Source organism: Aethalodelphis obliquidens, unplaced genomic scaffold (genome assembly GCF_003676395.1).
Source record: "Aethalodelphis obliquidens isolate GAN/ISIS:26980383/991018 unplaced genomic scaffold, ASM367639v1 scaffold19, whole genome shotgun sequence".
NCBI lineage: Eukaryota > Metazoa > Chordata > Mammalia > Artiodactyla > Delphinidae > Aethalodelphis > Aethalodelphis obliquidens.
In genome coordinates this window covers 3,741,994-3,814,082 of record NW_020837963.1, presented here as the reverse complement: position 1 = coordinate 3,814,082, position 72,089 = coordinate 3,741,994, and the positions used below count along the sequence as shown (strand labels likewise).

The 72,089-nt window shown below is 42.7% G+C and overlaps 1 protein-coding gene across 1 annotated transcript; it reads left to right on the top strand.

Moving 5' to 3' along the window:
• The first annotated feature begins 12,693 nt into the window (after positions 1-12,693).
• SKOR2 (SKI family transcriptional corepressor 2) lies at positions 12,694-46,560 on the top strand. The gene is made up of 7 exons (XM_027118856.1): positions 12,694-15,288; positions 16,312-16,375; positions 16,734-16,808; positions 27,919-27,984; positions 28,365-28,463; positions 38,007-38,074; positions 46,498-46,560. Exons 1-7 carry the CDS (start codon positions 12,694-12,696, stop codon positions 46,558-46,560), a joined length of 3,030 nt encoding a protein of 1,009 aa, XP_026974657.1.
• Positions 46,561-72,089: the final 25,529 nt, after the last annotated feature.

Sequence of the window (72,089 nt, the reverse complement as noted above, 5' to 3'; positions counted from 1 at the left end):
TGACCTCACCTCAGGTGGTCTCTCCCCAGAAGACTGGGGGAGGGTGCCGGCTTTTAGTGCACTGCCCTCGGGCAACACAAGAGAGGCGCACCTGCGTGCCCTGGGATAACACTTCTCCTGGCAGGGAGCCCAAGCTGCCTGTCCGGGCTGCATGTCCCCAGAGCAAATTGTTCCCTCTTGCCCCTGGCCCCACTCCAATTACCAGGTCTCCAGCCCTCGCCTCCTTTCCCTTATGTTTGTACCCCTGGGCGTGGAAGAGTGATGGGTGGGAGGCTGAGGTTGGCGCAGGGCTCCTGTCCTTGCCCTGCCCTGCCTGACCAACAGGCGGCGTCAGAGACCTAGGTCTGGGCTGGGGAGTGGGGGGTGCGGATCTGAGCAAGCTAAGCCGAGAAGCTGGGCTCGAGGAGACAGACCCTCACCCCAAACTTACGAACTTGCCCAGGAAGCGAGTGGGAAGAGCTGGGTGTCTGCGGAAGACCACACAGAAGGGGAGAGTCAGGACGGGACAGAGTCGCAGTGGAAAACCCGACCGCGAGCGAGAGTGCAGAGGACCGCGGGCGACGGGCCGCGAAAGCGGATGTCGCGCGGGGGGAGGCGGCCGGCGCCGCGGGAGTCAGAAAGCGGCAGTGGAGCCGCGGAGCGCGAGGCAGGCGGGGTGGACTGAGCGCGGAGGGCTGAAGACCGCGAGGGCGGCGCAGACAGGTAAGTGACCTCGTCCTCCGCGCTCGGCTTCCTCTCCTTTGGTGAAAAATGGGTTGAAAGGGACTCCAGGAACTTCTGACCGCCGTCACAACCCCACAGCTGACCCCTACCTCCTCCCCTCCTCTCCCGCTTTAAACGCACACCCCTCACCGTTTGTGGGTTTTGTCAAACTCTCCTACCCTGTCCATCCCTCCTCCTCTCTCCGCCTGACCCGGGAGGTTGAGGTAAACTGTCTCTAATTTGTTGCTAAAAGATTAACTGCAGAGGGCAGGTCGATTTGATTAAGGCAATTAATCTTTGGTTACAATGTTCTAGTGTCATTTGCGTGCGTGAGGGCGGGGAGGAGGACTGAAGAGAGAGAGAGAGAGAGAGAGAGAGAGAGAGAGAGAGAGAGAGAGAGAGAAGGCTAACGAGACTTTTTGGAGACGCTATGGAAAGAGGCTACCCTGCCCGGGACTGCGGCCACGTCTTCGCTCCCACACCCCGCAGCCCCAGAGCCCACGCGCGGTTTCAGCACTTCCAAGCCGGGACAGCGACTCCCGAGAGCGCGGCTAGTAACTTCCGGGTTCCATCCCTGGAGTTCACACCTGGCAAGCAGAGGCAGGAGCTGACCGGGAGTTTGCACTTCGCAGGCAGAGGCTGGAGCTGACCAGGACGAAGGGTACACCCTCCGCCTTCCCCATTGCCCAACCACTGGGCTTCCCTTTCCCCACTTCAAAGCAGGATCCGGTCAAATACAGTCCCCCTAAATCCTCAAGACTCAAGCCCACCTGGAGGCGGGAAAGGGAGAAACCCCCAAACCCTCCTAGTAAAGTTCCCAAAGCTGGAGTTTTCTCTTTTCGTGAATAATTAACGCTGGTCATAAATAACTGATGGAGGCAGTGGAGAAAAAGAAGAAGGAGGAGGCAGGCGAGAGCCAGGGCGGCCAAAGAGATCGAAGGGTTTGTTAAAGGACCATTAAGTAAGCCTTGCTGGGAACGGTATTCCTCTGTAGATCGCAGAGAGGTTACACCCAGGCACCCCGGCGTGGGTAAAAGCAGGGAAGCAAGGCACCCAGGGGAGTGGGGTTGTGCTGACCAAGCCCGGAGCACCTACCCAAGACCCAGTCTCAGCACTTTACCCATTCCCTCTCCTCTATCCAGAACTCATCTTCCCAGAGCCCTTTGAACTCTAGTCATCCTCTAGCCATCTGTCATTCACATCCCCACACCCAAAGTGCAGAGAAGTTCTCGGCTAGATAATAGAGGCCCAGGGGTGAACACAGGCTTTGAGCTCTGTCAGTTCTTCCCCAGCCTGTGGCAAATCCTGCCCACTCCCAGTTTGCAGGCACCTCCCCAAAGCCACCTCCTCACTCCATCCCAGACCATACCATTTCATTCTTTTCAAACTGGTCCAAAAGTTTGAGACTTCAGCCTCTTGCTTGTTCATTCTCATCTTCCTACACCAAACCTTGAAGAACAGGGTAGTACACACACACACACACACACACACACACACACACACACACACTGCTCCATGCTCTTCCCCTGCCCCTCCATCATGTCCAATTCCTGACTTCTTTTGAGGGTCTTAAGCACGCTGACCTCTGGCACCTTGTGTTTGCCCCACCTCTGAACTGAGACTCTTAGGCAGGGGTCTCAGAATCTGGAAGAAAACCTAAGAGGAAACCCTTGCTCCTAGGTTGGAGGCCTATGCCAGAGCCTTTTGGCCCCTTTAGGAGACACTGGCCTCTCACCAGATGGGTAGCCTCAGGTGGCCAGTGCATGCTTTCAGAGTGAAACTCCTGAGGGCCCTTAAACTGAGCATCCAGCACAATCCTTCACAGGGCCTCACTGAGTCGTTTCCACAAGCAAAGCCATGTCTTGTCTTTTCCCAGTGCAACTTAGGATAGGCCGTGGGAAGAAAATATTGTAGACTAGCAACCACCACTGGCTGTGAGGTTGGGTTCCGACTTGCGGGCAGGCAGAAGCCTTTTTGTAGCCTTTCCATTGGTTAACAGCTTCCACCACCCCCACTTCCCTAAGGACCAGCTCTGAATATACCAAAGGCCAACCTGGCTTTTCTGGATGGGAGCAGAGAGTAGCTTCCAAAGAGGAAGGTTGGTGGCCAAGCCTCAAGGAGTCTAGATTTTTAATGAAAATTTTCTCGTCTTTATGTGATATGAAAGAAAACACTAAAACCAGTTTTATTTTCTCACCCACTTCATCCCCATCCCAACACTCTCCACACCCTGAGCTCTTACCTTTTAAAGAACTGGGAAGTTCTGAATGGGGAAGGGAAAAGGCAAGAGAATAGGGACAGTTTTAGGGAATTGTCTTTCTGCCTCAGTAGGGATACAACAACCCAGTAGGGTTGTGAAACTAGACAAAGGGGTGGGAGGAAATCAGATCTGGGGGGGAGGAGGCCAGCCCTGGAGCCATGGGTTGTTTACTTCTCATATAAAATATAACTCCCCCAAGCAGGAAGTTACTGCAAACATGTATCAATAATGAATGAATCTCCTGTAATAAAATACTTACATAATTAGCACAAGTCAAGTGGTTGCATTATGTTAACCTTTTGCAACTCTGAGATGGAAAATCTTGCTCCAGAATTCCTCAGAATGCCATTTTCATTCTCAGGAGAGGGTGAGAGCCAAGCGCTCACCCAGCTTTCCACTTTGTTACAATATGGTTTTCCATTTCTGAACCAGAATGTAAGTACTTCTGAAATATAACAGAAAACTCTCTTTGGTGAATTCAGAACAGTCATTAACATTCAGTTTTAAGTGAATGTTAACAGTAAATAAAGAAATCTCTTGATTGTAATCATAGTAACAAAGCAATAATTACCCAGTAGGTGGTCATCAGTAATGATAAATGTATCATTATTACTGTGTGAGTCTGAGAACTCCGTTTTGGAAAGTACTTCAGACTTTTTAGTAGCATGGCTGGTTACAAAGCATTTCTTAGCCTGAAAAAGCCATATAATTTTATACACAATTTAGGTGAAAATAAATTTAAATCTGTATATTACATTTTTAATTTCAAGTTAGTAATTAAAGTTGGTTCATTATATCTCCTCTGAAACCCTCAGCGCTCATCTCCATGGTTTGTTTGTACAATTTGTTTCTAAGACGCCCAAGGTTACACAGTTCTAAAAGATGGAAATTTTAATTATTTGCCAACATTAAGAGTTTGTCAGTGATATCATAATGCATCTTGAAAAAGTTTGGGATTGGTTATTGTCTTTGATCTGGTTAGCTATGCTTTCACTTTGAACCTCATGAGGGAAAGCCTTTTTGCTTAAAAAGTACTCTTAAATACACAAAAATAGAAAATTCCTCTGAACATTCTCTCTGAATTTTCACTGGCTGCTATTTTTTCAGGAGAAAAAAAATCAGTGACTCAGATTTCTACCCCCCTCTACCCTGGGATTTATTTTGCTATTATCTAATTTCACCTTTTGCTACCACTGAGCTAACAAATGCAGGCAGGAGGAAAGCTGAAGGCATGATGCTTATTGGGCAGCCTGAGAGCACATGATAGTTTAATAATGTATTAGCTAATGGGATCAAGCTTGATGGCAAAGTAAAAAATTTTCAAATGGGGAGGGGGTGAGAGGGAAGAGAACAGGAAAGGGGGAAAAATGCCTTTATTTCCCCAGGAAATAAAATCCAATGTTCCCTCCACCAGTGTCACTGGGGAGATGTTAAATGTATATCTATGTCATTTTCTCTCTTGTGACATGTCAACAGACAATCTACAGCCCCTCCCCCTACTCCTACTCCTCTGCTTCCCCTCCCCAAGCTTTAAAATATCCTGTTCCACACCCTTTCTGCATCCTCAGCCTCAGTTACACGTTAAATTGCTTCCCTGAAACAAAAGAGCCAGTGTTTTTTGTTGTTTTTTTTTTTTAATCCTCAAACAGCATTCTTGTTCTTGGTGGTAGTTGGAATCTTCATACAATTAAAGACTCTTTTGCATAAATCCACTGAAATACTTGCCTTAGTTTTCTCTCCCACAATCTCTATTTCTTGCTCCACTGTCTCCTTTTCCTTTTCTCCCTTTTCTCCTCTCCCTTCTTTAGCAGTGGCAATCAAAAAAAGGCAAGCATCTTTCCTTCTTATTCATTATTACAGCAGCATCTTTGAGACGCATCTTTGCCAATGAAAACTCCATGTAGATGCCTATCCTTTTGTTGTGGCGGCCTAGGTTATTCAGGAGCAGAGACAAAAGCCTGAAGTGATGTGATCTAAATGAGCTCTGGGGTTTTCCAGCTGGGACCACCTCCATTTCAAAGGACCCCCTCCCTCCCAACATGGGGAGGAGGGAAGTGGAGGGGGCTGGTACATATGTGTATGCAGGCACAGAAAGAGAGAAAGGAGAAGACAGGGAAGGGAGAGAGCCTAGTGGGCTCTTCCTTATGCCAATGTCCCTCTTCGATGCACGTTCGCAGGTTGTGTTCAGGGAGCATGCATCCATAGCCTATGTGTGTCATCAGGTATTTTGTGTTCCTTTGAATTTTATCTTGGTCAACTAATATTTGCTAAGTAACCATCAAGTATACCAAGTTCATGTTCCACTCTGGATTTTATTACTTCATGTAAACTATGTGCACATGTGAGTACTTTGCTGTGTTTACAAGTTTGTGAGGACTTGTGCAGAAATGTGCATTCTTTGTTATAAAAAAAGAAAGTTCAATAGCAAATGTTTCCATTAGTCCCTGGCCTCTGTGAACTGGTAGGGTAAGAGCTTTCTCTGCCACTGACCCAAGGACAGGTTTTCTTGTGAGAATGGTTTCCTCTGATTAAGGGGAATTAAGCCTTGGTTCCTTCTCCTACAGTCTTTATCTTCTTATAAAGGTGTTTGTTTGAAAGGTAAGAAAGAAATTACTGATTCCCATAGTCATCGGTGCATGAGGAACTCAAGGGATCACTGGGGCAGGGGTACAGTGCAAAATGTGTTCATTTCTCTTCCCTTCCTCAATTATGGTTTAGATTTTTAGGTTTGTGCTCTCATTGTATGTACTTCTCCAGGGATACTCTGGCCCCAGGAAAAGGGTTCCCATTTATGGACAGTATTTATTAAGAGAGGGCTCAGAGGCCTTTCTCATTTCTTCTATGATTTCCATAATGGATGAGTTTTGGTTTGCTCCTGGTCCTTGGTTTCCTTCATAAAACTCCAGCCAGAGCAATGGAGGAAAAACCAGGGAGTCTAAGCTGGGCTTGCCAGGCTGCAGAAAGCTCTTTTGGGTAGAAAGAGGGAACTGAGGGCTATCAGCAATTATTATCATATGGCCATTACCATTGCTAATTTTTGTTATCAACTTATTTTAACTTGGTTAAGCAAATAGTAGCTAAGGTTCTGGCCACCTGTATACAAAATAAACACTAGACCAATTAGGGGGCAGGATAAAGTTTTAATGAAAAGGACTAAGATTCCTCCGGGGAGTTTGGTTCCCTCTCTACTCACCATGAAACTAAAATGCCTTTGAAATCTTTTACTCTGGAGCTGGTAAAGACTTCAAACATATCTTGTAAGAGTACAGGCCTAAGCTTGTCTCCATTCTCCAAAGAAGGTGCTTTTAAAGCTAGCATGTATTAAATGACTACTGTGTGCCAAGCATTTTACATATATTATCTTATTTAATTCTCATAATACCCCTGTGGGCTACGTATCAACCTCCTCATTTTGCAGATGAAGAAACTAGGGCTTGGGGAGTTTAGGTATCTAAGCAAAATTCCACAACTAGTAAGTGACTGAGGAGAAGCTTGTACCCAGTTTCAATCTAACTGCATCTCCTGTACTTTCTGATATATGAGAATTCTTCTGTCCCTGGTAGTTTTGCCAGCCTTCCAGTTTCTTTCTGGGCCATACAGGTCTACTTTTGCAGACTTGGAACTAATAGGGAAACCATTTCTTTCCCTACCTGATGCAGAAATACCAATGCCAAGGACACCCATTTCAGGGACACAGAAGCAGTAATATTCTTGCCTAAGAGCTGAGAATGGGGTAAGAGGGAATGAGTGAGATAGAAACTGTTTTTTTGATCTGTAACTGTCATGGGTTCTCCAATACCCAGGCTGGGAGTAGAATGAGAAGGGATATCTGGTGTCTCTAATTTTAATGAATTTGTATTAAGGCCTTTATCTTCCTTTCGTGTCAATGCCAAACACAGGCGTGGGGGTGGGGAGTGGCTGGATTTCTCAGTCCTTTTAGATGGAGCAGGTGTGGCAGAAGTACGGGGGTGTGTTTCTGTGTCGCCCCTTGCCTCTTAAGTCTGCAAGGCCATGCTGGAGCCCAGAGCCGAATCTAGGGCTCCGATGATTGCAGACTGGGAGGCTTCTTCCGGCAGGGCCTTGAACGCAGTAGGATCTGCTGCGCCACGGAGCTCTGCATTGGCGTCAGCACCGCGGACAGCTCCTCGGCTTTGCCCTTCCTCTCGAACCTGCCGGGATTCCCGCGCTGCCTCTCGGAACAGTCTGCTTCCAAAGTGGAGGGCATCCTGACCAGGTTTGGGTTCGCTTCAACCGATTGTTAAAACTGCAGCTAGAAACCTCCGTCCACGCTGCTGCAACCGCCGCGTGCGCCTGCATGGAGGCGGCGCTTCTCCAGTTCCGAGGGAGGCAGCTCGGTTTGTGGTTTTCCTTTGGGTCCGGTGTCTGGGCTCCTTTACCTGTCCCTGGCCTGGGTAAACCGCAGCCGCCTGGAACGGAGATGAGAGTGGAAATGCTCTCCTCCGTGCGGTGATAGATCATGCAAACGGGTGACACCAGTTTAACCAACAAAACAATTTGAATCAATTAGCCGGCTGAGGAGAGTCCCGAGGTGTAAAATGCATGTCTGCTCGAATAGGAAAGCATTGATTAACTCGGCCCCTACCTGCTGCCTCCCGCCACCGCCTGCTCCTCCCTGCTGCCCGCCTGCCAGGGTCTCGGGGGCCAGGACAGGGACTGACAGGGATCAGGCGCCCCTGGTCCGGAAAAGGAAAATGGAAGATCAGTGGAGAAGAGCAGTGGAGAAGATCAGGAGACCTGTTCAAACTTAGGGGACAGCAAAGAATCAGAGAGATAGTGAGTGACAGAAAGTTGCTCACAGACTCAAAAACGTATAAAAAGACTGTAATTCCGAAGTCCAGCTCCAGACTCATGGTGAGGATTTGCTGGACCACGGAGTCTGGCTTTGAACAATTGTTCTCCACCTTCAGCTTCCAAAAATATACGTGGCCTGACAGCTCAAACAGGCACCCCAGAGTCACTGGGGAAATAAAATAAAAATGCTATTTTTAGAATTATTTGTGCAAAAGTACTTAACCTAACATCACACGTTTCTCTTTCCAGTGAAACTTCTTTGCATTAAAATAAAGTCACAGGTTTGTATGGCAATAAGCCACCAAGCTAACGTACAAATGTTTATGTTGAAAGATGAGGTAAGGGGGGTGGCTACAGGTACCACTCAGGCATGGATTTCATCCTCAGGGTAAACAAGGATGGGAGGGAAGGCAAAGATTCATCCAGTTTCTCTTTTCAAAAAAATATGACTTTTTTTTTTTAAGTAGGGATCTGTAGGGGAAGAGGAGCCTTTTGGGGGCAAAGATGGAAACAGCGAAATAAAAGGGAATAAAAGCACCACATGATCTTCCTTCTCAGCAGCGACCACGCATTTTCCTGTGGTACATTAATGAGGTGATAGGACTTTTCATTTCTCCCCATTTTCGGTCTTAAAATCTGCCCCATTTTCAGGCTTTCTTTCTAGCAGCCTGGGCTCTAGGAAGTGTAAGCAAGCCGAGACCTCCCTTTGTGGAGGTCCTGTGGGAGCTCCTGACCTCAGAGAGGAGGAATAACCAGTCCGGGTCGGGAACCTTCAGAGGAGCAGGCGTGCAGGCGGCCTTCAGCCTTCCGCAGGAATGGATTCGTGAATGAAAATGATGCTCTTTTGGCAAATGAGCCAGGCAGGCATAGTGTGAGTTTCCCTTCTTCTAGGATGGGGGGTTTCGAGGGCACTAGGGAGGGAGCATTCAGTTGACTTCAGCCCCTTAGAACAGAGCCTAATTAGTGCCGATGGTGACTTCAGAGACTAGGAGTTGGGTGAAATATTTCACTGCCGTTTGAAACTTATACCGACACAAACGTTACAATTTCGTGGCTCTGAAACTGTGTTTTCTGCATATTAATTTAAAATAGCCACAATTCCTGTATCCCTCACTTTTTGTTCAATTGACTCCCTTTTGTTTTATTGACCTTTAATGAAGTGTTAAGATTTCACACTTGAATTTAGTGATGGTTTGTTGTTGATACTATGATGTAGTCCCCGTTGGGCTTCCGGGTTAGTGGGGGTTGTTCTTTCAACCATTTCTACAATACGACTGCCCACCTCTAAGGCTATGTGTTTCACCAGGCAGCAATCGAAAATTCAGCTCTGATAGTAAGAGAAAAACTTAAAAGTTCTTCCAATCCCACCCCGTGTAGGTATTCTTCTTAGAATGTCCTCTAGATAAGCAGCTTCTTCCATTTCTGATAAACGAGAGGTGGTCATTTTGACTCCTAACAGCTGATCAATGAGGAAGTAATATACTGACACTTCACTATATTGTATGTGTGCCTTACTTTGGGAAGCTATAGGAAATGGTCTTTTCCCATCCTACTTCTACTGCTTCTTCTCATTAGTATTATTATTATTTCCCTTTTTGTAAGGGCATGTTTCTACATAGTTCCCTGAGAAATTTACTTCTCTGGGAGCATTGGCGACTTGCTCAAGTGCTTTCCTGTCTCACCTTTTCCTTGTGCTGAAGTGGCCTGCATGTGTTTTATAAATGGGATGGAGAACTATTCTGAATGAAGTTGACTGACGAGTGCACACATGCACTCATTGGGGTCCTCACTTAATTGCGCACTTTCCAAAATAGAGAATGCCACTCTGTATCTTGTCCTAAAAAGGCAAATGTGTGTTCAAAAGTGAAGACATTCTCCACGCTTCCTTCCAAGTTTTTAGATCGAGCACGCTTTGCAGAACGCCCATCCCGCCCCGCTTTTCTCATTTCACAGTTTCAAAGGAGCACTGAAACTATTCTATTCTCCGGCTAACTGTGAACTGTGATTCCTATACCTTCGGAGACACAGTGAGGCTACTGATTTGCACTGCGTACCTGAGAGATCATTCGCGAAGGAGGGTGGCTCAGAGAAATGAGGGGAGGAGACAATAACTGGCAGGGATACAGTCAATTTAGAGGCGTCCTTCTAGAATCCGGGGCCTCCAGGATCCAGGTCCCCGGGATCAGGCAGACTATATAGCTTTCCACTCCTAAATCAGATCTACGGCTCCAGCACCACTGCTGCGTTTGCTCAATGGAGAGGTTGTTGGCAGTTGCGGGTTGGTTAGGTGTTAGCTTTCGTGCCTGCTGAGAAAGGATCTCGAAGCTGCTCGCTCTGCCTTTCGCTCTCCCCCCTCCCTCCCTGTAACATGCCAGCCCTTTAATGTGGAGTGTCAGGGAGACGGTGACGTCACCTTGCCCGCTGGGTGGCGTCCCCTCGGTCCGACACGAGTTCAGAGACAGAGAAAGGCGCTGTCAGACTGCACTCCACCTGGGGCTCGCCTGCCGCGGGTTTCCGCGCGCCCACACTTTCTGCGGTCGAGGGGACGCCCCGCAGCAATTCAGGCGGTCATTCTCCGCGGGCCGGGGTACAAGCGCCATTAGAGCCGACGAGCGCCAGGATCTTCACGCGGAGCCCTCTGAAGTCCCGCCCGCTGGATTCCAGGACCCGCTTGGATGCTTCGCCTCCGAGCGACCTCGGAAGATGGGCCGGCAGCCACGCGCGTAAAGACAGCTAGGGGTTACCAGGTACTGCCGGAACCAGCCGGCCCCCACTCGGCGCACAGCTCGCGGTTCATTATTTGGGATCCCGAGCGGTGGGGTTTTCCGGTTAGGTTGAGGGGCAGCGGAGGGCTTCGGTAGTGATTGGTTTGGAAGCCTGGGGAGTTAAGTTGAGGCTCGTTGGCTCGTCAGTCAGATAGGGAAGCTCGCCGGCTTTCTTTCTCAGTTCAACCAACTTTTAATTGTCTCTTCTTCCCTCACTCCCTTTTAAAAATCCCCCAACCTAAACCCTCTCATTTGTGTCTCTGCTCTGACAGGAGTCTCTGGGAGAGCTTGGGGTGAAAGTGGAGCACACCCAGTAGGAGACACTTCTGCCCCGTCTACAGCTGCTCAGGCTGCGGGTCTCTAGCCAGCTCCCCGCTAGGCCAGGCCCGCTGCGCGCATTGCCATTATCCCAGGGTCTTATTAAGATAATAAGAATCTTGTTTGGGAGGGGAATGAGGATTGAAGGACCATTTGGCAAAGTTAGGGCTGGTTATATCAGGCCCAGGTATCACTGTGCTATTTAACACCCCGTCCCCTGGAAGTATTGTCTTTGATCCATCCGAAGTGACAGGCCTGGCTTTCGTCTCGTTGATCGCATCGAGGTTTGTTCACCCTTCCTGGAGGCCACAGAACGTAATGAGAGCTGAGGATCCAGGGGTCAGAAGGGCGAAGGTTGTCGGGATAGAGGCCACAGGGGCCCAGAGAGGACCAGGATATGACAATTTGGGTAAAGGGGTACACTTGTGTATTCACTGAAATCTCTGTAATAACAAACTCCAGTGTCCTTGACGGAAAGTGGTGATGAGACGGCCACCGTTGATTTTCCAGGGCAAACGATAGTCTTAGCAGCTGCCCTGGACAAGTAGCTGTGCAAAGGTCACTGTCAGTTTTGCAGGGAATGAGCCGCTTTGCTTGTTTTGACTTAGCAGTGTTGTCACAAAGGTTTCTTTCTTTCGACAAGGTTTTTTTCTGTATTTTCAATTTACTGGCTGTTTTCCCCCATTAAGTATCCCGGTTGACCAGAGATGACAGGAATTTTACCGCAGGCCCAACCCTGGGCTTCCGCTTTCAGCGCTCCCACAGATTACCTAGTCCAAGGATTATTTCTACCGTGGGGCACTTCCCCCCACCCCCAATAAGGTAAAGAGATATCTACATAGATCAGAAAAAGAAATGTCACAGAAAGTGGTTCACCTTTCAACTAAATTTGCCTTTTAAAGCCCATCAGTAATGATCCTCAAGAATTGTTCAGTTTCTTTGCACTGTTTCTGGGCTTAACACTCTTGCCTGTACTGATTTGCTCATTGTCATGGAAATAACAGGCAAACAGTTTTTGAATATTTTCAAGTCTACAACTTCATCTTTTAAAGCCACCTATTGGAACCGGAACTACTCAATTTTAGCAAGCAGTTTTTTGAACCCTTGAAAGTGAAACGCCTGTTTTGGTGCAATCTTGCATATAGGTTTGTACATTGTCCCCAAAAATTTCTAATTAAAGTATCAAAATATCTAATGGCAAAGGTAAGGGAGAAGGGATTTCGTTTTGCTTTAATGAGCTGTGTCTCAACCAGTAGTGAATTTCCCCCAAGGAAACCACAGATGCCACAAAAATTACTTTTTAAAATGTTTGGGTTTTTTTTTTTAATCAGAATCAATCTATTTTCAAGCAAATGCGACTGGTCTCTCTTTTAAAATTTGGGCTTTAATGGCTAAGCCTCAGTTTTCCATAACTTTTATAACCTGTACTAGTTACCACTGTCATCATTGCTTCCTAATTTATAGCAGGAGTGCCATTTTATTCTAACAGCTTCTATAAATCGGGGATAAGGTCTTGAGTTTCTTAGGAACTGACTTTTTAAAAATTTACTTTGGATATTTAGAACCGAAGAAAAGTAATTCCAAATTCCTGCATTTCCAAAGGATGACCTTGAGGAAATTTAAGAGATGACTTCCTTGTGTCTGAAACTTGCTTCCTTTGCCCAGTGATAATTATATCTTAACCAAAGCAAGGAAGTGATTATAATTCTTCAGTTAGCGACTCAACCCACCCCTCTCTCTGTAAACTGAAAAAGCTCTAGTCAACGCTTTCTCCTTTCCCTTCCAGTCTCCAAGGCCGACCCGGAGAGCTCGGCCCGGGCTTCCGCGGCGGAGGAGATGGCTTCCAGCCCGCTGCCGGGGCCCAACGACATCCTGCTGGCATCGCCGTCGAGCGCCTTCCAGCCCGACGCGCTGAGCCAGCCGCGGCCGGGCCACGCCAACCTGAAACCCAACCAGGTGGGCCAGGTGATCCTCTACGGCATTCCCATCGTGTCGTTGGTGATCGACGGGCAGGAGCGCCTATGCCTGGCGCAGATCTCCAACACCCTCCTCAAGAACTTCAGCTACAACGAGATTCACAACCGCCGCGTGGCGCTGGGCATCACGTGCGTGCAGTGCACGCCGGTGCAGCTGGAGATTCTGCGACGCGCCGGGGCCATGCCTATCTCATCGCGCCGCTGCGGCATGATCACTAAGCGAGAGGCTGAGCGTTTGTGCAAGTCGTTCCTAGGCGAAAACAGGCCCCCCAAGCTGCCTGACAACTTCGCCTTCGACGTTTCGCACGAATGCGCCTGGGGCTGCCGTGGCAGCTTCATCCCCGCGCGCTACAACAGCTCCCGCGCCAAGTGCATCAAATGCAGCTACTGCAACATGTACTTCTCGCCCAACAAGTTCATCTTCCACTCCCACCGTACGCCCGACGCCAAGTACACGCAGCCGGACGCAGCCAACTTCAATTCGTGGCGCCGTCACCTCAAGCTCACTGACAAGAGCCCCCAGGACGAGCTAGTCTTCGCCTGGGAGGACGTCAAGGCCATGTTCAACGGCGGGAGCCGAAAGCGCGCGCTGCCCCAGCCGGGCGCGCATCCCGCCTGCCACCCGCTCAGCTCGGTCAAGGCGGCCGCTGTGGCAGCGGCTGCAGCGGTGGCGGGAGGTGGGGGACTGCTGGGCCCGCACCTGCTGGGGGCGCCCCCGCCGCCGCCCCCGCCACCTCTGGCCGAGTTGGCGGGCGCGCCGCACGCGCATCACAAGAGGCCGCGCTTCGAAGACGACGACGACTCGCTGCAGGAGGCGGCTGTCGTGGCCGCCGCCAGTCTTTCGGCCGCCGCCGCCAGCCTGTCGGTGGCCGCGGCCTCCGGCGGCGCCGGAGCGGGCGGGGGGGGCGCGGGGGGCGGCTGCGTGACGGGCGTTGGCGCCGGCGCGGGCGCGGCGGCTGGCGCCAAAGGGCCACGCAGCTATCCGGTCATCCCGGTGCCCAGCAAGGGCTCGTTCGGGGGCGTGCTGCAGAAGTTTCCAGGCTGCGGGGGACTCTTCCCGCATCCTTACACCTTCCCGGCTGCAGCAGCCGCCTTCGGATTGTGCCACAAGAAGGAGGACGCGGGCACCGCGGCCGAGGCTCTAGGGGGTGCGGGCGGCGCGGGCACGGCGCCCAAGGCCGGCCTGTCTGGCCTCTTCTGGCCCGCGGGCCGCAAGGACGCCTTTTACCCGCCCTTCTGCATGTTCTGGCCTCCGCGGACCCCGGGCGGACTTCCCGTGCCCACATACCTACAGCCCCCGCCGCAGCCGCCCTCGGCGCTCGGCTGCGCGCTAGGAGAAAGCCCGGCCCTGCTGCGTCAGGCCTTCCTGGACCTGGCCGAGCCTGGCGGCGTGGGCGGGAGCGCCGAAGCGGCCCCCCCGCCGGGTCAGCCCCCTCCGGTCGTCGCCAACGGCCCGGGCTCCGGCCCGCCGCCTCCTGCGGGCGGCGCGGGCGCTCGCGATGCGCTCTTCGAGTCGCCCCCGGGCGGCAGCGGCGGGGACTGCAGTGCGGGCTCCACGCCTCCGGCCGACCCCGGCTCCGTGTCCGGGACTGGGGCCGCGGCCGCCGGAGCGGTCCCCGTGGGTGCCCGAGTGCCCGCGCCCCACCACCCGCACCTCCTGGAGGGGCGCAAAGCCGGCGGAGGCAGCTATCACCATTCCAGCGCCTTCCGGCCGGTGGGCGGCAAGGACGACGCAGAGAGCCTGGCCAAACTGCACGGGGCGTCCGCGGGCGCGCCACACTCGGCCCAAGCGCATCACCACCAACACCAACAACCGCACCAACACCACCACCACCATCATCCCCCGCAGCCGCCGTCGCCGCTGCTGCTGCTGCCCCCGCAGCCCGACGAGCCGGGTTCCGAGCGCCACCACCCGGCCCCGCCGCCGCCCCCACCCCCGCCCCCGCCGCCTCCGCTGGCCCCGCAGCCGCACCACCGAGGCCTTCTGTCCCCCAGTGGCACCAGCTGCAGCTACCCCAGCGAGGACAGCTCCGAGGACGAGGATGACGAGGAAGAAGAGCAGGAGGTGGACGTGGAGGGCCACAAGCCTCCCGAGGGCGAGGAAGAGGAGGAGGAAAGTCGAGACCCCGAGGACGACGAGGAGGAAGACGAGGAGACAGGGGTCCTGCTAGGGGACCCTTTAGTCGGGGGCGGCCGATTCCTCCAGGGCAGAGGGCTGTCGGAGAAGGGGAGCAGCCGGGACCGCCCGCCGGCTGCCGCGGACGCTTTCCCACTGGCCCTGAACTCCTCCAGGCTGCTGCAGGAGGACAGGAAACTGGGTGACCCCGGCGGCTCGGACCTGCCCCCGCCCCCGCCCCCGCCGCTGGCCTGCCAGAAATCAAGCGGCGGCCTTAGCAGCAGCCCGGGCAGCCCGGTCCACCATCCATCACTGGAGGAGCAGCCCTCCTACAAAGATGTAAATATCCCCTTTAGGCTCCTTCAAGCTAATTATTATTATTTAAATGCACCTTTAGGCTGAATCGGTTACATATGCGCAGGAAAGATGAATCACCAGATTTCCCCACAGAAATGAAATATTCAGTGTGTTTGGGAGGGCTTCTTTCCTACCAACTGTCCTCCATAAAAATGTAGTTTCTGGTCTCTCTCTTACAAAGCCTCTCAAAGGCCTTGGGGCCTCTATTCCCCCCTATATTTAAGTTGGCTGCTTATAGAAGTTGGGAAAGACCCCTAAATTGACCAAGTCCTTCCTCTAATCTACCAATCTCTTTTGCCCAACTCCCTGCCCCCAGTTGAGCACAATTGTTCCCCCAGAAGCAGTGGGACCACAAAACTGGTGCAGTCTGAATGATCCTATCATTTTTCTTCTCTGTAATTCAGTGCCTCCCCGAACCATGACCCAGAAAAGATCAAAAATACATTGACTTCAAAAGTTAGATTCAGTTTTATTTGAACTGCTTTAATCAAGGCTGGAACCCCAGAGCTCTAGCCAGAATGGACACTTCTGTAAGACATTGTGTCCAGTAAAACAAAAGGCAGACTCTTCAGCAAGACTGGCTTCTCCCAAACCAATCTCCACCCACGTGAAAGTGCTACCTGGGGCCCCTAAAGACCAAAGTTAAATTTAAGTGGCTCAGCGTTGTGTTCACTCAAGTGTGCATAGAAAACACTCTCAAGGACTTCAGAGTGACGTGACTCTGTCCTAACGTAGTGTAGATGTGACAAATAATGTGGCATGTCGATTTACAGAGTGTAGAATAGGTGCATATTTAACGTACTACCTCGTAAAGGATAACGCAGGTACGTGCGGTCGTACATTTGTATTTAAGCACAACTATTCAGAGAAGATAACCATCAAAAAATGAAGTCTCCTGAGGCTCCATGGAGTCACTTTTATTGATGCTTCTTCCTGCTGACTGTTGACATTAGCATATGGTTTCATCCAGGCATTGATTTGTGTCTCTAATTCTTGTCCATACAGAATCAGAAAACTAAGGAAAATAACCAAGTAATTTTATCTACAAAGGATGAAAACAACTTTTCAGGTAAAAGAAAATAACCCCCCAGTTTTCTTTCCTGCGTTTAACCATTTCTGTGAGACTCGCACCCAGCATCTCCTGCCTCTACCACCATTCTGTGGGTTTTCATCCATTGAATTTTGAATTTTTTTCATACTACAGTTTATATTTTAATGGGCAGCATTTCTGTAGTTTCCAAGCAATGGCAATTTTCCAGATAACAGCACTGTTGCCCCCAATCTCAACATACGTCTTTGCATTTAAATGGCATCAGTACTCTAAACATACACAGATACATAAATACATGTTAAAATTCTTGGATGTCTTTGTTTCCCACTTGTCAGTACAGACTCACTTGCAGATTTTGTGTTTTGTTTGATTCTAGATAAGAACAAGGAGCATAGCTTTTTCATCACAGACTCTGATGCTTCCGGAGGAGATTTTTGGAGAGAAAGATCAGGTAGGCTGGGACAAATAGAAGGAATGAAGAGTCAGATGACAGAGAGAAGGGCTGAAATTCATAATCAGAAGACTGAATACTTAGTACAAGGGTAAAGATAAAAAACAATTCCTAGTAGATATAACTAAGAAAAAACACAAATGGGAAAGCAGTGACATTAATAGCAATAAGATTATTAATTGCTGGGCATATTTCAGAAGAGAATTCAGAAATATATCAGGTTACACAGTGAAACGGGCTGGAAAAGCATAAAATGACAATAATTGAAATGTTCTCTTAGAAACCTTCCATTAAAAAGGATCACAGCTTATTGCTTTTAATATCTGTCAGAAAGACATTAAAGGTGTTTTATGACATCTATGCCAACATTTATATTATCTCCATGATAATGATCTCTACACAAAATGTATAATACATTTACAAAAATTACATTATACAAATTAAATGAAACCACCTTTTACTGATTGCTAAATGTCTCCAAGGGGTATGGGAAAGACGTGATTAGAAGTTTTGATACTAAGTTGTCTATTGCAGTGTCTTAAGGAGAGGGTTTTGTTTCTTGGGAAAAAGGAATCTAATTTTCCATTTATGTAATGCAAACTGCCTTGGCTTTGACTATTCACGGTTAATTGACTGTCAAACGAGGTTGTTATCCTGCGGCAATGTCTGCAAATTTGCCTGTCAAATGAGACAGAGAGCAAGCTAGGAAGTGAGGGAGAGGGAGAAAGAGTGGTGTGGGGAGCAGAAATAAAGAAAATAGGATCTTAAAGGAATCTTATATAACAGCAAAGTACAATGAAAAAGGTCTCCAAACCTTTGTTTTTATTTTTCCTTAAAGGAAACTTTTCAGTACTTTAAATAGCAAAAGGCAAACACCTATTTTAATGAAAAAATAGCTTTATATATCATGGGAAGAAAGCTTTATATATTGTGAGTTATTTCCAAATTATTTCATGAGTATTTTCTATAAATATTGATCAACAGCCAGTTTGGGCTGACTATGCTAAGGAGTTACTAAGAATAATTTGGTGATGTATCCTTGGCCGTATCAAGTCTCCATAAAATTGTGCATTCTGGCTGTACCTGTTTGTTAGCACATTTTAAGTGTTTTTATTATTATCACTTTCAATTAAAGCATAACCCTTTGAAAATTCAAAAAAATCACCTTTCACAAATTTGCTCTGTGTCTAATATGATAAAGTTGTTAAATGTGGATTTTTCTGTTACAATCTAAAGTGTACAAAATAAAGTCACAGAGGCAATGATATTTGCCCAGGAACTACCTTTTCCCTAGTGCGATATTTCACAAAATTGAAGCTTGAAATAGAAAGTATTGGTACCAACACATTTCTAATGGGTTTGCACACACACACACACACACACACACACACACACACACACACACAAGGTTTATAATTCTATTTGATTGATTCTGTAATACCAACCATTTCCCAGACATTTCTGGATAGTCGATTGCTTTTCTTTGTTTGATATGTGTAGAAATTAACAGACATTGGAAACAACACATTTATGAATATAAAGAAAACACTTTTGGAAACATTTCTCAGCCCCATATCAAATGATATTTAGCAGCTCTGTAGAGCTAAAAACAGATTTAAAAGTAGCCCAATTTCTCCCATGCCTAGAAACCACAGATGGGAGTCTATATGTACTCTAGTGAATGCAAATTAATCGGGCTGTTTCAACAGCCGAAGTGGATGGAGACCTTTGCTGGGGGTGTGTTGTACAAAGGGTGAGCACTTAGAGAATTCCCATTCCTCTCTAACCAAAATAGACACAGATCAGAAAGAGAGTTTAAAACCAGTGTCACATCCTAGTGGCATTGTCAATAACTTAATTTGGGAGGAATTTTTATTTGTTTTTATTTTATGTACAACCCTATTCTGTGAGCAGCGCCATGAAGCTCGAAGTCCAATAAAATAAGAAAATTTGCATGTAGCAATGAATTGTATTTTTTAAATAATGTAAGCCATTCAGAGCAGGACAGGGACCCCACTTTTCATTTACTCATCTCAAGACAGGTTTTAATTTACTGTTGCTTGTTAAAATTAGTACTTTGTAATTTATATGCATTAATTTTAAGGTGTTTTTGACTGTCTAAGTTTGGAAGTTTTTATTTTTTAGTTGGCTGTTGGTGATATTAAAGTTCAAATTATACTATACATGTATTTAATATAAAATAACACATTTAGAGAATAATTCACACCAGACTTCATTTCGCTAAAGCATAACTCATTAGAAGTCTCCTTAGGCTAAACTCTTACTCTATTTGGGTGCAAATTTTAAAGAAAATAAAAATAAAATTTTATAAATATTCTATAAAAGATGTAAAATGTATGTAGTTTTTTAAGGGGTATCAATGATTTGTACAAAACTAGGGGACAATTTGATGTTTAAATTGTTAAATTTAAAATAGTTTCCATAGGTTTAATGAGAAAATCCAAACTTCACAATCTGAAATCATCTTTTTAGGAACTTTAATTTCCTACCTTGCACTTAACAGCTAGTATTCATAATTATCATAAAAAATTTAAGTTAACATTTTGACAAATGTGTATACCCATTAGAAATCTAAATGTATTAGAACATACTGATTTCTTTACTGAATTATATTCTCTTCATTACGTGTACATGAATAGTCTCTATAGATTTGTTAAAAACTGAATTTCTCTTCTTCATCTTCCTCCGATTTGGATGGCTGGGCTGTTTCCATTTGGAAACAAGTTCCTCCTGGCCTTGGAAGGGATTTGGTTCCCCCATACTTAGGAAGTTCAATAAACCCTAAAAAAGTCATTAGAACCCCAAGCATGATAGCCAGAGTGGGTCAATAACTACAGAATCCACTGTTGTCTGATGTTCAGATGGAAATACAAATGTCAAAAGGATGTAAATAAAAGTATAATCAGGATCGGTGTTCACATAAAAATTCCACAGTGTCTGGAGCTCAGGGCAGTACAGTCAATAGTTATGTTGGTAATAACACCTAGTCATGCTATCGATGTATTACCAGTCCCTCCCTCACAATAATTAATTTGATACAGATTCCCAGAGAAACTTGCTCCACATTGATATTCTGTATTACAGTTTCATTCTCACATTATTCAGAAAAGTATGTAGGTAGTAGGTTATATCATATTATTATTATCCTGTATTGAATGTGAGACAGGTGGGACGTGGAAAGGATGAAAATATATTATTGACATGAACAAATGTTTGGGTGAAGAGTATATTTTGTTAAATTTATCTTGGAATCTTGGGTCACAAGAATTTCACCCTCATGGTTCCTTTGCTGAGCCTGCAGAGAAGATATTTTAAACACCAGAAAGTGTTAAGGAGTTTGGGTTGTTGTAGGACTCGCTGTACCTTCAACTGTCCTTGCTTGTAGGAAAGATCAGCTCATGGTCTTCACACTGGAATGCACATTTGAGAAAATCCCCAAATGGTCACCCAATTGGCCTATGTTTTGGTATTAATGTATTTACTTGTGAACAGACACCAAGAACCCGTTCACTTAGCAAAGTGTCAAAAATCCAGATGAGCCAAAGAGATTATGAAGCCTGTGATGAACTGCTTTGTAGTGGTAGCAGTAGAATGCTTTATCTGGAACACCTTGCGGGTGAATGGGGCTACTTCTCCCCATGTAACAACTGTTATCTTCCACATGTACATGATAACATTCATTTGTTTATTTACTCAATTACTCCCCAAATATTTCAGAATACCTACTGTATGCTAGGTATTTTGCTAGGCTCTGGAGATTCAGAGATAGAATCAACGCCAGTCCCTGCTCTCAAGTTGCTTCCAATCAAAAGGAGGGGAAGATAAGGTGTAAGGCAGTATGAATACTATAATAGCAGTCTACACAACATAACATCCAAAAAGGTTTATATAACCGTATGTCCCTTTAGCCAACGTTTAATTCAATCATCATTATTGGAAAATATCAGTGTTTTATTTCTGTGCATATACAGTATAACATAGAAGAATGAAATGTCTTTTCAAACTACCTAATAAGTCAGTATGCAATTTTCGATTTTTACATGAATTTTTCACTCCCATAACAATCATAAATGTAGTTTATCAGGAAATTTCTGACCTTTCTCTAAACAAGTAAAGATACAGACTTTTCTTTAAATGATAGGTACTTGCTTTAATTTATCCCTAGTACAAATTCAGTTTAGCAACAATATTTAGTTCCAGTTCATTTTTTTAGTTCATCATTTTAATTAAGTTTGGCCTTTGTTCAACCTTTCCGCCCTATTGGTAACTGTTACTTTTCAGCGATTTCAAAAAGATTACATTTTTTAATGATTTGTTTCAAAAGCCTCCCTGTTAATGGTCATTAACCTTACTCATAGCAGATATTATACTTCTTTATAATTAGAGGAACCAAACATAAAGTTGTAAGCAGCCAAAATCCCCCAGAAGCCAGAACTTTTATCTGTAGGTCTCTTTAAAATAAGACCCATTGCTTTAAAGCCAAGTAATATAGATTGGGGGGATGGTAGTTTGGTCAAAATATTACCTACTCAAAAATATAAATGACAGCATTTTGCTTGCAATCCCAGAGTAAGGCTTTGCATATCCGTTTTGAATAACTTTAGTGAAGTTAAGTGATTTGAAATTGAATGCAGTGGGGTAAGCTGGTGAGGCAGCTGAAAGCTATTGCAGGTCAAGGAAATCATGTAAAGTGGAGTCATCCTCAATTCCAATCCCTTTCATTGTAGAAACGCCAGAACCATTGGACTCTGAGAGTGGCTGCATCTTGTTATATGTATAGAAGTTTTAAAATCAATTTGATTTTCACTGGTATAATTCTCTAGTGTACTTAATATGCTATGGATGGATTTCTGAGAATAGTAAGAAGCAGTTACACTTCTCATGAATATATAGCAGATGAGGCGCTCTGATTTATTATTCCATTCTATTTTAGAACGTGCTTATGATTTTTTTTAAAAAAAGTAAAAGAAGAAGAAGAAAAATTCTAAAAAGCACAGACTAGTAGATCTGAGTTTTGATTCACTCACTTACTAGATGACTTTGGGTAAGCCCTGTAAGTACTTTGGCCTCAGTTTATCCACCTCTAACTTACTACTGACATTTTTATGAACAACGAATTTTGAGGTATTTGAATATATGTATTCAAAATTAGCTAATCCCCATATTTCAAATATAAATTTCTTTTTATTTATGGAAACATTTTCCTTCTTGTGGTTTTTAATAATTTATATGAAAATCAAGGAGATAGAGAAGGACAATAAAAAAACTCTTCAGAAAAAAATTAAAAATAGCATTAATTGACAACACAAGTTCTAAAACTTAAGAGGATTCTAAATGAACTCACAATTCACTAATCAGCGAAATCTGATATACTGATTCAAGAAGCAATGTGTGTGTAACTCATGATAAATTTTGATCACGAACTGTAAATTTTTTTGTAATTCTTAGTTAACTATAAACTCACAAATATTAATCTTGCTCTTGTTCCCTTTTTTGGCTAATGGAGTTAATCTTTAGTTAGTTCATTTTGCAGCATACCCTCTCCAGTGATATTGATTTTCTTTTCTGTTCTATGACCTCACTACCATGCCAGACGTCACAGGGGATGAGTTTAATGTAGAATTTAGCACCAAGAAATTAACAGAAGTCCATGTCCCACTGATAGAGGAGAAAATTACTTAACTCTGCTCTCCGTGTAATTGATTTTTTAATGCCTTAATGCAAAATGTTCTCAGAAACCTCTCTAAACCATACGTTGTGCTAAATTTTGTACTAGTTATACAAACTGTAGATTAACTTTGACCCCATCCAAATTGTACCTCTAAGGTAGATTGTTAGGGAAAGAGAAAATTAAACTTCCAGAAATTTTAAATTAAGTCAGATTATAAAGCTAAGATTAATTATTAAAATTCAGTGTTTGTTTGGGAGTTAAACGTATATAAGAGGAGTCTCTCTTGATCAACAGAGGTCAGGTCTGTGCTGAGGCTGTTGGGAGGCAGAGGGCAGGCCCAGCCTGCCCTGAGGGCGTGACAGTGCCCTGGGAACTGCGGGCAGACACAGTTGGTAGCTTCGCACGCAGATCTTGCCTTCCCTTCCGGGGTCTGCTCCCCTGCACTAGAACACATGCGATAGCACGAGTCCCCACGAACTATGGAAACATCTGGATGTTTGACTGAAATTTTTTATTCCTCACCTAAATATTAGAATCCATGTGAATTTCATGTATAGACACAGCCCCAAACTAAAACAGTGTCATTGACTAAATTTGCCCTTCAGTGTGCATTTTCTGAAATGCATTTTTTCCAAATGTTTTTCATCAGTTGTTGTCAACAACAATCCTGGGGGAACAGAGAGGACCTTTCAATGACAAGCAACTTGCTAGCCCCTAGGGCTGCAGGCTGGGGTAGTGCCCCTGAGTGCTGGCTGCAGGCTCAAAGGAGACTTTAAAAGGGAGACAGCCAAGATAAGGGATAGGAAAATGAGTGGGATTGAAAGGAGAAGGAAGGAGGATGTATTGCCATAGAAGGGATGGGGGAATGCTAAAATTTTTACTCTTCGTCCAATGTCAGGCATTTTATATTGTACCCTATATACTTTGATGCCCTGTACACATACAGGGTACAATACTTAAATGATCTTATTTATTGAATTCAAGTTTAGCTTGAGAACAGTAATATCTTTTAATCAACTTCTCCTCCCATCTCATGACCACCAACAGAACAGGTCATCTGACTTACTCATTTGGCTCTTAAAATTAAGTGAGCTTTTTAAAATCGTAAGGTATTTTAGCTTCTGGAGGCCACGGCAGACACATACATGAATTAGTATTTTCATGTCTCAGTTAACATTCAGTGCTACAGTTTTATTTGTCCCTGAAAGAAATTTTCAAAATGTCAGGTAGGAACAAAAATGGAAACAATCACAAACTTCCCCAGTAAACTGAAAATATAGAGTAATTCTTAGACCATACAATGGATCAAACTGTGCTTGTTCGTTCGTAGGAATGAGTTAGTGCTTTAAAAACCTTATGACAACTGAGGATTTACAATAGCATTAGTTTGTATTTCTTTCACAAACCAAATTGGATTAAATGAAGTACAACAAGTGTGTGTGTGGAATACATTTGTACCCCTCCCTAGGGTTGAGGTGACGGGGGTTACCTGTAGGGCAGGATCTCTCTGCCTTCAGAAAGCAGATTTTCTAGCTGGGGAAGATCAGACTAGCATAGGTGAAGCATTAGAATATTGGGTACAAGGTGGCAGAGTAAAGATGATAAGGACTTAGAACTTCAGCCCAGGAAGGAACAGATCAGTGGCATCTGAAGAAGTTGGGAAAGGTTTTATGAAAGAGTAAATGACACTTGAGTGGCTTTCTGATTTTGGGTGGATGGGGAGAGGAGGGGGACACCTTACGGAAGAGAAACAACATAAAGCAGAGCCAGCAGATGTGAGAAATAAGAGTCTGTTTTGGGTAAAAGGTTTGTGCTTAGTGACAGAGAAATACAGCTTGGCTGAGCCGGATGGGACAAGGTTACAGGAGAACCTGGAGTCTCCCGGGGAGGAGTTGAGTGGATTCTGCAGTGTAGACCATGGGGAAACAATGCAGGTGCTCGAGCAGAGGTGTGCCATAATGTTTAAGAGAAAGTCATTACCGTTGTGCCTTGAAACGTAGTGCTGGTGAATCTATTGGCTGTTTTGGTCTTCCCCCCCCCCCCACCTTTGGATACTCCAGTCTCCCCTTCATCTGCTATTTACTGCTCATGTCTGCTTTGGCATGGTGTATTCTCACATCCATCCCTCTTGTACTTCCAACTTCTGACGGTTGTGTAAGGGCCGATCCAAGGGTGGGGTGGAGCTTTCCCCTGGGATGTGGGACCACCTGGCCCTGGAGGACCCTGGAGAGACCAGGGAAGCAGGGACCATGTGGCTCCAAGCTCCCTGTCCCCTGCTGCACTCAGCAGAGGTATAGTTTCTCTGATGTGGCATCACACTGCCTCTGCCCCCCTGGGGCGAGCAGGCTTCATGGGCAACGATGCAGGTCACAGTTAACTGGCCCTGTGAGCATGTGCTTGTGGAGAACTGGTGTGGACTCATCCCTGAGCAGCAGGTCCTCATCATATCAGTCCACTGGATGCCTTTTATACCCTAATTATCCATTACTCTCCAACTTTAAGCCACTCAACTATTTTCTTTTACAATTAAGATCTCTATGGCCCCCCTCCACCCTGGCCTTTTTGTCACTTTTTTTTAAAGGGGGGATATAATGGGAAGGAAAGTAAGAATTTTAGTTTGGGGATTTCTCCAAATGCATTCATTAATTTTGGAAAGGTAAAGTGCATTTAACCTGATGGAATATTTATAAAAATGGAAAGCTCATTGTCAACTAAATCTCATTTATTTAATCTAGTATTAGACTGCCTTTTTTTTTTTTAAACCAGATGGAAAACATTAGCAGTAATAGTGAACAAACATATCCAGGCTCCCAGAGGTCATTTTTAACCACCATTAACAATCTGGTTTTCACAGATTAGTAATATGCAAAAGGCAACGGTCCAGTGAAAGATACACAAAAGGCAGCTGAAGCTTCTGTGCTCCTTATTTACCTAACATTGAACCATTTTTTAAAATGCTTTGCAAGTGAGAAATTTGAAACTTCTAAGCTCAAAACTGACAGATTTTTCTGAGAAGTTGCAGCAAAATACCTGTTTCAAATAGACACATGTAAAATATTAATTAATCCTTCACAAAGCGGATGAAAAGTGTATTATTAATGTCATCGGTAGATTCACCTGTGGTTAATATAGTTTTATTTACTAGCTATTTGTTTAATGCTTCATACCAATGTAAACCTCCTAACTGTGAAGTAGAAAAGAAATGCAATTTTACATATATTATTTTAATTTTTTAATTTAATTATCTAGTTGAAATGTAATATAAGGTAAACAGTCCACAAAATACACTAGTAGGTCAGAAAGAAGCTGGCCTCTAATGTGATAAGGAAATGGCTTCTAGAGTTGCCTATTCAGAAACTAACTATCTCATTTAAATCATGTCTTGAGGGGTTGGGAAAGTTGTAGAATGATAAAATCTCATCCTGCTCTGTAGATAGATGCAGAGATGTGTGCATGCTCATTTCTTTTCTTGTTCAACCTCAATATTATATGTGGGTATGAAACATCTATGCATTTAACATCTGGTTAACTGAGACTAAAGTAAACATAGGTAAAACTGCACATAATATGCATTTATCTTCATTTAAAAATATCATTATTCTTGGTTTATACATTTACGATTTGTTACCAACCTTTGCGTTACTCTTCTTTTAGATAATAGTAGTTTGTAGGAATTACGTTGAGGTCTGTATTTAAAATGCTTCACCGGTATTTCCTCATTATTTATTATATGGAGAAGAAAGCCAAGGTATTAATGTTCAAAAGTCTACAGAGAGAGGTCATGTCCAAGATGAAAATGAGAATAAGTTTGTGCAAATATGACGTAGATAGTACAGAAAATGGCTGCCATTAAGGAACTCAGGATGCCCTGGATATTGTTGTGCTGACGATGGGGAGCCAGAGGAAGTGCCTTCCCATAACTGTGCACATGCTTGGGAATATTTGTACATTTGTACTTTCATACACACATATGCACACATGCATACCTGCGCACACATACCCCTGACAGTCATCATGTGGACTGCAGAATCGCCATTTGTAATATCAGGTTGAGGACTTTTCTGTCCGTCCTTGATATCGTAGGCTGCCACTTTGGGAAGAAATTCTGTTTCCCTCTTTGCAGAAATTTTTCCCTTGACAATGAAATTCCCCAGTATTCCTGGAAGTGCCCGGGACCATTTCACTCCATCTCTTGCTGAGGAAGGGACATGAAAAGATATGAGAACAGAATTGAAACGATGCATCTAACTTGTGCTATGATTTAGAATTTGCGACCTCCTAGGGTCCCTTTCAGTGACAGCTGAAGACACTTTATTGAATATGAGTATGTGTCTAGCACTGTGCAAGGCACTGGCCATGCAGAAAAGACAGAGCCCCGCCTCCAGGTAGCCTGCCTAGTAGGTGCAGAAGGCTGGAAGCAAACGGCACCAAGGACATGGAAGAGCTAACCTGGGGGGCAGGGGAGGGGGATAGAGGAAACCTTCTCAGAGCACCTTTGTCTGCACTGCCATATCTCTATAGATGAAAATGGAAAGCTTAATTAAATTATGTGGGTAATTGCAGATAACAAGTTGAAACCTTTTTAAATTCTGATAGCAGAATGGTTGCATTTCTTTGCTTTGTTTATGTTTTCTGGACTATATAGACTCAATTTATGACTGTAGATATATACATTTTCTTAGCTTGTCATCATTCTAGTTAGCACAGAAGCAAAATAGGTAAGAACAGCAACCTAACTTCTATCCACAATACAGTTTATACTGTTTGAAGACAAGTAGTTAAGAAACTATCATCAGCAAGCATATGACTATTACAAAGTAACATAACTTATTTCACTTCTTTCTTTTCGGTTGATTTCTTTTTTAAAAAGCTATCAATTATTAGGAAACCACTGCAGCCTCATAACTTCTCTCCCAGGGACAGCTAAAGCTTCCTCTCACTTCTTTTTCACCACCCCACATTTTGGTGGCCCAAGAAGGCTGGAGGCTTCTGTTTCTATGGTCTTGGGTGCCTTCCCAATAAAATCAGGCTTCTTCACCTCTAGAAAGAGAGGGAGTCTGATCAGATTTCTCCCAGAAATGTCAGCTGTTCAACCTCCTCTTTTGCCCTTCTAGCAGTTAGCTTGGTTGTAAAGGCTGGGCAGTGGTAGGGGCTGGGAGGGAGGCTGACGTCAGGAGTCTGCTTTCATGGAGCTGTCGTCACAGTCTAGGTGGACTCGGCCCTCATTTTCTGTCACTCCCCTCCATGGTTCAGGGGAATGATACACGAGTAAATGAGGACAACGTTTGGCCCCGAGGACTTCCACCTTGAAGTTATATTAAAAAAACTCTTTTGTAGATATTAATAGAAAGTGAAAATAACAACTTGCAGAAAATAGCCTACACAAAACTAATATTTTTTTCTCCTTCTTTTTTAAAGGTGAACACACACAAGAGACAAATTCACCTCATTCACTCAGAAAGGATGTAGAAAATATGGGGAAAGGTAAAGAAAAGTTTTAATTCTGTAGAACTTCTCTTAGCTTTAAAAGACTGAAGAGATAATAGGAGGATATTTTTGTTCTACACTATATTTTAAGCTTGACAAGCAACACATGAATAATATATGGACCACGGGGTGGATATAATTGAGATTAATGCATACATATCAATCAATACATGACACTGTAAAATAATCCTTTAAAATAATACATTACATTGATTTATATTCATGGATTTCTGCACAAAATCTATCCCATGTCTATGTGACCCTTTTTAAACTGGTAAAATATTTTGTCTTATAATAATAACTTGCCATATGTAACAGTCCTCTGGAGAGTCATTTGTAAAGATTAGTAAAGTGACTCTTCTTTTTTTCTTTATTAGAAGAACTTCAGAAGGTTTTATTTGAACAAATAGATTTGCGGAGACGACTAGAACAAGAATTCCAGGTGTTAAAAGGAAATACATCTTTCCCAGTATTCAGTAAGAAATCACTTTTATTTCATTGCCTTATGATATTTGATGATATTTCTATTATTAGGCATAAGGATAGGCTTCTAAATATTATGTGATTACACAAAGTACCACAGGGTCTTCCGGTGGTCTCAAAGTGTTTGGAAATTTTAGCCTGTTATTTATGCTTTGAATCAGCTGACAGATAAAATTTCTTAAAAGAACCTTTTGGTGTTTATTCTATTGGTATATGTGTATCTGTGCATATGTATTGTGTGCATTTAAAACATGTATGCAAATATACCATTAAATATGTAGATATATTTAAATAGTCAGAAATATTAATATTTTTTAAAACAGAAGAATTACTCAGGTATTTTTTTCTCTAAGGTAGGAAAAACAAAGGAACAGTTAATTCTTATTCTCAGACAGTTCTAGAGAGCTGCCTGGTGCTTGAGACATGAAGATTTAAAATTTAACAATTCAATGTACACATATTTTATTAATTAAAATTAGTACAATTTCAGTAGTTGGGGATTCTCCATACATATTTAGTAATAAAATTTCATTCCAAATTTGGTGGCAAGAGAAACTGTGGCATAAAAACTATTGTCTCTACTCCCAGAGTCCTAGAATTTCAGAAAGACCTATGATAGATGTCCAGATTTCTAAAATTCATCTGTCGTGTTCTGAATCACATTTGGACAAATACACCACAGTAGTGTTTTTCAAGCTTTTTGGAGTCTCATTTAGTCATATTTTGAATTATATACATTTAATATTAATTTTTTTCAGGGACACTTTTTTAGAATGTCAGTGCCCTTTGTTTTTTAATCCAGGCATCACAAAACTCATGGTGGTAATTCCTGTGGTAGAGCCATAGGCAAACATCCAGAAAAAGATTTTTCAGTAGTTGTGACAATTTTAATAGTATGAGCACAAAGGTCTGCACTCGCCAGAGCTTCTCAAATGTAATCATCAGCACAAACTGAAAGACATGCCCTCTCGGGTAGCATTTTTGAATAGTACTGGGTTCCTGGTAACATGTCAAACTAAGTTCCACCAGACTGCTTAGCAGGGATAAGAATGAAGAGGACTCATGACGGAAGAGAGTTCTGGCCCCAAGGAGCGATAGGGTCGGTCAAGTTTGTGATCTGTCAGTATCCGCAAGGGAGGTTTGGAGCTCACGATGCTTCAGTATTTTGAATTTGGAGAATGCCTGCTGAGGCTTAGAATAAGATGGAAGGGAGGAGAATGGCCAGTAGCTTTTGATAGTATGTTGGGATCATCATTACATTTGTAGCTTCAAGAAAAAGAGAAACATATTAAAAATATCTTTGAAACCTTGAAAAACAGGTGCTTCCAAGGGATCCAGGATTCTCTCATTTCTAAAACCCCATCTTAAAAAAGACTGCCCAGTTCCTTGCAGCGATGAGCAGACACTGAGTGATTTGTGTCCCTTCTAAGCTGATGTTTATCTAATTATTGAGTTTGCAGATCCAGTAGAGTGAGTCCAAATCCCACTGAATCCCCAAAGTATCCACCTAACTCCATGTGAAACCCGTGTAGCCATAATGTATCCCGTTAATAAAAGCTAATCATCATTTTAAGGAGTTAAGTAATTTATACATTTTCTTACTAAATACTCTACCATACAACATGTACGTGTTTCTGTTTTTTAAAAAGTTAGGATGTTGTAGTACAACTGTCCAGGTTCCATTCAGACCCATCACTCATCCTCCTGGTGTGAATTAAAATGAATCCTCTGTGATTGCCACGTATGTGAAACACTTCAATTAAACAACAGAAAAGTTTTGCCCATTTTTATCTACAGTGTACTCCACTGACCAAGGAAGTGGTGCCCAAGTTTGAATAATGCGTGGTTTAGACACACCACCAAGGGGCAGTTAATTTCACACCAGTGAAAATAGCAAATGCACATTACGGGCTTGTTAACTAAATGTGAGAGGCCGCGAGGCTTGCAGACAGATTTAGATTCGCTCAGATGGAAAGGGGAGGACGGAACTTTGTAAAGCCGCCATCAGAAGGAAGCAGAGAGGAATCCCAGCAAGAGCTTTTTACTAGGAGGTGGACTCACAGTCACAACACTTCAAACCCGGTTCACTTAGAGCACTGGGGACCTAAGCTAAGCTATCACCTGTGACAGTTAGGAAGCCAGGCTCAAAATACCCTGAGATACTTTGTGGCTCTGCTACCTCATGGCTGTAGGACCTTGGAAACTGTAAAGTGGGCCGGATAATTCCTGTCCCACAGGAAGATGAGGACCACATGCGAGGATCCACGTGAAGGTCTGAGCACATCCCTAGCACAGGATAAGTGCTCGATGACATCAGCAGTGATGGTGACGGTCATGACGAAGCAGGGGGAGGAAGAGGAAACTTAGCATCAAGCTCTCGAAAAGCATGTCTAGAATGGGTCCAAACTTCTGAGCTTCTCTTGTTGTGCTTTGGGAGTGAGGGATGACCTGTGGCACAGAATAGTGAGGATAAAGATGAGAGGAAGGAGGAGGTGGGGGAGGGGGAAGTGGAAGAGGCGGAGGGGAGAAAGCAGGCCTCTGTACTCTGTAGGCAGAGGTTGGGAGGAGGAGGAAGCACAAGCAAGTCTCTCCACTTGCTGGACAGAGGCTTCCAGAGCTGCAAGACTCTGATGGGGAAATGCAGGGAGGAGGAAAGGAGCGGACACCGCAGAGCAAGCAGACATTTACCCTTCAGGTGGAGGCAGCAGAGAGCCTGGCGGCTAGTAGCGGGGTCTCCAGGTTTGGACACTGACTCCCCCACTGAGTAACCTTAGGCAAGTTACCTAACCCCCTTTTCAACCGTAGAACAATACTACTACCCATCTCGTGGCGTTGCAGAGAGGATTAAATGTATGAAGTGTTTCTCATGGTGACTAGTGACTGATCCATGGTAATGTGCGTTGCTGCTACTGTTACCATTTTAAGGGTAATATGTACATTCCTGCAGGGGCTTTATTGTAAACCAGCTGATATTAGAAATCAGAACTTCTAGAGCTTTCCTGGGCTGTAGTTATAGAGGCTGAAACAGGCAGTGAAACTTACTTTGATACGAGACAATCCGTTTAGTTGACCACCTGGGTAGAACATGAGAAGAGAGCTCAGGAGGGGATCCTGAGGGAAGGTGGGAGAAATGTAATCTAGACTGGGTAGAAGTAAGAGTTTGGAGGAAATGGATGACGAGGAGCTCCACCTTTATCAAGGTCACTGAGGTGACAGTAGGACAGCTGGCCCCACATCCTGCAATGACAGTCATGTTTAATTGGACAGGAGTAAACGGTTGGAGACCCTGCCCCCAAGATGCCACCATTCTGAGCTCTCCCACTAAGGACTGGTCTGATCGTTTTTTTTTGTTTCTGTTTTTGTTTTTTTTTGCGGTATGCGGGCCTCTCACTGTTGTGGCCTCTCCCGTTGCGGAGCACAGGCTCCGGACGCGCAGGCCCAGCGGCCATGGCTCACAGGCCCAGCTGCTCTGCAGCATGTGGGATCCTCCTGGACCAGGGCATGAACCCGTGTCCCCTGCATCGGCAGGTGGACTCTCAACCACTGCGCCACCAGGGAAGCCCTGGTCTGATCATTTTTGCGGCTGCAAATCCAGAAGTCATTTCAGCCATCACATTGTGTCTGCCTTCCCTAGTGAAGCTCTCCTTCCTCCCGGCTCCTCCAACACCCTGCACCTTCCTTTATTACAGTATTCAGGCCTTTGCTGTCATTTTTCATTCATTTTACTCTCTTGCCACTGGCCATCAGTATAACTTCAGAGCCTAGGCCTGACTGGGACCTGCCAAAGGGTTGCTGGATGAGGCCACGAATGGAGAAGGCCCTCACCCTCTCCCTCTCCTGTGTCGCTGCCGCGGGGTGCCCTGGGTCCTCACCTCCCTTCCCCACTCCAGCCCTTTCCGCTCACTGCTATTAGCCCTGCCTCCCTAAAAATCTACGTTTGGCACCACGTCTTCCACTCACTGTAGTGATTCCCTATTGCTGACCGTATCGCGTCTCATCTAACTCCTGACTGGCTTTTACAGTCCTCCATAATCGGCCCACCCAGGCTTATTACCACTTCTCCCCCTACTCAGTTCCACTTACCCTGCGGACCGCCCTCGCCCCTCACTTTCCACCTCTGCACCCTGAGTTTCTCTAGTCCAAATGCCTCTCTTGTCTAGGTACTCCCCATCATTTGGGACACAACTCAAGCTCTGCCACCTCCAGGAAGCCTTCCCACTCTTGCAGTTTGCACTCTGTGCTGAAGTCCTCCTGTGTTTATTTCTAGTTCCATTGGTGTTTTGTGTTCACTCCTCTCTGATTGTTTCACCCTCTACCCGACAGTGTTGTAAATAATTTCAGGAAAGAGTCTTCTGTTGCTGCCCATGCAGCAAATTGTGGGAACATGACGTACTCTCAATCAATGGTTGATATAAATATTGGAGTCATATTCGAAGAGATTAAAACTGACAATGAAGATGAGATTGGATCACTGATAAAGGAGATTAGCAAGGACTCATGAGTTGAGTCCTTGGATTTGCAGGTATGATGACAAATTCATGGCATTTGAGAGAACCAAGTGGAAAGGCCAGTGGTTTACAACAGGGAAGACCTACTAATGGCTGGGGTTTTGTGAAAAACTTAACTGGTAGATTTTGATCATGTCATCGTCTTAGATTTTTACAAAATATTTCTTTTCCAAGTTACTTTTAAGGTTACTTCTTATTAAAAACAAACTACATTTCATCTACCTGAATATGGCTGTCCCATCTTTCACCTGTGGCTGTTACTAGATTCATTCTGTGTTCAGTGGTTTCCGTCCTTCCTTCCTCTCTCTTTGTTGTAGCATCCTCTGGAGAAGCAGGGATGGGGATTCTAAAACATGGTACAGATCAAAAGTCTCTGTCGTTGTTTAAAAGCAGTGATAACAAAATAAAGACCATGTAAATGAAATAAGCCCCAAAGCCTATTGCTTGATGAGTAGGCTCTACCAGGGGAACTAGATCTACCATCTGAGTTCTCTTCTAATTTCTAGTGCCAGGTATGTAGGCTGGATACTTTTTGTTGCTGTTTGAAAAACTCTTTGGCTTTTCAAACTGTCCACGTTTGCAGAGCACAGCCTTCAGTGCTTTTCTCTGCCACCTCCTTTTATGCTATCGTCTTCCAAAAATAGCTGGGTTTCAAGTGATTCTCATTAGAGTAAACAGCTTACTGATGTTTTCATCTCCACTTAAATTGTGTCTTCATCAACCTTAGAACATAGCAAAACTTTTAGTTTGTTTTTTCTCTCGCCAATTAACAATCTTTATATCTCTAAAGTTATACACATGCTTGCTGTAGAAAAGTTTAAATATACAGAAATATAAAGGAAAGAAAATAAAAATCACCCATAATCCTGTCACCTAGAGGAAACCAATGTTAACATTTTGGAGTTTCAGCCTTTCTAGTGCATATTAAACCATTTTTAAACAAAATGAAATATTATACACACCAGTGTTTACCCTCCTTTTTTTCACTTAACATGAGCTTCTTTTCAAGACTACCTAGCAGTCTATAAATGCACTCTTACATTGGACATTAAAGTTTATCCAAGTTTTAGGCATCGTTGTTACTGAATCTTTGTACAAATCCATGATCATCTCCCTAGGATAAACTCCTAAAAGAATTTCTGTTAGCGTATGAACTTTTCAAAGCTCTTGATACATAATTTTATGTTGCTTTCCAGAAAGGTTGTACTAATTTACACTTCCATCCTTGGAACACCACGTATCATCTTTTCTTTAGATCTTTGCTAACTTAAATGGAAAAAGTGGTTCCTTGTATACATGTTCATTTTCTCCTGGTTTATGTGAGCTCTTTATATACTAAACTATTAATTCTTCATCATGTTGCAAATATTCTTTTGTTTCTGTCCATTTTGAAATGTTGACAATGGTGTTTTGTGTTTATTGTCATACCAAAGTTTTAACTTTTTATCTAATCAAATCTGTAAGCCTTTCCTGTTTGCTTTTTGTCTTTGATGCCCTTCCTCACTCCAATTTTATAAAAACGTTCACCATTTTTCCGGCACTTTAACAGCTTCATTTTTTTTTTCACTTTAACTTAAAGAATTGTACTGTGAGCCATCACAGAGCAACGAGCATGAATTAAGTAAGGACTAGTTATCATCATTCCGCTCCAAATTACCCTTAGCTATTTCCTTCTCCAACATCAGGCTCTCCTGGGCTGCCAGGGAGGTGCCACAGCCAGCTTCAGGCAGCCCTTCATCTCCCACCCACCTCAGCCTCACCCTGATCAGAGGCACTGCAGAGCCCGAGAGGGACAGAGGAAGCTGCTGAGGTTCAGAGGACAGATCTCTCCTTCACAGAGGGAGACCTGCTTGGGATGAGCTCTGGTGTCTGGAAAACACACTGATCTTCTGAAGGTATTCTGGCCCAGGTACAGGGCCAAGGGCACTGGAACCAGGGCAGTTTGCAGAGCACTGACTCCTGTTGCCTGGTACCCAGCCAATGGGCTTTGACCCACCTCCAGAGCATCCTGAGGTGGCAGGTGTGTGCCAGCCCCTCATACAGTACCTGACTTCTAATTTTCATCAGTATAAGTCAAAATTACCCGCTCCCCATTTTCCAACACAGGAAAGACAGAACTGGGTGTGTGGAGCCCAACCAAATCAGTTTACCTTGTCATCAAATCTTAAAGCAGTAGAGCAAGAAAGGACCTTACAGAGCGCATCGTTCCACATTCCATCGTTCCATCGTCCCCTTGTTTGTTCAGATGAGGGTCTGAGCCTCCAGAGGCGGGTAATTACTGTCCAAGGCAGAATCCAGACCTTCTGGTGGGTACTTCATTCTTCTATTCATTCCTCATTCATTAACGAGCCCCTGCTGTGTGCCAGGCCCTGTGGTGGGCTTTGGAAATTTTTAAAGTGTCTAAAACTTATCTTCCTGTCCTCACTGTTTCACTGAGAGACAGATGTATAACCACTAATCATAGTACGGATTATGGATGCATTAACAGAGGTCTGTACAGAGTGCTGGAGGAGTACAAGAGAAATGTGGATAATTCTGGCAGGAGAGGGCAGGAGAATTGGAGAGAACATTTCAGAAGACAGAACGTTTGAGCTGGACTTGAAAGAAAAGGGAGATGTGTGCTGTAAGGGCCAGGCCACAGCAGTGGCAAACACAGAGTGGCTGGGAGTGCAATGCATGTGTGGACTGGAGAGTGGTTTGGTGGGTGATGTGGTGGAAGGAGCTTTTTCTACCCCCTTTGCTGCAACCAGCTGAGCCACCTGCTGTTCCCTACTCCCGCCTCCACATCTTAGCAAAGAACCTGATCACACCTCCTCAAGCTTTTCCTCCTGCTTAATCCTCCAAGGGAACCCGAGGGCTCCTTCCTTGACCCTTGCATAGCACCACAGGCTTACCTCTATTACAGTAACTTTCACATCAAATTCTGAGGTGAGAGTAGGAAATGGGTCTTCTTAAAAATATGTATATTATAAAAGGCAAAACTATGGAGACAGTAAAAATATCAATGACTGCTAGGGGTGGAGTGGAGGGGAGGAATGAATCAGCAGAGCCCAGAGGATTTCAGGGAAGTGAAAATACTCTGTATGATATTGTGATGATAGACATATGTTATTATATATTTGTCCAAACCCATAGAATATCCAACACTAAGAGTGAATCCTAAGGTAAACTATGGACTTTGGGCGATAATGAGGTGTCAATGTAGGTTTATCCGTGGAAACAAATTCTGGTGAGTGATGTTGATAATGGGGGAGGCTGTGTGCGTGGGGGGAGGCACAGAGTGTATATGGGAAATCTCTGTACCTTCTTAATTTTGTTGTGAACCTAAAGCTGCTCTTTTAAAAAGGTCTTTTAAAATTAATTAATTAAAAATACATGCTTGAGGTTGGGGAAGGAATTCAAATAGTGTAGAAAGATAGATCAAAAAAATAGGGCTTCCCTGGTGGCACGGTGGTTGAGAGTCCGCCTGCCGATGCAGGGGATACGGGTTCGTGCCCCGGTCCGGGAAGATCCCACATGCCGCGGAGCGGCTGGGCCCGTGAGCCATGGCCGCTGAGCCTGCATGTCTGGAGCCTGTGCTCCGCAACGGGAGAGGCCACAACAGTGAGAGGCCCGCATACAGCAAAAAAATAAATAATTAAAAAATAAAAAGAACAATGTTTTTAGTTTCTGAGTATCCAGAATCTCATGAGTGGGGCTTCCCTGGTGGCGCAGTGGCTGAGAGTCCGCCTGCCGATGCAGGGGACACAGGTTCGTGCCCCGGCCCGGGAAGAACCCACATGCCGCGGAGCGGCTGGGCCCGTGAGCCATGGCCGCTGAGCCTGCGCGTCCGGCGCCTGTGCTCCGCAATGGGAGAGGCCACAACAGTGAGAGGCCCGCTTACCGCAAAAAAAAAAAAAAAAAAAAAAAAGAATCTCATGAGTGGTAAAGGGTTTATTACCTTGAAAGCGATGGGAAACCCTCACGGAGTTTTAAGCAGGAGAATGAAAGGGATTTGGAGGCCAGATGGTCAGTTGGGAAACTTTTCAGGGAAGAGGTGTCTGCATTGGGGAGGTAACAATGGCAAAGAGAGGAGAGGATGGAGGTAGAATATACAGGACTCACACACCAGTTGGCTGTAGAGATGAAAGGAAGAGAAGAGATGATGACAGAGTTTCTGGTTTCTTCAAGCCACTGCCCTGACCATCCACCACAGATTCATATGAAATCATGTTAATTTCTCATTTAAAGCAGAAAAAGCTGAAGTTAGCCAAGTCCACACTTTAAAAAAGATCAGTGGAGAAGATGAAAGAACAAGATGCACATTAAGAAGTCATTCCTTTCTGGAAATACAATAAAAATGATCAATATGTAGAATGGCAAAGATATTTTGCACAATATGTCTTAAAGTTCCTTCCTTCTCAGATTGAGGCAAGGTCTGTAGAACCACATAGGCCCAAGGAGGACGTAAGATAAGGCTGCTACCAGGTGGGAGAGTTTGCAGGTTGGGAGAGTCCAGTCAGAATACATTTATCACTCACTCTCTTAGACGTGAGATGAGCTGCAGTGAAGCCAGGCAGGCACATCTAACAGACCTACGTCTTATCACCCAAGGGTTCGCGTGCACAAGGGTCCACGTTTCCTATGATGGGCTTTGTCTGAACTTCACCCCGTCACTAGCACTAGACTTCTGAAGACAGTGGAAGCTCTCAGTACTGTGACTGGCTCAAGTGTTCAAAGACTAGAGAACATGCTTGCCCTCGACATTCCCGAGTAGTTATCATGTGCAAGGGATTATACTAGACGGGCTATGCGATATTGTGAAATATAAGAGATAGACCTTTGCCTCTCAGGATTTACTGTCTATTCTGATTAAATCACAGTCTTGAAGAAAACATCTCTTCAAACAACTATAGTGTTTACTTTTAAAAATACCAAAGGGCGGGGGGGGGCGGTTCTATGGGACTGTCAGTAATACTTTTACTAAATATACCAATAGTAGATTTTGCACTTTAATTAATCTATTTCTCTGTTTCTCACTCCTACCAGATAATTTTCAGGATCAAATGAAAAGGGAACTAGCCTACCGAGAAGAAATGGTGCAACAGTTACAAATTGTAAGATGCATTTCTACTTAAAAATAAATGCAAGGTGATGGGTTTGTTTTCAAACCACCCAATATGTATGAAACTGTTTGTGTTTTTGCCTTGAAATCCTTTGGTCCACTTCACTCTCCGCTGGTTTAGATGCTAATTGCCAAGAGATTTACTTAGATGCAGGATACACAGATGTGTCAGTACATTTCCTCTAAATGTAACTACCTACCATGTGTTAATAGACAGATGTGTACATTGTCTCTGAGGGTGAACCAGAGGTACCTGCATTGTCTTCCACTGTGCAAACTTCCGAACACAGCGCTGGGCTGCACCAGAAGCTCAGGGAAGGGCCATTGTCTTTGTCTTCCCCCTCCTTCCACCACCCAGACCTGAGCAGGCCCTCTGCTGTCAATAGAACTTAGTATAAATACAATTAATCAATTAAATTCACTTGAACGACGATGAAAAGAAACGAATTATTTCCAAATGAAGTGTGTTACTCTATCCTAATCATGTCTGAAAGTGGACACTGACAAAAATCTATTTATACAGAAACAGGGAAACAGGAAAGTGTCTGATAAATAAATGTTGGGAGGTTTTATGGTTTTCGTTTTTTGAGTTGTTTTTTTTCTTTTCCCTGAATTCCTCACCCTTTGTCCCCATGCAGATACAGCTGGTATTATTTATTAGTGCTTTGAAAGCAGTATCCCAAGCTTCCTCATTTTCATGAGTACAATGGGGAAATAATTTCTGCTTAGTTTTTGTAAGATTATTTATTTATTTATTTATTTATTTACGGCTGCGTCGGGTCTTCGCTGCTGTGCACGGGCTTTCTCTAGTTGCGGCGAGCGAGGGTTACTCTTTGTTGTGGTGCCGGGCTTCTCCTTGCAGTGGCTTCTCTTTGTTGGGGAGCACGGGCTCTAGGCGCACGGGCTTCAGTAGTTGTGGCACACGGGCTCAGTAGTTGTGATGCACGGGCTCTAGAGAGCAGGCTCAGTAGTTGTGGTGCATGGGCTTAGTTGCTCCGCGGCATGTGGGATCTTCCCTGACCAGGGCTCAAACTCGTGTCCCCTGCATTGGCAGGCGGATTCTTAACCACTGCGCCACAAGAGAAGTCCATTTATAAGATTTTTTTTTTTTTTTTTTTTGCGGTACGCGGGCCTCTCACTGTTGTGGCCTCTCCCGTCGCAGAGCACAGGCTCCGGACACACAGCCTCAGCGGCCATGGCTCACGGGCCTAGCCGCTCTGCGGCATGTGGGATCCTCCTGGACCAGGGCACGAACCTGTGTCCCCTGCATCGTCAGGCGGACTCTCAACCACTGCGCCACCAGGGAAGCCCCTATAAGATATTTTTAATCACCTGGGTAAATACATACATTGATCCTTAGTGTTCTTCACAGCATGATTATTATAATTTGGGTTGCTTGGTGTTTCTGAGCTTGTCCACGTCATCCTTATACCACAAAGCATGTATCTATGCAGACCCGCCTGTCTTGTCTAGAGAGCCAGGCATCTAGCTTTCTGTCAGGATTATTTAAGGAAGATGGTTATTGATGTTTCCTTTCTGCATGGGAGAAATCATGCTTGCGTTAATGGAGATTGCTGAGAGTCATTTTGAAAGCAGCCTTGTATTTCATGATGTTTTCCCCCATTCTAGGGGCTCTATTAAAAGTACTGCTTCTAACTTTAACCCTCCTTCTGAGGTTTTCCTGGATCTCAAGTGCTGGTCAACAACTCTCAGTTCTGAAAACCACCTCAACATAAGACCCTCTTAAACAGGATCTTTCTTCTTGTTTTGGTTTTGCTTGTGTTAGTTTTATTTGCACCTAACTTCACTGGGAAACAGAAGGATTTTCTTAATCAATTGAAAACTAATCCCCCACAGGGGTTAAAAAAAAAAAGTATCTACTCTTCTCAGCTTTTGATACCTAGATAATAAGAGCTGCTCATTACTTGCTATGAATTTACGTATTGTTTTATTTGTCCAAAGGAAGAATGTAAAGATAGGATCAGAGATAGAAGGATATAAAATGTTAAGACCTTACTTATTTTACATAGGATATCATTTTCAGACTCTTAAAACAAAAACTACCACACATGCAACCAAAAATGTGTGACTGCTGGGTGGTGATGAGCGTAGCAAAAGGGGCATTAGGAAAGAAAACTAAATAATTATTTCAGTGCCAGTTATTTAAGACCAGTTATGTAATTTTAATGTCTTAATTTTCTTTGACATTTGGCTTCTTTAGTAAAAGAGGAGATGATATTGCATCCATGTAATAAGCAGGCAGTATTAATAAAAGAAAAAATATCTCTTGTCTTTTGAGATATTTGGTACATGGAAGATACAAATTGGTATTACAAAATATCTTGATTACATTGTATTGCAAAATATTTTATCATTATGTATTTATTTATCTAGACAAGTGTTATTAATTCATATTCCTCTAGATAGTAAATTTTCCTGGTTGCAAATTAAATTCTTTGGGAGGAGCTGGAATGTTTTCCCCCAGCCTTGTAGGTACAATATAATTCCTGAAATCCACAAAAGTACATCCAGACTACCAACATGAAAACTGGTGAAATAGACATGATTTGTCCCTTCTGCTTCTTCCCCTTCTTTTGTGTCCCCTATTCTTAGATGCCCGGGTCTTTGTGCTACCTTCAACACCTAGCATGGTGTCTAACATCAAATAGGGATCAGTAGACATTTGTTGAATTAACCACCACCCATGGTTGCCCCCTGACCCAAAGCTGATACTGTCATGTAGCAATCCTCTTAATTCTTTTCCAAATTGTCCTGGCTTGGTCCTGATTTCCTCAAATTTTTTTTGTGTGCTGGGGAACTACTACCAAAACTACTAAAAGAAGGCATGCTAGTGAATTACTGGGAGCTTATGTATTACAGCACTGTCCTTGTGACTAACAGATACAAGCTTTAAGGTCTGCAAACTTGAGTTCAAGATTCATCCTGTATAGTTCATTTTATCAGTTTCTAGACCAAAGGGACCTGTTATAAGGTCCAACCTAGTACCCTGATAGGGATATGGTAAGGCACAAGTGTTTAATAAACATGAAATGCACATGTAAACATAAAATGCTGTGCCAATACAAGTAATCGATTTAATGGCATGCCCCTTCTCAAAGTAGTACCTCTATTAGTGGAACTATTTGAGCCCTGGTGGCTAGAGATATATTTGTGCGGGAAGGACCTGTGTTCACACTATACCATCTGCTTTAGAACTGAGGCAGCAAACTCAAGTTTACTTGAACAGAAACTTATCCCGTCCCTTATTCAGCTTGTTGTATTTGCTAAAGTAACTGGAGAAAAATGTCTTTAGAAAATTATACCTAAATATTATCAAGAAGTTGCTAGGTATCACAATTATTGACTTTCTCAATATTTTTAGTTGAATGCTCTAATTCATCAGTGAATATAGTTACATGCTTTGCTCCTTGAGAACAGAACAATTCACCAAAAATTATTTTATTCTTTTATGTTTAAATTATTTTATATTTAAAGTTTACAAAGCATGTATTACAGAATAGTCATTTGCTTACAGAATAGGCATCTTTTCCTTTAGATGAAATAAAAACCCACTCTGCAGTCATGGAGAATTCAAATATATTAAAACCATCATATTTTGTAACAATTCCCATAGATCCATAATGCATTTGTCCTATGCTGTTGCACAGTGTTCTTATTCAAGATGATATCGAAAGCATCTTGGGTATCATTGCCATAGAAAGAAAACTCATGAATTTCTTTGGTTCCTGCATTTTTAGATTCTCCGCTGACTAATTTCTACACCATTGCTTCCTTTTACAGTTTGTTAAATGCAAAGTTGTGATGACTATAGACTCAAATGATTGACTCTCTTTGTGTGTTTATAAATAAATGTGCATTTATCTAATGTGAGATTTAAAGCATATGCAGTTTATTTAACACATATACATGGGCCACAAGCTAATATTTTTTTTACAAACAGTTTAAAATGAGAGTTTTACAGTCTTTATTACAGTTTGTGTTATGGTCCCCCACCTCTGCTCTGGGTTTTCAAGTGCTTAAAATGTTGTTATTACCAAACCAGATTTACTTACACAAGCAAAGAAATATGTTCCTCTCAATATGAACCAAACACAAAGGTTTTAGAATTTAGCACGTTCATGAAGGTGTTAGTGTTTAGTATAATAAAGAGCAAAAGATTTCTCATTCACAAGTGAGCTCTGGTTCTAGGAAAAAAGTTCAATTTTTAAAACAAAACCATCATCCCTTAGGATTGAGAAGAAGGTGAAGAAACCATTACAATGTTATATGTAAATTATATCCCAATTTTTAAAAAAATTTTAAAGAAGAAAGTGAAGGCATTTTACTAAGTGTATAACCATTCTTAAAAGCTTTTTATTAGAGTATAGTTCATTCACGATGTTGTGTTAGTTTCAAGTGTACAGCAAAGTGAGTCAGTTATACATATACATATATCCACTCTGTTTTAGATTCTTTTCCCATATAGACCATTACAGAATATTGAGTAGAGTTCCCTGTGCTATATAGTAGGTCCTTATTAGTTATCTATTTTATATATAGTAGTGTGTATATATCAATTCCAATCTCCCAATTTATCCCTCCCCCCTTATCCCCTGGTAACCATAAGTTTGTTTTCTACATCTATAACGTGTACAGCCTTTTGATTAAAGTTTTTCCAAGGACTGGAATATAATGTAGTTTACAACATGAGCCGAGACTACTGTGATGCCTTGATAACCTTTTTTCAATTTTTTATTGCTAATTTGGCAACAATTTTTTAAAGCAAGTACATGTATGTATAAGCTACTACCGTAGGTTTGTTGGAGGCATGTCATAGTTGAAGACATAGTTGTTGAAGACATTAGTCATAGTTCTTGAAGGACACTGTGAAGCTGCAACAGAAAACGCATGATAAATGGCTAGACCCAGATTCACATACTTTGAACTTGCTGGATCGCTACCAAGGGGCACGTAGATTGAGAAAAAGTGCTTTTAAAATATGCTAGTCTTGAAGTGCCCTCTGCTGTTCTTCCAGAACACTGCAGTCACACGCAGCCAGAGGGAACCAGTCTCAAAGTTCCTCGTTAAAGCCTCAATTAAAATTAATGTTCAACCAATAGATTTAGTACTAATGTTTCGTTCACCGTGGACTTGTAAAAAGTCAGTTTACAACTTTCTGATGGTGTGAGCACTGTGCTTCCTTGCCGGGAAAGGAGCGGTGACAGGTCTTTATCGTTTCTGGAGGAGTGCTCCCCCTTGGGCAAGGGTACAGCTCTTCATTGTGGTCTTTTCTTGGAGCATCTCCAGTATTCATTAGGATGGGAACTTGCCCAGATTTCTACCGTCTGAACACAGGGAGTTTTTAAAAATATGTTTTACATATTTTTAAAAGGTAGATAGAGCACTTTATTTTTAGAAAAAGATCCCTGGGCCCCTAGAAGATTTTGACTTTATGACTAAATATGTAACAAGCAGAGGACTTGATGTAAGTCTGAACTTCCTTGGAAGCTGCCTTAAGATTCTCCAGGAGACGGACTTTGACTGCAGTGGGTCCTTTTCCAATTATTGATCTATTGCCTTGCATCTTGACAATGCAATGACTCGTTTCTTAATTATATATCCTTTTTCTCGTCTTTCTCCTTTTGAGATGTTGACCCACCTTAATGTCTGAGCTCAGGCTAACTCTCTTGGCACAATCTAGGAAATTATCTTTTTTGGTAAAATCTCAATACTTTTGATAGACTAGAGCCGACTAGGTGATTTAGAAGTTATATAGCAACTTTGAGGGGGTTTGTCCATGCCAATCTTGGTGATTTCCAAGCTAGTCAGAATGAAAAGAAAGCTTTTATAAGTTCTATTACAGGAGATTTACATGGCCTAATTATCTTTAATGGAGCCTCTAAGATCCTGAGCTCCCCCAGTTGGGGAGTATAGAACCTGAAGCACCATCAATCATAAAAGTGCCCATTACTTGATGTATCATAAGAAAAGAAGTTTCCAACTATTATTCTCAGATACCATCAATTATAGTACATCCAACTTCAGAAGTGTTAAAATGTGAGGGAAAAAACTGCATCTTAGAATCAATGAAATAGGACAGTTTCCATGAACAGTCGGGCCATATGCTAATATATTCTTTATTAAACATTCATGACTTAAGACTTGGAATTAATGACTCTCAGCTCACAACCTGAGATTAATAATTCTTCACACAGATTTAAATTTCAGTCTGGAGATTTGGGGATCAAATGTGCTTATTTGGAAATGTCCTTTTTTTCCTGAGTCCTTTCCTTAAATTTCCTTATCAGCTTCCCATCTTAATGAAATGCTACATTGTTGTTTCTGAAAAAAAGAAAAAGGCATTCAGACTTAGATCTGAAAGCAGTGCCCTTCAGGCAGTTTTCTTTGGGTTAGGATGAGTAGTTTACTGGCTTTGATGAGATGGCGCATGGTGATATTAACTTATCTCGTGCAGTGCCTGGCACAGAACAGACACTTACTAAATCTTCGTGGCATCTAATCTTGATGTTGAGAATGCTTTCTAAATGCGAGAGTGACACAAATACATTTTATTAGGTAATCCTTATACCCCAAGGTTTACATCATTTCTACTTGTTATCCTAAATAATAGAATTCCATTCAAAGCTCTCTGACATCATGCATCTAAAGAAAGAGGTGATCCATGTGTTTTGGCATATTGTTTCATACACCATAATGGAAAATCAGGATTCAAGTATGTCTCGGTTAATAGCAGGTGTAGCATAACCCAGAGTGGAAAGAAGAGGTAACTAGAGTAGGTCCCTGTGTAACTCTTCTTGTCATAGTTATCTAGCTAATCTCAGCTCTCGTCCTAAGTATGAGATTAGGACACAACTATTTATGGTCCTCTATGAACCATTAATTTCGATGCTGCTATTATGGCCTTTATCAGATATGTCTCTACCATATACATCCACGTTGTGGCTGTGTATCAAGATAGTGAGGTGGTTATTTTAGTCTTCTCTCTTTTTTTCATTAAAAAGACTGTTTGAGGGCTTCCCTGGTGGCACAGTAGTTAAGAATCCACCTGCCAATGCAGGGGATACGGGTGCAAGCCCTGGGCCAGGAAGATCCCACATGCCGCGGAGCAACTAAGCCCGTGCACCACAACTACTGAACCTGCGCTCTAGAGCCTGTGAGCTACAACTACTGAGCCCGCGTGCCACAATTACCGAAGCCCACGCACCTAGAGCCTGTGCTCTGCAACAAGAGAAGCCACCGCAATGAGAAGCCCGCGCACTGCAACAAAGAGTAGCCCCCACTCGCCACAACTAGAGAAAGCCTGTGCGCAGCAATGAAGACCCAACGCAGCCAAAAATAAATAAATTAATTTTTAAAAAAAGACTTGTTTGATTCAGCTAACCAGTTATTATGGCAAAATGGTCCAGCTAGTCTTAGCCACAAGCATCACTATAGATTTGTAGTTCCTTCCCATTAATAAAGGTTCATGTTTATGGACTGGTAGATCAGGAGAGCAAAACATAAATATGCTGGGGATATGGGGAATGTATATAACAGTATTCAAAATATTACCTACTTGAATGACTATAATTTTCTTTCCTTCACTGCTTTTATATAATATCAGCCATAGTTCATGTTACCTTCTAGAAGGCTGAATATTTCTTTAAACGTAAAACAGATTTATATCATTAGAGTCCTGAATTTAGCCTTATAATGATGAAGGTAAGTAGCATGACTAGGGTTAGTAGAGAGGCAAATCTAAATAATACATGTAGTCCAGTTTCAACAATTTGAATTTTCTAATGAAAAGTTGCATATCAAATGCGATAGACTTTCATTCAAAACCCCACTATTGAAAAGTACTTTTCAAGTTTATCCAGGTAGAATTCTCAAGGGTCATATTTTCCATTCAGTGCAATTATTTCTGATGCTTCTTAGTAGTTATTGGGAAATTACCCAGAGTAATAGTTTGTGTTTAGTTAATCTTATTTGTGATTTATAATGATAGCATATTTCCTCACTCCAATTAAATGGAAAATTACATTGAACTAGTTTGTAATCACATTCTTGTTTTGTGACCTTGGACATACGTTATAACTTAATTTTCATACATAAATAAAAATAAGTACCATATTATTAAGTGCAAATTATTAAGTGCAGTGAAATGTCACATAGGAACCTCAGAGACTAGCTGTAGCAACAACCTAGTGTGATCACCTGTCCTGTCCTCATATGCTTTTTCACAGGCCTTAGACATGCTATACCCCAGAAGCCCCATACTGCCGGGCAGATGGAGACCTTTTGTCCTCAGGGCAGATTCACCAGCATTCAAATTTAGGCACAATGAAGGGTCTCCATTATACATGTCTCCAAATTTTGCTCACCTGGATAGTTTTGCTTGTTTTTATCTTACAGATTCCCTATGCAGCAAGCTTGATCAGGAAAGAAAAGCTAGGTGCGCATCTCAGCAAAAGCTAAAAGGTGAGCTCATCAGAGGAAACAGATTTTCCTTAACTCTCTGAATTGTTATTGCTCGGCTGTGGTCTTTACTGATGTACTTGAAATAACCCAGGGCATTGATGATGTTGCATCCTGTGTTTAAGCTGATACACTGTTGAACTTCATTCTAGGCATGGGGCTTCCTAAATAAATGGCTAAGTGCATCTTATAAATTCTGTGGAAAATTTCTAAAACTAAGGAAATTCTCAGTTCAGTCTTGTAGATGTGATCTTCATTTTGTTTTAAGGTTTTCTACTCTTTCCAGTTCCTCCTGACACCCTGATTCCTGGTCCTCTGAAGGAAACCGGAGTGTCAGAAGCCATGCTTATTATGTTTTTTCTTCTCTGTCTCTCCTTTGCTTCCAAAATGTCTTCCTGAAACCCGACTTTCAGTGAATTACTGACAGATGGTGCTGTGAATAACTGCGTGTGACATAGACCTTCGAGAACTGCTGCTGCAGAATTAGTCATTCATTCTTTCCCTAAAACAATCCTTGTTTCTCTACAGCTGAAGCCAGATCCAATGTCACATACCTGGCAGCAATTTAAAAGACAAATATTCTGGACTCCTAAGGAAAAGGAGACAGTAAAAATTCAATGACTATATTCAGAATATACCTAAACATTTCAAAAGCACCTTTTTGATGATATGGCAGAAGATATAAATAATTGTTAGAATTGAAGGAATGCAAAAACTAGGATATTGTTGTTTCTCTAACAATACATTAGGATGACCTAGCGGTTGGAACTGCTAAATCAGGGAAAAACTCAGATGTCAGAGGTGGTATTTGTAAGTGCTCATGGCTAACTAGGATTGTGGTCATTTATCAGTTGTATTTGTTCCCATCAGAGTGATTCTTCCCACTCCTTCCCTCTGGAACATATTTTCAATTCAATAGAATTGACTGGCCAAAAATACTCTGTGCAATGCAGGTTCATGGTTCCTTTTCTTTCCTTCATGCCTCTTTTCTGCATATCACAAGCCTCCTCTACCATGTGCACGTGACAGTTCTACTTCTTGCCATTATCTTTATTGGTGATAATCTTCAGTATTTTTCTGAAACAGTTATATGTATGTCACATTTCATTAGGAGCTCAAAACTCTTTCCAAGACAGTCTCTCATTCATATGCTTTCCCTTAATTTTACGCACAGGGAACCAAGGTACAGTGAAGAGAGATGTGATGTTTTATGTCTCTGTTACAAAGCCAGGAAGAGATTCTAGGGCTCCTGATTTTAACAGCAGTGCCTGCTTGCTCCTTAAATAGGGACTTTCTGTCTTCTGTGAGCAGATGTTTAGCAACAGAGTTGCTCAGATGGTAAGTCATTCTGTTTTGGGATGCTCAGATAATGTCATTCTGTTTCCATCTCCATGAAGTCATGCACAAATGGACCTGTGAGTTTGGTTTCATTCTATATCTTCAAGTATTTTTCTTACGTCTGAACTTGACTTTGGTGATTTCTTTCTCATCATTGTAGACCAGATTTTTCCCAGCAGTGTGAAATGAATAGTTTTAGAACATTCAGAGTCTAATAAATCTTAACGCAGCATATCAAGGTGATCAAAGCAAAAATCATCCAAGTTAACGCTGACAAACCCATATGTATAAAAGTTTGAAAATGTCAAACTACTTTTCTTTCAAATCAAAAAGTATATATTGGGATGTGTTTTTTTAAGTAACCTTCTTATTGAAATATAACACACATTCTCCAAAGCCTATAAATCGTCAAGTCATGAAGTCAACACATCAGAGCTCAGTGAACTTGCTGAGGTTTCTAGCACCCAGATAGCTACCTTGTGCCCCTACCCAGTTACAAAAGATTGGTTTTACCCGTTTTTGAACTTTAGTAAAGGACATTTTATAGAACATTCTCTTGTATCTGGCTTCTTTCACTCCACGTTTGTGATTCATCCATTAGAATGTAGTTTGATTCATACTTAGGAACTTCAATAAACTCTCTTTCTACCCTTCCACTTGCCTGACTCATCTTCTCTGCTTGTCAGACATGAGCTGCTCTTGCACCTACAAAATGAAGACTTACTGCCCAGAAACCAAACATTTGATGGTGACATAGTGTACAGTGAGGTGGGAAAAAAAAAAAAAAAAAGATTGATTTGTGTTTAGTAACTAATGCTTCCTCCATGCTGATTTTGTTTCCATCCTTGCAGACAACAGGGATTGCTCTAAGTAGACCCTGGTGCTTTCAGAAGATTAGTGGTTACTTAAATGCTGAGCTAAATCAGCCAAGCAGAGAATCACAACCATATTGTTAGAGGCAGTATTCGATTCTCAACATGCCAAGCCTGCAAGGAACTACCCCAAGAGAGATGACAAAATAAAAATCATTACACCAAGGGAGAGAAACAAGTTCTGTCTTGCTGAGTGACCACAGGTTTCCAAATTAGGGACTGATACATTAATGTCTTATGCAAGAGTGACCCTTAAGGTAGTGTGCTGTGTTCTTGCCACCCAGTGAATTCCAATATGACTGTTAAGAGGAGGAAGCTTTTCAAACCCACAGGCAATCCACTTAATAAGCTGAGCAAGTATTGCCACATATCACTACTCTACAAATCATTTTTGCCCTACAAATTGTTAGGACACAAGAAATTCCATGTCGAATCAAAATAAAAGTCCACCCATACCAGGGGGCTAACAGTGCAATTCTGTTAGAAGAGCCAAATTGTTGTTCTTAACCACACCAACCTCAAACTTCAGGCATGACACTGAATAACTCTTAACTTTCCCTTAAGAACTCCTTAAAGATCCGTCATCCATGGATTTATCTAACCCTTTCTTCAACCTAGTTGAAGTCCCCTTTGGGGCAATGAATTCTATTTGTTTAGCTACCAGCTGTGTAAACTGTAGTTTATTTTATTTATCTTCAAACTACTTTCTAAAAGAAGCCCTTGTAGATTAGATGTTGCCCTGCTCTGCATATTTGCTTTATCGTGAGCTCACGAGTACAACGGAAGTGATTGGAAAAAATATTTCAAAATGCTATGTGTATTATCCTTTCATCTGGAACTGTTTTGAACACCGGAATTACTCCTGACGGTCTTCTTACCTTTGCTCATTAACGTGCCCCAGTTCCTACACAGACGCTCCAGGATAATCTGTGTGAAATCTGCACCCCAAATAAAAATGTCATGATATTAACACCAGTTGAATATTATTTTACATTCTTTTTGCCCCAAGCTCCTTTTAACATGATGCAAACGTCGTCCCTGTGACTCCGTGAAATACTTAGGTCTTTCACAGAGCACTCAATCATTTTACTTAAGTGGAAAGTGAATCATAGGATATGGCTCATTCATAGTCATACAGAAACCTGCTGAACAAGCTGGAAATAATAATAACCGTCATTCATTGAGCACTACCCATGCCAGATACTGGGTTAGGCTGCCGCGTTCTCTCTTTTGATCTTTACAAGTCTATAAGGTTGATCCTATTACTATGTCCATTTTATACATGAGAATGCAGAGGATCAGTGAGGTCACTTAGCTCGACGGTGACAAAGCCAGGATTCAATACAGGTCTATTTGACTCTAAGCCCCTTCTCTGTCTTTCTAGGATCATCGGGCTGGTTTTGGGAGTCTGGCTTCTAAATCTGACACTACTTCCCTTTGTCATCTGAAGTCATATCATTTAATCTCTTCGAGGCTTACTCTTATCTATGAACCGTGGATGGCCAAACCTGATCAAAGTCTCTGCCAGCTCTAAATTTTGACTCTCACCCTTGCGTGCCAGTCTTCTACCAGATTCTCTCTCACAAAGCGGCTGCTTTTATTAAAATTTGTTCATATAAAACCCTATATAACACCTGAGGGTGTAACCCACCTACTTTTTGCCTTAGGTCTTCATTTTCTTCATCACTAATTGCTACTTAGCATCCTCCTAGAGAGTTTGAAAGTATCATTTTTTCCCCTATCCTAACAATATCTAACTCTTTGGTAAACTCCTGTTATTTTTATTTTGTTATTTTTATTTTAATTCTGGGATAATTGCTACGAAAACAATAGCAAGAAAAAGGTCTTAAAGGGGTGTGGAGGGATTGTAATTGAACATTCTGTGTCTTCCTTTTGTAACGATCAAAGATGGGGGGTGGGGGGGGGCATGTCCATTTCTAGTCTCTGTCCTCAAACAAAAGAGAACCAGGTTCTTTCAAGAATCTCCGCTGAGAATGACAGTGTGCTGCCACACTTCTAAGGGCTTTACGTCAATTATCTTATTTAATCTTCAAAACAACCCATTGAGAGAAGTACTGCTACTCTCACCATTCTACAGCTGAGCAAACAGAAATGCGGAGATGAGTAGGTTGTGTGGTCTCACTGCTATTACAAGTGGCAGAATTTGAACCAGGCCGCCTGGCCCTGCAGCCCACACTACATCTGCTCTCCCCTGACTTGTGACCTGAAATCGTGGCCTAATTCACATCTTCCATTATCAGTTATAAATATGCAGTTAATAACCAATCCAGTGGTTTCATTGATGTTGAATCGCAAAACCTCTACAGCTGCCCTAACACCCCAGGACAAGAGAAATGGATGTAACTTGGACCATTCAGCCAAAGCCAGCAGGGCACCAGTGCATGAATTTCTGTCTGCCCCTTTTACCACAGGCTGTCTTAATGTTTGCTCAACAACAAATTGGAGCTTCTGGAACCCAGCAAAATGACTTTACTGTAAAGAAGCCATAGCAAACCAGCACGCTCTGATGTAATAGTTCTAGTTTGGCTGTCAGCAGAGATGCATCATGTAAGGTAGCAGACAAATTTATGGGAAAAGGAAGATGCTTTCATGGTCACTGTTTAAACATTTTTATTCAAACTGTGCTAAAAATGTCTTCTCTGAAGGATATACTAAATATTACTTTAAATGTTTTTAAATTATCTGATTGTGTCACACTGAGGTTGTCATTCTGTGCTTTTTGTCTTATCCCAGGTGCACAGAACCACTTACTCTTGTTCTCTTGTAAGATACAGACTGCCCCTGAGTACTTCCGACCTGCACAGAGACTGAAAATTGAAAGGGCTTGGGAATCAAATATAAAATCAGGTTCGGGAGAACCCAAGGACAAGTGACCTCAAAGCAGCATGGACAACCATGTAAAATAGACTGTAGCAGCCATTCATTAGTTGGGGGAGGGGGGAACCAACCAGAGCCGTCAACGCTTGTTGCATCTTTTGGTGGAACCAAAGTTTGAGTCTGTGTTTTTATAGGCCAACCGAACCCAGAGCGCGGGAGTGCTGTTAGCCAAGTGGGGTGGGAAATCCATGGACGGTCCCAGGGGATCTCTGTGCTACATACTTGGAGAGAGCAGCTCTATGAGACCGTCTTTTACGTTTGAAGAAGTGATTCTTGGTGAAAAGACAACACAAGACCTGTCCTAGGAGGGGGGGGGGATCACGTTTCGACAGCTAGGATGGCATCAGCCGTACAAACCTGCTTTTCCCAGCAAAGTGGACAGACTTATGCGTGGCCCCTTCCTCTCTGGTATTTTGCCTGCTGTATGAATGAAGATTGTATTCCTTTGGAAATATTTTACAGTTTAATACTGAGTGTAATTAAGAATATAATCATGTTATCAAAAATGGTATTTAACTCTGTTGTAGTTTCTTTAACATTCATGTGGATAAAAAAAGTCTATAATAAAAAAACTATGAAGTAATGGTTGTGTTCATGTAGTTAAATGCACATTTGCTTGGGGGCAACTAATAGAAACTAATACATTTCAGAATTATTTTGGCATAAAATATTTGAATAAATCATTTTTGAAAATGAAATTCCTTCAAAAATGGTTATTAAAGTCTAAATTAGCCTTTGGCCCTTGTCAGCAACTGGAGTCCTCCCCAGCATGATAGGATCTTTGTATGGGTAAGGGAAGGTTCTAAATTCCAGCTAGGTCTCCTAACAGCATTAGTGAGGAAGTCGATAGTGTGCCTTCCTCCTTACTGTGATGTTGAATCAAAGTCCATGAGATCATTTTATGCCAAAAATTCTGCCTCTCAGATGAGAGAGATAGAAGGGCCAAAATGGTGACCCTTTGGAGCCAGGATTTCTAGAGTAATGCTGGGTTGGACAGAAGTCTTCTGTGGATGATCGCCTGCCCTGGAATTGCCAACGACCATCCTAACTGAAGAGGCATCTCACCAATGGCATCCCTCGACAGATTTCAAAAGAAGTTTAAAGTGCATTGCCATGATATTTGATACTTTTACCCACCATCTTCATTATCATAAGCTATCAAAAAAAAAAACCTTGACAATTCTCCCTTGAGATAAATTTTCTTATCCTTAGCTGCCACATTAAGAAACCAAAGGAGGGATACTCATTAGTGATTTTCTTCCCAGACCACGAAGGATGGGACCGTGGGTCAGAGAAGGGTTATAAACCAAGTCCTGGAGTCTGAGGACAGGTTCCCAGTGACCACTAGCAAAAACAATAATGTGAAGATGCTGCAACTAACCACGGAGAGGAGGAAGTTCTTCCAGGAGCCTGGGCATGGGGCTCACACAGCCCTTCAGACGTGGCACACGCTTCTGAAACCGACAGCTGTGCTTGACACGGGGGGCGGATAGCTGGTCAGTCAAGTTGGTGGAGCTTTTTCTCCTATGTAAGCTTTAAATTACACATAGGGATGGAAGCCTAGCATCCTTAGCTTTGTACTCTCAGCCAGTAATACCAGAAGAGACAGAAAATGACCAGGGGGGACACAAACCTGACTTCATGACCGGCCACCAGGGGACAGCAGAGGTCATTTTCTGCAGAACCCAGTGCAAACTCAGGGACCAGATAGCTTCTCAGAGCGAGAGCAGCAGCTCCAGAGGGAGCTAAAGATTTGTGCATTAAAAAAAAAAGATTTGTGGATGAATTTAAGGTCTTCATCCTGCAGCTACATCATCTGTCCACGTAAACGAGCCTGAAACGTCGTTCTTTTCTTTCCAATTGCAACTTTAAATGTCTCAGAGTTGTTAGTGTTAAAATATCAGCAAATGATCTTGTAGCAAAAGAAAAATTAGAACGAGATAACTTGCCAGGTATGTCTTAGAGCCTAGAGGAGTTCATCGTGGCGTAGCTCTGAATGGAGTTAATAGCCGAGCTCAGTGTGGAAGTCCGTTGGCCTGTGCTGCTAGGATGCTGAAACTACATTAGTGCCTTCTGGCTCTCCACCTAAATTCCAGGCTCCATGGAAGCCCAGCTGTGCATCTTTCCCTGAGCACTAGGAGACTCTTGTTGCCCTTTCCCTCGTGGCCTTAGAGTCTCCCCATTTCTTGAGGTATTTTATCAGACTGAGTCTATTCCTTTCAAACACTAGAGACTATCAATTCTCCATGCAACCATGAAGTTATACGCTAAAAGCCAAAACCTTCAGAAGGAAATCCAACATGTAATACGGAAACATCATTAACCCATGTATTTTCTCATTGAGGCGAGTGAATACCTCCTCTCTATTCTAGCAATGCTTGATGCTTCAGAGTTGGAACAAAAAGAATTTGTCCCTAAAACTGGATGTGATTGGGTTATCTGAGCCGCCTGTGGAAACAGACAGGACATCCATCTAGAGTGCTGCATGAGGCTAAAAATAAAGCCACTCTTCAGAAGGACAAAGGAAATTCTTGGCAAATAAAATGACAAGCAAAAATGCTGTGTTCTTTTCTTCGACTATTTTATCATTCCAAGGTCAACCCAAATATTAGCTAATGAAGAATACAAGCATTGCAAATAAAAGGTTCTGTTTTAATTCCAAATGAAATTATAAGATCAGAAAGGGCCATAGCAAATCAAAGCAGAAACCCAGGCCTATCCTACTGGGGTAGACTAGATGTTTCAGACTGATGGTTTTTGACCCTCAGAATGCCTGAATAATTGCTCATCTATTTGCCACAGGCAAGGAGAGTGGGACATCGTATCCAATTTCCTCTGATCGTACAAAAAGTGTAGCCTCAGCTCTTTGGAAAATAGAGAAGACTTCTCTCCTAGCTACAGGAGATATAATCAAGCAGAGAAGATCACTTTCATTTAAGGGTAAGAGTTTAAAGCAGCCTTGGTCAGCAGTGAGGAAGGTCAGAGGAGAGGACCACGATCGCCATGCTGAGGATGTGTAACCACGTCATTCAGTGGGGTGCTTCCAGCCAATTCCAGGCCTGATGAGGAGAGCTCCTCTGTCTCCCTCTACAGAGTTGAGTGCACAAAGTTCAAGTGCGACCATCTTACAAGATTTCCCGTACACAACCTACATCACAGTTTGTAATTATACACTCCTACGTGGGAAGGTATACACTGTCAACATTAGGAAGGCAAGGACCTTTGTTTCAGCCCACTGCCACCTTCCTCGTGATGAGAATAGTCCCTGGTATGCAGTAGCTACACAAAACATTTTTTATTGAATAAGTGAGTGAGTCTGATCTATTTTATTTGGGCCAATCGTAAGAGCGGCTCGTTTCACTGTTATCACTTTAAACTCTCTCTCAGAGAATGTTTACGTTTCATTTGGTTTCGAATGACTATATGTGGCAAATTGCTGGTTGCCCTCCAACAGACCATTCTCAGGTGGCAATACACCTAGATAAAATCAGACTACATCTCCCAGGCGTACATGCTGTTAGATGTGGCTGTGTGACTATGTTCTGGCCAAGAAGATGTAGGTAAAAATATGTGGAACTCACAGGAAGGTCACTTCAAAAGAGCTTGCCTTCGTTAGGCAGCGTTTCTCTTTTCTCTTCCCTTTCCCTCTTTTCTGATGTCTGTAAGGTGGAGGGAGCCTCAGAAGTCTTCTTGAACCATGAGGTGACTTTTAAGATAGAAGCCATATGCTAGCGTGGCACAGAAAGGTAATAGAAGCCCAGGTCTCTGACAGCTACTGAGCCCCCATGCCAACTCTGGAGTGCCCACTTCCAAGCTACCTTTATATAGGAGAGAAATGAGTTTCTATCTTCTTTAACCACTGTTACTTTAGATATTCTGTTAACTCTGATTACAAAACCTTTTTCTCTATGTGGGGGCTGTGATCAGCCAACAGGAGCACAACTTCCTATTTGTGTGACAACTTTCCAATGCGTATTTATGCTGGTTACATCATCTTACCTTCTCATTAGCCCTTTGATTTAGCTAACGGAGGTCAGTGATTATGAAGTCTTATTTCATTGCTGAGTCAAGCCTCAAATCCAGTTCTTACTGCCGTGGCAAGCTTTTCCTACTTAATCTCATGGCCTCATCATCACAGCTGAGCAGGTCTACGACTTCTCTGGTAATATAGACAGGTGAAGATGGGGGGAGGGGCTGGACCTGAACTTGATCTGCTCCCCAGAGTAGGACAGAAACTGGGTTGGAAAGGTACGCTGTCCAAAAGGCGAGCAAAGCCGTGACCAGGTGTGTAGCTGGGACCCCACAAGGGAATAGAGCTCTGCAGCACAGGCATTTCCGGAGCAGGAGGCTGTCAATCATCATTATCCATGATAACAGGCTCCTGATACTCACTTGGCCTTCATGGGCAGGTTCCATCCTCAGGGAAACACACCACTAAGAATAAATAGTGTGGCAATAAGCAAGCTCAGTCCTTGACTCAGGGATGTGACAGGCAGAGAGGAATTTGGCTCAGGAACCCATATGGACATTGGCTCTCCTAGTCAGGGGGCAGCAAGGTAAGCTTGGGAGATGAGGTGGTAGCCCTAGGACTCCCGGACTTGGGTCAGAAACTGCCACACAAAACTAGAAGAGAGCTAAAGCGTTCTAAATGCCCCTTGACTCCAGTCTTGATTCGGGCTTTGAAATAGTGCTGTAGCTTTGGGAGGGGGGATGGAAAGAGGGCTTGTTTTAAGCTGAGAAAGTATGGGAAGAAGCTGAGAATACCTTTCTGCAAATTTCCAGACCAGGCCTAATATACATATCATTTAGAAGTAATAAACTCAAGTTACCTAAAGTAAATAATCATTCTGAAAATTCACGACTCTGTACTAAATTAAGAAGTTCCCTGAAAGCATTGGTAACATCGGAAGTTTTCAAATAATAAAATTCATTCTTCTCATCTGACTTTTATATCATCTCACTATTAAGAACAGTGGCTTCCTGGATGATTGTTAATGATGGCTTCCTTTATTATATTTTAGACCATTTAGCAAAGTTTATTGATTTATACTTCCTTGTAATTAGTTGTAGTGATTAAAATAGCTTTTATGGCCCTCTGGAGATTGACTTTATAAAGTATCAACACTTCCCCCAAATCGTGCGCTTTAAAACATGGTTAAATACTGTTTGAATTCAGTACTAAACAATCATTGGTGAAACTGTGATTTTATATGTGGTTGCTTTCTCGTCCCTCTACTCATATGGCACTATCATCCAATTACTTGGCAGCCCATAATAATAACAGCAGCCAACTTTCAGGGAGTGATGACAATAAGCCGAACATTGTGCTAAGTGTCTTTTTTGTTTGTTTGTTTTTTGCGGTACGCGGGCCTGTCACTGCTGTGGCCTCTCCCGTTGTGGAGCACAGGCTCCGGACGCACAGGCCCAGAGGCCATGGCTCATGGGCCCAGCCGCTCCGCGGCATGTGGGATCTTCCCGGACCGGGGCACGAACCTGTGTCCCCCGCATCGGCAGGCGGACTCTCAACCACTGCGCCACCAGGGAAGCCCCGTGCTAAGTGTCTTAATGCGTTATTTCATTTACTTCTCTCCACAACCCTGCGAGGCAGGGACTACAGTATTTAACTATTTAACTGAAACTGGAAGGAGTTAAGTCACTCAGCTGATAAGTGGAAAATCAGGAATTTGAACTTTCTGCCATTGTGACTTTAGAACCTCTGCTTTTAACCACTAAACTCCACTGCTCAGTGCCAAGTAAGCCCAGCAAGAGCCCCCTGTACACATGGGTGAATTGGGAGTCCCCTGACTGACATAATTTGAAGGGTGTTGGAGACCTCTCTTAAACAAAAATATCTCCCCTCACCAACCTCACTTGAAGATGAAATTTCACCATTAGCATGATTCTTTTGACTAAGGTATTATATGTTCCTGGAAAGATAGGTACTCCAAGACAGTGCTACTTGAAGTGTGGTCTGTCAAAGACCTAAAATAGTAAAATTCTTAAAAGAAAACATAGAAGTAAATCTTTATAACCTTGGGGTAGGCAATGGTTCCTTGGATACAACACCAAAAGCACGAGAGACAAAAGAAAACACAGGTAAATTGGACTTCATTGAAATTACAAACTTTTGTGCTGCAGACAATACCATCAAAAAAGTAAAAAAAAAATTAAATTAAAGTAGCTTACGGAATGGGAGAAAATATTTGCAAATCATGTACCTAATAAGGGATTATCCAGAATATACAAAGCACTCTTACAATTCAACAATAAAAAAACAAATAACCCAAATAAGAAATGGGAACATTTGGGGGTTCCTTTCTATAACTAGAAGGAAAGTCTCAACTCTAGAGGGCTTGCTATGGATGGGGGACCGAGGGTGCAGATTCACATCCTCATGGAATCTGTTACTGGAGGAAGTCATAGGTAGTAATGTGATGTGGCTCAATGTATCAAAAAGGCACATCTAACTGAGTTTCTGGGTAGCAGGGGATGATGTAAGGAGTAGAGGTCTTTCTGTTTAGAAAGGCACCGTGATGGGCAGCATTCTAGTGCACGGGTAGGCCCGGGCCTAGTCTATAGGTGGGAGCTGAAAAAAGAGGAATTGGAGCTGCTTTGCATAACAAAAGTAAGGCATGCCCCCGTTTAGATTTAGTTGGAGAGAATATGTTGGAAGATTGGACTATGTGTAGGAAGATTCTCCCCTCCCTTCCTTAATATGGATTTGGACTGAGACTAATGGTTTGTCTTTGGGGTGTGTGTGTGTGTGTGAGAGAGAGAGAGATCTAAGAGTTACTCGCAGGCAATCCGAAGACCACAGGAAGAATGAGGAGGGGTATCCTGACTACATGCTGGCAGAGGGACCCTGAAGAGAACAAGAACTGGAGAAATGAAGCCTCCCTTGGATTGTTCTGGGCCTCATCTAACTACATGGCATTACTTCTAACTGAGTAACTCAGACTTTGAGAAATGCATGGCTGTGGGTTGTCTTTACCTTACAGATGATCCTATTTGCGGTAGGGGGTAAGGGTTGGGTGGATCTTGTTGAGTGGGGGTATCATGGGCGGGGTGGGGGGTTGCATTAACATGTAAACACAGTGAAAAAAAAAAAGAAAAGAAATGGGAAAAGGATTTGAACAGACATTTCTCCAGAGAAGATATACAAATGCACAATAAACACAAGAAAAGAGGCACAACATCATGAGTCAACAGGGAAATGCAAATCAAAACCACAACGAACTCAATTCACTTCAAATCCATTTCACACCCACTTGGATGACTTATCAAAAAGACAGACAATAACAGTGTTGGTGAGGGACTTCCCTGGTGGTCTCAGGGAACTGGTGGTCCCTGGTGGACTTCCCAGGTAGAGAATCTGCCTTCTAATGCAGGGGATGAGGGTTTGATCCCTGGTTGGGGAACTAAGATCCCACACGCCGTGGGGCAACTGGGCCCCCGTACCACAACTACTGAGCCTAGGTGACTCAACTAGAGAGCCTGTGTGTCACAAACTATAGAGCCCACGCGCTCTGGAGCCCACACGCCACAACTAGAGAAGAGAAAACCTGCACGCCACAGCGGGAGAGGAGCCCACATGCCTCAACGAAGGTCCCGCATGCCACAACTAAGAACCGACATAGCCAAAAGAATAAAAATAAGTAAATAAAATAAAATTTTAAAAAATAACAGTGTTGGTGAAGATGTGGGGAAAATTGGAGCTCTTGTACAGTGCTGGTAGGGATGTAAAATGGTATAGCCACTGTGGAAAACAGTTTAGCAGTTCCTGAAAAAAACATAGGAATACCATATCACTTGTCAATTCCACTTTTAGGTGTAAACCCAAAGGTATTGAAAACAGGTATTTAAATATTTGTATACGAATGTTCATAGTAGCACTATTTACAATAGTCAAAATGTAGAAACAACCCAAATGCCCATCAACACATGAATGGATAAACAAAGTGGGGTATAAGCATACAATGAAATATTATTCAGCCATAAGAAGAAACGAAGTACTGACACATGCTACAACATGGATGAGCCTTGAAAATACTATGTTAAGTGACAGAAGCCAGACATAAAAGGTCAAATAGTGCATGATTCCATTTATATGCTATTCTTAGAATAGGCAAACCCATAGAGACAAAAATCGGATTGGTGGCTTCTCGGGGCCAGGGGGAAGGGAGAATTGGTAGAGACTGCTTAATAGGTACAGGGTTTTCTTTTGGGTGATGAAAATGTTTGCTCACTAAATAGAAAATGTTCTTTCACAAAATTATAAGTGTATTAAATACTATCAAAATGTCACTTTAAAATGTTCATTTTTATGTTAAGTGAATTTCACCTTATATTTAAAAAAACAAGAATAAATGTATCAAAAGATATATAAAACCTTTACACTGAAAACCTCAAAACATTGCTGAGAAATATTTAAAAGACTTAAAACACTTTGGAAATATACTATGTATGTGGACTAGAGGATTCATTATTGTTAAGATGTCAGTTCTCCCCACAAAGTATTTATACATTCAATACAATTTCAATCAAATTCCCAGAAGGACTTTTGGGAGAAACTGGCAAGATGACTCTATAATTAAACACAGATGCAAAAGATCCAGGATGCCCAAGCAACTTTGAAAAAGAAGAGCAAGATTTCAGGAATTCATATTACCTAATTTCAAAACTTACTATAAAGCTATAGCAATCATAACAATGTGTGGTAGAACTGGCAAACACACCAGTGTAACTGAATAGAGAACCCAGAAATAGACCACACTTACATGGCCTTTTGATTTTTTGGCAAAGGTGCCAACACAATGGGGAAAAAAGTCTTTTCAACAAAATGGTGCTAAGATAATTGTGTATCTATATGAAAAAAATGAACATCAACCCCTACCTTATACCATATACAAAATTTAATATGAGACAGATGATTTATAGACCTAAATGTAAAACTTGAAATCATAAACACTTCAGAGCAAAACATAGGAGTATATCTTTATTACTGGGAGCCAGGCAAAGATTTCTTAGACATATAAAGCAAGAGCCACCAGAAAGACCAAAAAGTGAAAAAAGAAAACCCTGATAAATTGGACTTCAAAATTTTAAACTTCTGCTCGTCATGACACCAATAAGAAAATGAACATGCAGGACATAGAGAAAATATTTGCAAACGTATATCTGACAAAGAACTTGTATCCAGAATATATAAAGAATTCCTTCAACTTAATAAAAATAAGAAGCAATGCAATTTTTAAAAAACTGAGCAAAGGAATTGAATAGGAATTTCACAAAAGAAAATACACAAATCATTAACAAACATATGAAACACTGTTAATCATCAAGACATGCAAATTAAAATCATGAGATACCACTACACACCCACCAGAATGACTATAATTTTAAAAGACTGACAACATCAAATGTTGACAAGGTAGTGGAGCAACTGGAACTCTCATACATTGTTGATGTGAATGTAAAATGATATAAACTCTTTAGGAAAAGGTCTGGCAGTTTCTTATAAAACTAAATATAGGACTTCCCTGGTGGCTCAATGGTTAAGAATCCACCTGGCAATGCAGGGGACACGGGTTCAATCCTTGGTCCTGAAAGATCCCACATGCCGCAGAGCAACTAAGCCCATGCACCACAACTACTGAAGCCCACACACACCCTAGAGCCCACATGGCAACTACTGAGCCCACGTGCTGCAACTACGGAAGCCTGAGCACCTAGAACCCGTGCTCCGCAACAAAGAGAAGCCACCACAATGAGAAACCTGTGCACTGCAATGAAGAGTAGCCCCCACTCACAGCAACTAGAGAAAGCCCGTGCGCAACAACAAAGACCCAATGCAGGAAAAAAAAAAAAAAAACTAAATATATACTTACCCTATGACACAGAACTTCTACTCATAGGTATTTATCTAAGAGAAATGAAAATACATGTACACAAAGACTGGTACAAGAGTGTTCATAGCAGCTTTATTCATAATAACAAAGAACTGAAAACAGTCCAGGTGTCCATCAGTATGAGAATGGATTTTTAAATTGTGATATATTCACATGATGAAATACTAGCTATATAAAGAAATGAATTAATGATACATACAATAACATGGGTGAATCTCAAAAGCATTTTGCTGAATGAAAGAAGTCCTACGTAAGAGTATATGCTGTAATTATTTGAGAATTTAGAATGGTTTCAACCAATCCATACAGGGTAAAAATCACAACAGTGGTCATCTCTGGGAGAGTAGAGGTAGAGATTAACTGGGAAAGGACAAGACAGAACTTCCTGGGATGATGGTAATGATCCATATCTTGTTCATATCTTATTTGGGTTACATTTATTTGTAGCCCATGATGCCTAATCATTTTAGTTGTATGTCCAGGCCACTGGTTCCCTTATTCACTGCACATTGGAATCACCTCGGAAGGTTTCACCAGCAGAGACTAATCTGATTGGTCTGGAGTGCAGCCTGGGCATCAGAATTGTTTTAAGCTCCCCAGGTGTTTCTTTGGTGCAGCTGAGGTTGAGAGCTATTACTCAGATCTTCCTCAGGCCCATCATTCCCTTTTAAAGGTGCACCAACAATAAGAGCACACAGAACCTCTATTGCAGACACATCACCACATCATTTTGCATTACCCTTCTCAAAAATGCCCAGCATTTAATCAACTAGTCAACTTCTCCTCCTCCCCTCTTCCTTTGCCTTTATCCTTCCTCTTTGTCCCCCAGCCCCAGCCCTTTCTCTTCTTTATCTGAAAGATTGAGGCTAATCCATTCAGGAAAGAGGTACTCTGCTTCTCAGTTCCCCCTCTTGATTCATAAAGGAAAACTTAGAGCCCCTCATTCTATCACCTCAGTCCCTGTACCTTTCAATCTCACAGATGACCTCATGATGATGGCTTCTCCCTCTGAGAGTACAGGCTGACCTACTTTTCACTACACTTCACCTCCATTTCCACACATTCCCCCATGGAAGCATGATGTGATGTGAGCTGTTAGAACCAGCAAATATGAACTGATTGAGCTATCCATTTTCCTAGCCATGAGAGCCCAGAATGGAACATCAGTAGAGAATAGTTGTTGAGCTGCAGAGAGGAAGCCCTTCCTTAAAGCAGCTACTAAAGAAATCCAGGTAAATGTCCCTAAAGAATCACCTCTTCAACCAATGACGAACCCAGGCTTGTTATTATTCATGCATTAGGAAGGACTTCCCATGAGATGGATTCGGAAACTGTGCCATCTTGCCAAGAATCCTCTCTGAGACGCTGAAGACAGCTCTACACGATGGCATGAATGTGGCTCTGCTCAGAGCCATGGAATAGACAGACCTCTCTCTAAATCCTTCCAGGAGGAGTGTTGAATCTAGCTCTTTGCTTATACTCTTTTTTTTATGGATTACTAATAATAACCACCCTTACTAAGAACTTGCCATGTGCCAAGTACTAAATACTTTATCATATAATACAACAACCCTGTGAGATAGGGATTCTTACGATCATTTTACAGATTCAGGAAACTGGGTGCTAGAGGGTTCAAGTGACATGTCCAATTAGTAAATAACCCAGCTGGGATTTGAACCTAAGACTCTCTGATTTCAAAACCCATGTGCTGAACTACTAAACCAGGCAGCTGGTAAGCACCATGGGAGTGCAACAGAGCGAGTGAGAAATCAGTGTGGGGTAGCAATAGTAGGCAAGACTTCATGGAGCAGTGAGATTTAAGCTGCACCAACAAGACTTAGATGAGCAAGGAGAAGGGGAAAGGCATTTATGAGCAGTCATCTCTGCCATTACTATATGAGTGTTTTCTTGGGTATGAATAGTGTGATTATGGTCATGTTATATTATTGACAGGGCTAGTTCTCTGTAAGTGAAGAAGCAGCATTTCATCTGAAGGGTAAAATATTGTGTCATCCCTTCAACAAACACGTGAATGTTCCAGGCACAGTGCAAGGCACTGAGAGTAGGAAACCCCCGCTCTCAAAATACCACAGTTCAGTGACGAATACAAACATTTATAATGCGGTAGAAGTACTATAGTGGGCACACACAGGATGCCTTGAGAACATAAAGAACACCTGACCTTGACTATTGGAGGCTGAGAAGGTGCTTCTAACATCTCGTTTGCATCCTCCTTGATACACTTTGGCTGGAGAAGATGACACCTGAACTGAGCCTTAAAAAATAAGAAGTTGGCCAAATGAAGAGTGAATGCAAGGGAATGGAATGCCAGGATGGGGGGAGAATGTTCTAGGCAGAGGAAGCAATACACCACTATGGCACTCCCATAGGGTATCAGTTACCCATTGCTAGAATAAATCACTCTAAAACTTAGTGGCTTAAAATAATGATTTGTCATTTTTTGTGAGTCTATAGGCTAATTGGGCAGTTCTGCTGCTGGTCTCCCCTGGGCTCACTCCTGTGGCTGCATTCGGGCAGCAGCAGGTAAGGATGAGCTCAGCTGAGACAGCTGAGCTATCTGGGCCTTTCGTTCCATGCATGGTCTTTCATCTGGGCTTTTTCTTGCCATTGCAGACCAGAGGCAGTGTTCCAAGAAGGAAAAGGCAGAAACCATAAAGCCTCTTGAGGCCTAGATTCCAGAACTTGCATCTGTGTCACTTCTACGTTCTATTGATTAAAGCAAGTCCAAAGGCCAGTGCAGATTCAGACTGGATAAAGGAGTTGCAAAGAAGTTGTGGCCAGAGTTAATCCACCACATGTGCCACACTATGGCATCACCTCTGAAATCCAGCTCTTGGCATTCAAATGTCCTACTTTCTAACCTCAACCACCCCTTCTTTCTGCATTTACATCAGCTTCTTCAAGACTTCTAGTCCCTGACCTCCTCAGTCTCCTCCTAATCTTTCTTCTCTCTCAGCACAAATGGTTGATCTCCTGAGCTCTCCTCTCACCTGCCCACATCATTCCTGCTCAGAGGGTGGGAGAGTTGGGCAAGGCAGAAATCATGCAATCAGAAAGAAATCACACAACCCACAGGGATTTGCAGATTTGCCCTGCCTAGTCTCAGAATCTCAGCTCTCAGCTCCACCTCTCAATGTTTTCACTTGTTTCTGGTCAGTTCCTCTCCCATTGCCCTGTAAAGCTAGTCCAGCCCTCCACTGCTCTACAAGCACCTTATGCAAACCCTCTCCCTCACTCTCAGCAGACAGTGCTCTTACTCCAGTAAGGAGACATAAGTCATTGGATATGACCTCTCTCAACTTCCCGTTCCCCGCCTATAGAAGTATCTACCTCACCTTTTCCCTTCAGTCTCAAAAGGATGATGTTTCCCCTCATCCAATTCAAATCTCAACTTCTAGCTGTGCTCTTGACCCTAGACCTGCATTTGGATTCAGGAAATACGAACTGAAGACATGCAGAGTGAGTGGCTGGTGGCATGGGGCGGAAGCCAAAATACAGAGAGAAACATCAATAAGCAGAAGTCATGGGGCAGTAAGAGTAATTACTAAGCAGCAGCTGAGAGGAAGCAGATGCTGTGAGTAATTAGAAGCAATAAGGCAAAGAAAAGTAGAGTTGAGAGAAGGTGGTTGTCAGAGGCAGGAGCAGCAGAAGCGGAGGCAGCAAAAACCAAAGTCAACTCTGAAAATAATTAAATGAGGAGGCAAGTAGACTGGTGTGACTCTGATACCTCGGTAGCCTATGTAAGCAAACCAAACGTAAGCCAGAGTCAATGCACTTGAGGCCAAGAGAGTGAAACGTAACAACAACCAATCACACACAGCCAAGTAGGCTTCTCTAAATAAGGCAACTGCTTAAGCTATAACCAATCAAATAACTGCTTTGCTCTGCTTCAGCATCTTCTCTCTAAAAAATCCTGGCCCCTGCCAGGAGCGTTCCTAACCACTTTGGTTTGGCACTGCCCTATTCAAATCAATGTCTGGTCAAATAAACTCTTGAGAAAACAAATTTTAATGTGCCTCAGTTTACCTTTTAACAGCATAACAGCCAAGCATGAAAAGAGGGAGCTACAGACTCACTCTTGGGCTAGAAGCTCAATATCTAGGTCACTTCCCAAGCTCCATCCCTGTCTTTGTGAATTCAGTTGTATGGTGCTCCTGGGTCCTTGTGAGGCCTGGATGTACAGACAGATTCCTGTTTTCAGGAATATATATAATATATATATATTATATATATATATATATTATATATATATATTCAGTAAAGTCTGATTGCCTGAAGTTACTTGAATAGACCTCTAAAAGTAAAACATACAAATGCTTAACCCACTACTTGTGTTGCTTTAATAGTCCCAATTTTACTTACAGCTAAGTCTAAAGACATAAAAGACATTTTCTATGTTCCCTGCTCCAGGAAAGTATGCTGGAAGAAAACCATGTGGTTTTCCTATTACTTAGAAAGAGGAAAGATATTCCATAATATAACAGGTTTTCAGAGCCCTCACAGCCCCAAAATCCTTTCTAACGTCTGTGGGCATCCTTCCTGATACACTTTGGTTTCCCTACCCCACCCACCCACCCCATCTTTCCTGAGTGTATGAAGTTCATTCAACAAAGATTAATAACGAAATATTTGTAAAGAGAGCTCTTTTATTTAACAAGCTACATAAATAACAACAGACATAGGAAAATCCCTTGGGAGATGTTAATTAATTCTCAGGACTCCTAAGAGGTTTCCTTCCTTTAACGTTAAGTAACAAAGAAGGAAAAATCTTGGCAACAACAGACGGGTGTTCCATCTTCTGGAACAGAACTTTTTATTCTTAACTCACAATAAGTCAAGGTTAATTGATCCTTGTAGCTACTCCAGAATCAAACTGAATTGGTATCATATTCTCAGATACCTGAAGGCTTAAGAACTAATACTAGAAAAATAAATATGGTCTAAAGTTTTATACCACCACTTTTGCCTTGAAAATATTTGATGCTACCTATTGTCTACAAAATAAATCCCCAATCCTTACCTGTTGTTCAAGGCCCTATATACAGGCATACCTCATTATATTGCACTTCATTGCACTTTGCAGATATTGCAATTTTTACAAGTTGAAGTTTTGTGGCAACCCTGTGTCAAGCAAGTCTATCAGTGCCATTTTTCCAAAAGCATTTGCTTATTTCCTGTCTCTGTGTCATATTTGTTAATTCTAGCAATATTTCAAAACTATCATTATTATTCTATTTGCTATGGTGATCTGTGATCAGTGATCTTAGATGATCCTATTATAATTGTTTTGGAGTGCCATAAACATGCCCACATAAGATGGCAAACTAAAGAGACGAATGTTGCATGTATTCTGATTGCTCCTCTGACCAGCCGTTCCCCCAACTCTCTGCCTCTCCTGGGGCCTTCCTATTCCCTGAGACACAGCAATATGGAAATTAAGCCAATTAATGAGCCTGCAATGGCCTCTAAATGTTCAAGTGAAAGGAAGAGTGGCATGTCTCTCATTTTAAAATCAAAATCCAGTGATGAAGCTTAGTGAGGAAGCCGTGTCAAAAGTGGAGACAGGCTGAAAGCTAGGCCTCTTATGCCAAACTGGTAGCCACACTGTGAACGCTAAGGAAAAGTTCTTGAAGGAAATTAAAAGTGCCACTCCAGTGAACATGGGAATAAGAAAACAAAACAGCCTTATTGCTGATATAGAGAAAGTTTTAGTGGTCTGAATAGAAGGTCAAAGCAGCCACAACATTCCCTTAAGCCAAAACCTGATCCAGGGCAACATCCTAACTCTCTTCAATTCTATGAAGGCTGAAAAAGGAGAGGAAGCTGTCGAAGAAAAGTTTGAAGCTAGCAAAGGTTGGTTTGAGGTTTAAGGAAAGAAGCTGTCTCTATAACATCAGAGTGCAATGTGAAGTAGCAAGTGCTGATGTAGAAGCTGCAGTAAGTTATCCAGAAGATCTAGCTAAGATAACTAATGCAGGAGACTACACTGAGCAATAAATTTTCAATGTAGATGAAACAGCTTTCTACTGGAAGAAGATGCCATCTGGGATTTTCATAGCTAGAGAGGAAAAGTCAATGCCTGGCTTCAAAAGCCAGGCTTGACTCTCTTGTTAGGGGCTAATGCAGCTGGTGACTTGAGGTCGAAGCCAATGCTTATATACTATTCTGAAAATCCTAGGACCCTTAAAAATTATGATAAATCTACTCTGCCTGTGCTCTGGAACAACAAAGCCTGATGACAGCACATCGCTATACAACATGGTTTACTGAATATTTTAAGCCCACTGTTGAGACCTACTGCTCATAAAAAAAGACTCCTTTCAAAATATTACTGGTCATTGTCAAGAGCTCTGATGGAGATGTATGAGATTAACATTGTTTTCATGCCTGCTGATACAACATCCATTCTGGAGCCCACGAATCAAGAAGTCATTTCCAATTTCAAGTCTTATTATTTAAGAAATATTTTTCATAAGGCTATAGCTGGGGACCTTCAAGATGGCAGAGGAGTAAAATGTGGAGATCACCTTCCTCCCACAAATACATCAAAAATACCTCTACATGTGGAACAACTCCTACAGAACACCTACTGCACGATGGCAGAAGACCTCAGAGTTCCCAAAAGGAAAGAAACTCCCCACATACCTGGGTAGGACAAAAGAATAAAGAAAAAACAGAGACAAAAGAATAGGGATGGGACCTGCACCTCAGGGAGGGAGCTGTGAAGGGGGAAAAGTTTCTACACACTAGGAAGCCCCTTCACTGGCAGAGACCGGGTGTGGGTTGGGGGGAAGCTTGGGAGCCACGGAGGAGAGCGCAGCAACAGGGGTGCAGAGGGCAAAGCGGAGAGATTCCCACACAGACGATAGGTGCCGACCAGCACTCACCAGCCTGAGAGGCTTGTCTGCTCACCCGCCAGGGCGGGTGGGGGCTGGGAGCTGAGGCTCGGGCTTCGGAGGTCAGATCCCAGGGAGATGACGGGTTGGCTGCGGGAACACAGCCTGAAGGGGGCTAGTGCACCACAGCTAGCCGGGATGGAGTCTGGGAAAAAGTTTGGAACTGCCGAAGAGGCAAGAGACCATTGTTTTGAGGTGCACGAGGAGAGGGGATTCAGAGCACTGACTATACGAGCTTCAGAGACCAGCGTGAGCCGCGACTATCAGCTCGGACCCCACAGACAGGCATGAAATGCTAACGCTGCTGCTGTAGCCACCAAGAATCCTGTGTGCAAGCACAGGTCATCATCCACACCCCGCCCCCCAGGAGCCTGTGCAGCCCACCACTGCCGGGGTCCCATGATTCAGGGACAACTTCCCCGGGAGAACACATGGTGCACCTCAGGCTGTTGCAACGTCACACTGGCCTCTGCCACCGCAGGCTCACCCCACATTCCATACTCCTTCCTCCCACCGGCCTGAGTGAGCCACAGCCCCCTGAGTCAGCCACTGCTTTAACCCCCTCCTGCCTGGGTGACGAACAGATTCCAGAGGGCGACCTACCCTCAGAGGTGGGGCCAAATCCAAAGCTGAACCCCAGGAGCTGTGCGAACAAAGAAGAGAAAGGGAAATCTCTCCCAGCAGCCACAGGAGCAGCTGATTAAATCTCCACAGTCAACTTGATGAACCCTGCATCTGTGGAATAGACAACGAATTGTCCCAAAATTGTGGCGGATTTTGGGAGAAACTTAGACTTGGGGTTTGCTGTCTGCAACTGATTTGTTTCTGATTTTTATGTTTATCTTACTTTAGCGTTTAGCACTTCTTATCATTGGTGTATTTGTTTATTGGTTTTGTTGCTCTTTTCTTTTTTACTATTATTATTTTTTATTTTAATAAATTTTCGTTTTTTATGATTATTTTTTAATTTTTATTTACTTTTTCTTCCTTTTTTTTCTCCCTTTTCGTCTGAGCCATGTGGCTGACAGGGTCTTGGTGCCCTGACCTGGTGTCCGGCCTGAGCCTCTGATGTGGGAGAGCCGAGATCAGGACATTGGACCACCAGAGACCTACCGGACCCATGTAATATCCGTCGGTGAGAGCTCTTCCAGATAGCTCCATCTCCACACTAAGACCCAGTTCCACCCAACGGCCAGCAAACTCCAGTGATGGACTCTCCATGCCAAACAACTAGCAAGACAGGAACACAAGCCAACCCATTAGCAGAGAGGCTGCCTGAAATCATACTAAGTTCACAGACACCCCAAAACACACCACCAGACACAGCCGTGCCCACAAGAAAGACAAGATCCAGCCCCACCCACCAGAACACAGGCACCAGACCTCTCCACCAGGAAGCCTACACAAGTCACTGACCAACCTCACCCATGGGGGGCAGACACCAAAAACAATGGGAACTACAAACCTGCACACTGTGAAAAGTAGACCCCAAACACAGTAAGTTAAACAAAATGAGCAGACAGAAATATGCAGCAGATGAAGGACCAAGGTAAAAAGCCATCAGACAAAACAAATGAGGAGGAAACAGGCAGTCTACCTGTAAAAGAATTCAGAGTAATGATAGTAAAAATGATCAAATATCTTTGTATCTTCCAAATTCTATTTGGAAATAGAATAGAGAAAATACAAGAAACATTTAACAAGGACCTACAAGAACTAAAGAGCAAACAAACAATGATGAACAACAAAATAAATGAAATTAAAAACTCTCTAGAAGGAATCAATAGCAGAATAACTGAGGCAGAAGAACAGATAAGTCACGTGGAAGATAAAATAGTGGAAATAACTATCGCAGAGCAGAATAAAGAAAAATGAATGAAAAGAATTGTGGACAGTCTCAGAGACATCTGGGACATTAACTGCACCAACATTTGAATGATAGGGGGCCCAGAAGACGAAGAGAAAAAGAAAGGGTCTGAGAAAATATTTGAAGAGATTATAGTTAAAAACGTCCCTAACATGGGAAAGGAAAGAGTCAATCGAGTCCAGGAAGCACAGAGAGTCCCATACAGGATAAATCCAAGGAGAAACATGCCAAGACACATATTAATCAAACTATCAAAAATTAAATACAAAGAAAAAATATTAAAAGCAGCAAGGTAACAGCAACAAATAACATACAAGGGAACCCCCAGAAGGTTAACAGCTGATTTTTCAGGAGAAACTCTGCAAACAAGAAGGGAGTGGCAGGACATATGTAAAGTGATGAAAGCGAAAAACCTAAAACCAAGATTACTCTACCCAGCAAGGATCTCATTCAGATTCAACAGAGAAATTAAAATCTTTATGGACAAGCAAAAGTAAAGAGAATTCAGCACCACCAAACCAGCTTTACAACAAATGCTAAAGGAAATTCTCTAGGTAGGAAACAGGAGAAAAGGAAAAGACCTACAAAAACAAACCCAACACAATTAAGAAAATGGTAATAGGAACGTACATATCAATAATTACCTTAAATGTAAATGGATTGAATGCTTCAACCAAAAGATATAGACTGGCTGAATGGATACAAAAACAAGACCAGAATATATGCTGTCTACAAGAGACCCACTTCAGACCTATGGACACATACAAACTGAAAGTGAGGGGGTTGAAAAATATATTCCATGCAAGTGTAAATAAAAAGAAAGCTGGAGTAGCAATTCTCATATCAGACAAAATAGACTTTAAAATAAAGACTATTACAAGAGACAAAGAAGGGCAATACATAATGATCAAGGGATCAATTCAAGAGGAAGATATAACAATTATAAATATTTATGCACCCAACACAGGAGCACCTCAATACTTAAGGCAAATGCTAACAGCCATAAAAGGGGAAGTCAACAGTAACAAAATAATAGTAGGGGACGTTAATACCCCACTTTCACCAATGGACAGATCATCCAAAATGAAAATAAATAAGGAAACAAAAGCTGTAAGTGATACATTAAACAAGATGGACTTAATGGATATTTATAGGACATTACATCCAAAAACAACAGAATATACATTCTTCTCAAGTGCTCATGGAACATTCTCCAGGATAGATCATACCTTCAGTCACAAATCAAGCCTTGGTAAATTTAAGAAAATTGAAATCATATCAAGTATCTTTTCCGACCACAACACTATGAGACTACGTGTCAATTACAGGAAAAAATCAGTAAGAAATACAAACACATGGAGGCTAAACAACACACTACTTAATAACGGAGAGATCACTGAAGAAATCAGAGGAAATCAAAAAACTACCTAGAAACAAATGACAATGAAAACACAATAACCCAAAACCTATGAGATGTAGCAAAAGCAGTTCTAAGAAGGAAGTTTATAGCTATATAAGCCTACCTTAAGAAACAAGAAACATCTCAAATAAACAACCTAACATTACACCTAAAGCAATTAGAGAAACAAGAACCAAAAAACCCCAAAGTTAGCAGAAGGAAAGAAATCATAAAGATCAGATCAGAAATAAATGAAAAAGAAATGAAGAAAACGAGAGCAAAGATCAATAAAACTAAAGCTGGTTCTTTGAGAAGATAAACAAAATTGAT

Excerpts from the sequence above, each read along its gene's own strand:
- SKOR2 (XM_027118856.1), top strand. The coding sequence starts at position 12,694 with ATGGCTTCCAGCCCGCTGCCGGGGCCCAACGACATCCTGCTGGCATCG. Across the intron at positions 16,809-27,918 it reads TTTTTGGAGAGAAAGATCAG|GTGAACACACACAAGAGACA; the intron begins GTAGGCTGGGAC and ends TCTTTTTTAAAG. Across the intron at positions 27,985-28,364 it reads TGTAGAAAATATGGGGAAAG|AAGAACTTCAGAAGGTTTTA; the intron begins GTAAAGAAAAGT and ends TTTCTTTATTAG.